Source organism: Mirounga angustirostris, unplaced genomic scaffold (assembly GCF_029215605.1).
Source record: "Mirounga angustirostris isolate CCGP_5_RB_7025 unplaced genomic scaffold, mMirAng1.0.hap1 SCAF_18, whole genome shotgun sequence".
Classification (NCBI taxonomy): Eukaryota; Metazoa; Chordata; class Mammalia; order Carnivora; family Phocidae; genus Mirounga; species Mirounga angustirostris.
In genome coordinates, this window is record NW_026991726.1 from 1591121 (window position 1) to 1663209 (window position 72089).

Below are 72089 nucleotides of genomic sequence, written 5' to 3' on the forward strand. Positions count from 1 at the left end.
AATGACAAGAAATGGTCATTAAAAAGAATAAAATACACCCCTCAATTTTTGACAAACCTAACAGACTTAAAAATTAGAACAGAAGTAATATGAATAATATAATTAGTCACTGGATTATTCCAAGTACATTTAATATTAAAGCTTAAGAAAAGTCAGGGAACAGTTAGAAAAACAGGTATTTTGGGCAAAAGACAATGTTGGTAACTCAAACTTCAAAAAGTTTATGATATTTTGGGCAAAAGATAATCTTAATAACTCAAACTTCAAAAGGTTTATAATGATCATATTTGCATAACAGAGGTCACAAAAGCAGAAATTAACAAAAAACAGAACAATTTAAAAAGCATTCCATGACCAAATATAAAGTATCCAAAACAACATGCTGTTGTTCTAAATTGCTTAAAAAACAAAACAGAACACGAATTTACAAAATGCAGCCAAAGCTACAAAAAGATATTCCATTTCTCAAATGTGTCCATTATCTAAATGTAAGAGCTAAAAACCATAAAGTTCCTAGGTAAAAACCACAAAGTAAATCCTATGACCTTAGGTGAGACAATGGTTTCTTAGCTGTGACATCAAAACACAAGTGACAAAAGAAAAACTAAAATGGACTTCATCAAAATCAAAGCTTTTGTGCATCAGAGGACACCTTCATGAAACTGAAAAACAACCCACAGAATGGAAAAAAGTATTGGCAAATCATTGTCTGACAAGAAACTAGCGTCAAGAATATACAAAGAACTCTTACAAGTCAACAATAAAAAGACAAAGAACCCAAATGTAAAAATAGCCAAATAATTTGAACAGACATTTCTCCAAAGAAGATATATAAATAGCCAATACACACATGAAAAAACGTTTAACATCATTAGTCTTTAGGGAAATGCAAGTCAAAGCCACAATGAGGGACCATTTCATACACACTAGCATGGCTAAAATAAAAAAGACAATAACAAATGTTGCACATGTAGAGGAAATAGAAATCTCATACATTGCTGGGGGGGAATGTAAAATGGTGCAGCCATTATGGAAAACAATTTGGCAGCTCCTCAAAATGCTAAACACAGAGCTACCATATGACCCAGCAATTCCATTCCTAGGTATAAACTCAGAAGAAATGAAAACATATGTCCTCACGAAAACTTACGCTAGTGTGGGGTAGGGGGATGGGGTAATTGGACAGTGGTCATTAAGGAGGGCACTTGATGTGATGAGCACTGGGTGTTATATGCAAGTGATGAATCACTAAATTCTACCCCTGAAACTAATAATACACTATATGTTAACTAACTGAATTTAAATTAAAAAAATATATTTGCTGGGGAAAAAAAAAACAAAAAAACAAACAAACAAACAAAACCTTACACAAGTGTGTATAGCAGCATTATTCACAGTAGCCAAAAAGGGGAACACTCTAAATGTCTAGCAACTGAAAAAAGGAGAAACAACTGTGGTCTTTCCAAACAAAATAGTATTATTCAGCTATAAAAAGGAATGAAGCACTGATACATGCTACAACATGAATGAACTTGAAAACATCGTGCCAAGTAAAAGAAGCCAGTTACAAAGGCCATATTGTATGATTCGGTGTATGTAAAATGTCCAGAAGAGTCAAATCCATCCACACAAAAAGCAGGTGAGAGGGCTCCTGTGTGATTAGTCGGTTAAGCGTCCAACTCTTATTTAGGCTCAGGTCATGATCTTAGGGTCCTGAGATTGAGCCCCATGTCAGGCTCTGTACTCAGAGGGGAGTCTTACTTGGATTCTCTCTCTCCCTTCGCCCTTCCTCTGCCCCCCCCCCACACTCTCTCCTGTCTCTAAAATACATGAATACATCTTAAAAAAAAAAAAAAAGTAGATTTGTGGTGGCATGGGCCTGGGGCAGGGAAGGGTGGAGTCAAGAAAGGAGTGTGACTATTAATGGGTAAGAGATTTCTTTTGGGGATGTTGAAAATGTTCTAATAGAGGGTGGCAACGGTTGCACAACTCTGTGAACAGACTAAAAACTACTGAGTTGTATACTTTAGGTGGATAAATTTTATGATATTGGAGACAACACAATTTTAAGAAGAAAATTTATGCTGAGCAAAAACTGATGGATCCAAAGGAGTCAGTCCATATATATGAAGTTCTGAAACAGGCAAAAATAATCTACAGTGATAGAAATCAGAGAGCAGTTGGCTGCAGGAGAGTTGAGGAGGATGAGGGAACTTTCGGGGGTGATGAAAAAGTGGCTTAACTGGGTATATATATTTGCCAAAACTTGAACTCTATAGTTAAGATTTGCATGTTGCACTGCATAGAACTTATATGTCAATAAAAGCTAAACATAAAGAAAAAAATCCCCAAACTGAAGTTTATAAAAGAAATATTCCTGGTTTAGAACATAATTATTTAAGAAAAGTGGCACTGTGTAGGGGGTCCCTAAGTCTGCCACCCCCATTTAGTGAGCTGTTAAGAAAATGTACAGGACTCGGCATATGGTCATACTCACAGCTATGACTTATTACAGTGAAAGGACACAATGCAAAATCCACAAAGGGAAAAGGCACAGGGGGCACAGTGTCCACGGGAAACCAAGCACAAGCTTCTAACAGTCCTTTCCCTATGGAGTCACAAAGGATGGGTTCAATCCCTCCATGTTGTGATAACTGAAACAACTGTGACAAAAGTGAAATGCTATCAAACAAGAAAGCTCCTGAAGAGACTCAGCGTTCAGGGTATTTGTTGGGGGCTGGTCATGGAGGCATCCTCAGCCTAGCAGTACATATTAAGATTCTGGACTTCCAGAAGGAAAAGAACTCAATACATGATCACAGTAGCATCTGTGATTAGCATAAACTACATTGTTTTTACACAGTTTAAACACAGTGAAACAATTCCACAGTATCTGTGTGGTAAGGATAGATGTTTTTTATTGGACTTACTTCTTGGCATTTCTATTTTTTTCCTATTTAAAATTTTTTTCTGTGTTAGAGATAAAATCCCTGCCATCCCCATTCATTCTTTCTTTATATTTTGGAATAATTCAAACTTAAAAGAAAAGGTTTAAGAAAAATATGAAGAACTCCCATAAACTCCTCCACCAGATTTACCAATTATTAACATATTTGCTTTACTTTTTCTTTTGCCATATCATTGGTGTGATTGTTGTTGTTACTAGAATAAGCTGCAGATATCACGCCTGTACACAAAAAAGAGATAACACAGGAGGTCTGAAAGTGCTATCTTTAGAAAGGTCTTGCTTGGAAGGTTTGCCCTTGGCTGGTGTCTGGGGACCTGGATTTCCTAAATGCTACAAAATTGTACTCAGATATGAAATATTTGAAAAGAATTACATACCACATTGCAGGATGCAAATACTAGGTACTGCAAAGATTTAAATGAGTCCCATGTTCTTACCAGTTGTAGTGAACACCTGGTTTTATCAGGGCAGTGTCCTCTTCCCCATGTCTTGTGGTAACAAGATCCCTCTTTCCCATGGAGGACCTATTCACATGGTTCCAGTAGAGCGGACCATGCCTTCCACAAACCCCTCTCCCGCATGACCATTTCCAATAAACTGACTAGGGCTTGATGATTTCAGCCCCTACACCTCTGGCCACAGAAACTGGCTCAGAGTTATGCACTTAATCCAAAGTGAGACAATTAGGTAAGACATTAAGAAAAACTTCTACTGATTAGACTGGGAAGATGAGAATCCTAGTTGCCTATGGCCCTCTTACTCACCATGTGAAGAGAACCAGGAGAAGACTAAGGCCATGCAAAAATAAGCAGAGCCAAGTGGAGCCTGGGTGGCTCAGTCGACTGAACATCCGATTCTTGATTTCAGCTGAGGTTATGATCTCAGGGTTGTGAGATCAAGCCCCGAGTAGGGCTCCATGCTGGGCATGGGGACTGCTTCAGATTCTCTCTTTCCCTTTCCCTCTGCCCCTCCCCCACCCTCTATCTCTCTCATAAATAAATAAATAAGCAAGCAAGCAAGCAGAGCCAAAAGAGATAGTGTCCAAACAATATAATCCAACTTTACCTGAACCTACCGTACCTCTTGAATTCTCAATGACAAAACTAATACCTTCCTTTTGTTCTTCTTTTTCTTTGGCAAGTAAATTAGGTTTTTGCCTCTTCTAACCAACAGTCTTAACTAATATAAAATTAAAATCCCAATGGGATACTGTTAGAAGAAAATTATTCTAAAAATTAATAAAACAGTACACAAAATAATAGATTACAAAGTAGATGACACTAAAAGTGACCACATTATATTTATGCAACTTAGCTTATGATGGAGGAAACATCATAAATTAATGAAGGATAAAAAAAATACTGGGAAAATCAGTTATTTAAAAAAATAAAATAGAGCCTCATCTCATGTTCCCCAAAATTAATTGCCCAAAGTAGTCCAAATGAAGGAAAAAGACGTCAATACATACCTAGATTTTTTTCCAGCCACTGATGTCCTTCAATTAGTTGGTCAATTAAGGCAAAATAATGTGGAGCAGCTTCATCAGGCATAACCCAGCCACCTGTCACAATTTCAAACTGACCATTCTGTAGCAAACTAGAGAGAAAATAAATATAGGAGTTTACAATAACATATACAAGAAAAGTTCAAATAAAAGATTTAAAATAGCGTAAACATCAGGGACAGCCCTTAAGCAAGTATAACCATTACTTACATGAGTTACTAAAAAAGTTTTTTAAACCAGGGAATAAATTTCAACTTTGGGGCCCTGGTGATAAAACATCCTTAGTGAAGCGTGTGTATGTGACCCTTCCTTCCTAGGCAAAGCCTCTGCAGGTCACTTTGGAAGTTCCTTTTCATAAGGTTATAATCTCCCAGACAACTTCAAAGATCCTGATGTCAGGAGACACATCTGATTTATTTCTGAATCTTACAAAGCACCTAGCAAGGTGCTTTACTTGCAGTATGTCCTGAATGTTTACTGGAGGGCTGTCATTTTAAGCATGATATTTGTTTCAATATACCTATATTGAATATCAATATTCATTTTAGTCCTTCTGACAATGGTAAGTTAATCATGCAAACTACACAAAAGTAATAATAATAAAGGTAAAGCCAGTAAATAACATATGCCTCTGGGAATACAGAAAACATCATAAAGCACTTTGCTCCAGATTCAGTTAAAATGTGTCTATATAGTTTATTTTACATTACTGAGTGAAAAGCTCTAACATTATCATTATCTGTCCATTGGGTACTCCTTTGCCATAATGCCATACAAGGTAACTAGATTCCCCACCCCTGGAACAACTGAATTGTTACAAGAAGATCCCTTCCTCCAAAAAAAAAACAAAATCGCAGACTATTAAAAATTTGAAGAAGTACCTGAGGAAGTATAGAGGTCAAGAATTTAAGCAAACACCTTAAATGCCATAGACTTGTCAGTCTGCAGTAAGATGGCTTGAGAAATTGTGTAGAATTCCAGAAAGAAAAGCAGCTTTAATAAGGATACACATCACCGGATACCTACCCTGAACAGCCGAGTACCAAGCCAAATTTTGTTAAAGCAGCCCAGAGGCATAGAAGATAAACGTTTTCCTACAAAGCCTATAACAGAATCCACTACATTAACACAACATCTGATTTATTCAAACATGTGCATAACCATACAACCAGTGAGAGAGTGGATAATGGACACAAATTTTAAAAATGAATGAATAATTCCTTGTATAAAATTTTTAAATGTTAATTTAATCCTGTATTGCCATGGGAATCACCAACTAACATAATTTCACATGGACACTATGATGGCTCATTATAGTGCCTAAAAAAACCCAAATGTCCAGTCAAACCTTAGATTCTCAGAGGCCCAAATCAAGAACTTAACAATATACAAACTGGGAATCTCCAAAAACAAAACAAAACAAAACAAAACAAAACCTACATTTCTTTAAGAACACAACTAAATCCAAAGCTATTTTATCCTATTCTTACTGTCAAACTGCTTCCAGTCAGTTCTCTTTCTTATCTTTCTGGTGATTGCCAGATTTAGCCACACTCTGGAGGCCTTGGCCCAGACCCAGCTCTTAAGTCTTATGACCAGTACGTGGAAGCCTGAGACGTCAGGACAGATCTGGGATTTAAACTCTGGCCATCAATATAGAAACGTGGCTCCTTATCTCAGCACTCCAGTAAAGAGATCTTTTGGAAAATTTCAGAAATAAATTGGTCAAAACAAAGTCTTTGCTGCTTCTGAACAGTTAATAGAAATTACAGATTAAGAAGTCTAAAAATTAAAATTAAAAAAAAAAAAAACACTCCAATGATGGAATTTCTCATCTCAGTTTTATTTTGCTACATGATCCCTATCCCCAGGCATGAATGGACTCCAAGAAACAGCTAAGTGAGCAAAGAATCATACCTACTATATACATTAACTAATTTCCCCAGGTCCATTTGTAAACAATCTATCCCTTCCTCCTCCCCATGATGCCCCAGATGTCTGTGATCAGTATTGAGTTCTTATTCGAATGCAATGGTTATCTTAAAGACTGACTTGTCAATTTTGGGAAGGCATGAAAAGCCTCCCATGCATTAAAATGTTTTCCACGATCTTTTTTACCTACTTATTTTCTTCTCTCCTATTTTTCCCAAACTGATTGGTCCCAGGTGTCCTCATGTCTCAGCCCAAATAAAACCTGCCCAGAGAAATCTCCCTGAGCACCCAACCTAAATCAGTTCTCCCACCATACTACCACACTCTCACACGATAGCATTTATCACCAACCAGAATTACCTTGTTCCGTTTCCATGTATGTCTCCTCCCTCTCCCTCCTCAACCCCACCCACCATGAGAGCAGAATGTAAGCTCCCAGAGAGCAGGGACTAGCACCTGCTGGGTTTTTTTTGTTTTTTTTGTTTTTAATTTTTTATTTATTTATTTGAGAGAGAGAATGAGATAGAGAGAGCATGAGAGGGGGGAGGGTCAGAGGGAGAAGCAGACTCCCTGCCGAGCAGGGAGCCTGATGCAGGACTCGATCCCAGGACTCCAGGATCATGACCGGAGCCGAAGGCAGTCGCTTAACCGACTGAGCCACCCAGGCGCCCTAGCACCTGCTGTTTTGCTCACTTATCCACACCCAGCACTGAGAAGTGTGTGTGGCATGTAAGGGGCACTCTGACAGTTGTGAGATAAATGATGAATGACTGAACGAGACTCTCGGCTCAAAGTCAGTATTGACAGAAAGTTTTAGATTAGATGAAGCTCACAGACATATGCAAAATAAACTGGACAGAAAGGGGCCAGGTGGAAAGGGGTCTGAACAATCTGGGTGTGAGGTGGTACGACCCAGAATATGAAAGTGGTGGGGCCCCCGGGTGGCTCAGTCAGATGAGTGTCCGTCTTCGGCTCAGGTCATGACCTCAGGGTCCTGGGATCAAGCACCGTGTCGGGCTCCCTGCTCATAGGGGAGTCTGCTTCTCCCTCTGCCCCTCTCCCATTACTCCTGCTTGCTTGCTTGCTCTCTCTCTCTCAGAGAAATAAATAAAATCTTTTTTAAAAATATGAAAGTGGTAGGAAATATGGAAGAGGAAGGAGAGAAAGGAGGTGTCTCATGAAAACTCATCCATGGGAATTGGGCAATGACTGGCAATAGAACAAAGGACGAAAGCACGTATGTCTTGGGTGTTAATTCCTGGTGTCTAACGGCACCGTAGTGTGACACACACAGTGGAGGTGAGAAGGGAGGTCACTTTGGGATCATAAATATAAATTTGGATAAGGCTGTCCGATAGGATGGTGAGACACCCCAAAGGAGCTAACCGAAGATGAACAGTTCAAGAAAAAAGGCTGATAGAAAAATTAAGCTTGGAGGGACTAAAACAAAGAGGAAACAGAGAAGCTAGGAGGTGAGGAGAAAACAATCAAAAGGAGAGTCAAGGACCAAGCAGAAGGAAAATATAAAAGGAAATAGAGGCAATAAGAAATGTGAAAGATAAAAAGAATAAATCTGTGCAAACAGCCTGAAACATTCTGGAAAGCAGTAATGAGGTGCAACCTACGCTCCCACTTGGTAAAAGGCATTTTTACAGTTAAAAAGTTACCATGTAATTGCGACTTACTCAGAAAAGGACACATTGGTGGGCCAGAATATAAAGCTGAGAAATAAATTTTTTAAATATTTATATGATTAAAATAGCAAATTACATTACTGGAAAAAAATGGGATATAGTTTTATTTATAAAAGCTTCACTCAGAGGGATTTAAAACAAACTTGTAAGAAAGCCAAGTTATTATGTCATATAAGCCAAAAGACTGATACTTTGAAAGAGCATGCTCATATAGGTTTTTAAGAAAAACTATATGAATAGGTCACAACAGGCATGAATGTCACAGTCGCAGGCCAGAAAGGACACAGGTTTTAGCTTTTCGTAGGATAGTGTCTCTAACCAAGCAGAAGAAAAACCAAACGGAAAAAAAAAAAAACAACAAAAAAACATGATATGAAGTACGAAGCAATATAACAATGACTAGACACCTGGCCAAACAATCAGGTTGGTGAGTACTCCTATTCCACTGAACTGCCTGGTTTTCCTAGTCTATACATAAGAATGGTGAAAACCAGATGATAAACTGGAAGACTCCTAGAGGCAGGAAGGTGTGGTCTTATATTAAATATTCACTGTGTTAGGCAAAAACACTCCCCAAAACCAAAACCAAACCAAACCAGAAACCCACACACAGCAGTTGCAGAAGAGAGAAGGGCACAAAATTCCCATGTATATGCCTGTATTCTAGAATATATGCAGTTAAGTATCTCATGAATGACAGAAAAACAAAAAAGGTCCAAAGAAACACGAGGAAAACATTAACCTGATGATTGAGAAACACAGCAATGATCTTCATCATTTAGTAACAAGTACAAAAAGTAGAACTGCCAGTCTACAGAAACACCACCTCAGGAAAGACTTAGAAAAATATTTATAAGCAATAATAGAAAGGCTATGGTAGCCTACAAAAAGGTGGCTTTTTTATTTGTATATATATTATTTATATATAATATATAAAATAAATATATATTAAATATATATTATATATTAAGTATATATTATTTATATATTTATAAATTGCCACTGTTAGCAACATGATGAAAATAAAATTAAGACAGACCGCAACTGTATATTTGAGACTTTGATTTTTTTTTATTTTTAAATCAAGCAATGGGAAGTACCTACAGCTACAGAAAAAGTCACTTAGAATACAGGTGCTTCCAATGTCCATGCACTTAGTGCTCAACAAGCAAAACTGAGCTATTTCTCTGGCCCAGAGGAATACAAAATCGAAAAAGACATGCCCACTCCATTGGATCTATTCATCGTTTCTGCCAAGAGACTGGCTTCTGGCAAAATTTTTGCATGTACACTTTTCCTCGTATTTCCTAATAAACATGAGATCTAGAAACAAAAGTGAAAAGACAGGGAAAGGGAGGGAAAGAGAAGAATATAGACATACAGAAAATAGGAAACCAGGCATTAACTTCAACATTAACAACACTCCTGTTTCACTTTTTCAAATGGCTGACTTGTAACCACTGGTAACAGCATTACACATTTCTGTTTCTACTATTTCATTGCCTAGGAATTTGGTATAATAAGCTTAACAAAATAACCGATCAAAATTAGGCTTAGCATATCTGTCACAGCTCAATTTGCCTAAGATGCAGAATTTACACTTAAGAATGTCCTTGCTGACCACACGAAGCTGCAAATCATTTTCTCTGAGTGTCACTTTTTCCCCTCTGTAGACTCATCACACATTTGGAACTTGGCCACACATAGAAAGATAGACTCAAAGAGCTTTTTTCCCTAATGCGGAAATGGTTACAGATAACTTAGTAGTAAAAAATGCATCATTTAGCCAGCTTCAAAGAACCACAAATTAATTTCACATGAGAAAACGAATTGAATTTGTAATCACACATCTGGGGAAATATGAAATAATATAAGATGATGTACAGGGATTCATTCTTAAATAAAAATTTAGTTACGTGGAAAATTCAAAAGATGGAGGCTCCCAACAAATCAATTAATAGCCTAAAAACATTTGCTTATCATGTGCCTGATTCATACGCCTTTCATGGGAAGTACCTAATATATGAGAACAAAAATAAAACCTGTTTTAAGACCCCTCACAGAATACTAATTGGGGATATTCATCGTATACTTCTGAATATTGTTGACGCCTGTCTTTAAAACTATAGTACACGAGGGGGCGCCTGGGTGGCACAGCTGGCTGAGCATCTGACTTGGGTTTCAGCTCAGGTCATGATCTCAGGATGGCGAGATCGAGACCCAGGTCAGGCTCTGATCTCAGTGCAGAGTCTACTACAGATTCTCTCTCTCTCCCCCTTCTTCTGCCCCTCCCCCTGCTCACACATTCTCTCTTTCTAAAATAAATTATATAAAGATTTAGAACGTGAGGGACAGATGGCAAATGTGTTCTCTCATCATTCCTTCCTCACTTCATTCCAGCCACACTCCTTTCATTTCACTGTCCACGCGCTCTCTGCCTGGCATCTTTTCCCTCCCAACACCTGCCTCACCGGCTCTTGTGGATCCACCTGGAGCCTTTCCTAGCCACCACATCTCGTCTAAAGCTCAGCCACCTATACAGTTATCTGTCATAAAGCCCAAAACTTTCCTTTTATAACATTTATCACAAAACTTAATTACACACTATATGTTTACTGTCTTTCTCCCTCCATAGACTGTAAGCTCCGTGAGGGCAGGAGTCACACCTAGTTTCCTCACCATTTAACACTCAGGGTTCCTATTAAAAAGGATACCAATAACTCAAAAGACAAGTGAACAAAGAATATGCAGCATATATTTCAGAAATGATGGCCTCCCCAAAATGAAAAGAAATTTAGCCTCACTCATAAGGAAATGCAAATTAAAACTTCAAGATGTCACTTTTATTTATCATATTGGAAAGATCAAAAAGTTGTGTAACATACTATGAGGTCAAAGATGTATGGAAATCGGTATTGTTACACATTTCTGGCAGTAACTATCAAATTGTAAAATGCATATACACTTTTATACATGTTCATTCAAATTAAGTCAAAAAATAAAGTATAAAAATAAACAGAAGCATTATACACACTAAATATAAAGATACATTCCATGCATTCACAAAAGACCAGAAATAAAACTACATGGTCACCCACTGGGAAGAGTCAAAAAAATAGATTTTTATACTGTCTTTAAAAAGAAGGGCTCTTCTTTCCTGAAAGGTTCTCCAAGATATATTAAGATTGAAAAGCATGGTACAATATCCATTAGGATGGAAATTAGATTTAAAAAAAACAGCAAATAGGTGTCAAGGATGCAGAGCTATTGAACATTGTGGGTGGCAATGTAAAGGGGTACAGTTGCTGTGGAAAATATGAGGGGTCCTGCAAAAATTCAAACATAGAATTACTACATATCCAGCAATTCCACTTCTGGATATACACACAAAAGAATTAAAAGCTGGGACTTGAACAGATATTTGAACACCTAGGTTCACAGCAGTATTATTCACAATAGCCAAAAGATAGAAACAACCCAAATGTCCAATGATGGATGAATGGATAAGTAAAATGTGGTATATTCATGCAATAAAATATCATTATTCAGCCTTAAAAAAGGAAGGGAATTCTGATACATGCTTCAGCATGGATGAACCCTGAAGACTTTGTGCTAAGTGAAATCAAAGCGAGACACGTATTATTCCATTCATATGAGGTACCTAAAGTAGTCAAACTTACAGAAACAGAAAGTAGAATGGTGATGCCAGAGGCAGGACGGGGAAGGTGAATGGCAAGTTATTGTGTAACAGGTACGGTTACAGTTTGAGATCATGAAAAAGTTCTAGAGACAGATGATAGTTATGACTGCACAGCAATGTGAATGTACTTAATGCAATCAAATGGTACAAATAAAATCAGTAAGATGCTAAGTTTTACGTTATGAATATTTTACAATAAAAAAAGACTCATTCAGAAAAAGATCAGCACAATGTGCGTGCCATGCTATCATTTGCATAATAAACATGTATTTGCACACAGGTATATGTACATATGTTTTCCTGTATATCTATAATAGAGTTCACAGCAGCTGCATTCTGTGGGAAGAACTAGATGGCAAAGAGACAAGAGTGGTTCATCTCTTACCTTTCACTGTGTACCCTTTATACACTTGGGACTTACATTAACACATTAATTAAATGAAAATTTTTTTCTAAACTATAAATATTATACCGATTTCTCCTAAACATTGAAAACTAACATAGCTATAGCATAAAATAATCATGAAATGTTATTTAAGAATATTTCCAATATTAGATGGCTCGATTAATCTTTTTTTTTTTTTAAGATTTTATTGATGTGAGCGAGAGAGAGAGAGAAGGGGGGTAGAGAGCATGAGCGGGGGAAGAGGGAGAGGGAGAGGGAGAAGCAGACTCCCCACTGAGCAGGAAGCCTGACACGGGCCCAGGACCCTGGGATCATGACCCGAGGCAAAGGCAGATGCTTAACTGACTGAGCCACCCAAGGACCCCCATTTCTGTTAAGTTTTAATAAGAGGATATTCTTTATGCAAACTGGTGCAGTTTGCATAACAGTATGGAGTATCCTCAAAAAGTTAAAAATAGGACTACCCTACAACCCAGCACTGCACTAGGCATTTACCCAAAGGATACAAAAATACTAATTCAAAGGGATACATGTACCCCAAAGTTTACAGCACTATTATCAACAACAGCCAAATTATGGAAAGACCCTAAATGTCCATTGACTAATGGATAAAGCCGTCATATATATATGTATATATATACATAATGGAATATTAGCCATAAAAAAGAATGAAATCTGTCTCAAATAAATAAATAAAATCTTTAAAAAAAAAAAAAGAAAAAAGAAAACAAAAAAAAGAGGATCGTCTTTAAATATTTCACTGTATAGTGAATATTACTTCATTCTATCATTTTCCAAAACAAATTAATAAAATGCTCATTCATAATGAATCAAAATATATATGAGATTAAAGAATAAAATTCAAAAATTTATTCACTATCTTGCTATAAATGCATAAGGGGTTATGGTAGGCACAGTTTTTGACCAACTTCTTTTACTTAATACTATACCAGTGCACACCTTTCCATGTTAATAAACAGACCTATCATCATGTTTATGGCTGTACTGTATTTAAAGGACTTTTGAGATATCAACACACAATACACGTGTGTTTGGTTTGATCAGTCTTGACAAGTGTTTATACCCCTGTAATCACCACCAAAAACAAGATATGGACTATTTCCATTAACTCAGAGAGTTCCTTCATGCCCCTTTCCAATTATCTCCCGCCTCAATTGCTCCAAAAGAGAAAGACATTCTTACTTCATTTCTATCATAATAGATAGGTTTAGCTACTCTTAGACTTCATCAAGTAAAATTACACAATATTTATTATTCTGTCAGGCTTTTTTTGCTTAACACGTTTATTAGATTCATCCATCTTACCATGTATTTCAGTAATTCATTCTTTTTCACTGCTGAGCAGTAATTCCACTGCACGAATATGCCTTTTTTCATCTATTATCTTGCTGATGGACATTTGAACTGTTTCCAGTGTGAAATCACCATGAAAATGTCTAAACAAGTCTTTTTGTGAGCATGTTTTTATTTCTCTTAGGTAAATTCCTAGCAGGGGGCTCCTAGGTCTCATTATGTATGTGTTACTTTGGAAAACTTTGGTGGCTTTTCAGAAAGCAATTGTCCCATTTTATATCCCCACTAGCAATATGAGAGTTCCAGTTGCTGCACATTCTTGTCAACTCTTGGTGTTGTCAGGCTTTTTGATTGTAGCTATTCTAAAGGGTTTGGGATAGAATCTTGCAGTAGTTATAATCTGCATCTCCTTGATGACCAGACATTAACCAGCCCGAGCACACACACCTTCCTCCTCACTGCTGAAGCCTCATAAACTTCTTCTGGGTGTTTGAACATGCCAAGCTCTTGCTAATAATCCCTGGCCCATAATCACAATTCTGCTCTCATAACCTGGAATTCCTTCCCCACCCCCTACGTAACTGGCTAATTATAACCCCTTTCAGGTTTCAGCCTGAATACCACCTGCTTCAGGAAGCCTCCCAAGACACCCTTCTTGCTTCCATAGAAGCAAACACTTTATTGTGATACTAAGTTTTTTCCCCTTATTTTATTATTTTATTTATTTTTATTTTTTATTTTATTATGTTATGTTAATCACCAAAATTACATCATTAGTTTTTGATGTAGAGTTCCATGATTCATTGTTTGCCTGTAACACCCGGTGCTCCATTTAGTACGTGCCCTCTTTAATACCCATCACCAGGCTAACACATCCCCCCACCCCCCTCCCCTCTAGAACCCTCAGTTTGTTTCTCAGAGTCCATAGTCTCTCATGGTTCATCTCCCCCTACGGTTTCCCCCCTTCATTTTTCCCTTCCTGCTTTTTTTTTTTTAAACATACAATGTATTATTTGTTGGAGGTACAGCTCTGTGATTCAACAGTCTTACACAATTCACAGCACTCACCATAGCACATACATCCCCAATGTCTATCACCCAGCCACTCCATCCCTCCCACCCCCCACTACTCCAGCAACCCTCAGTTTGTTTCCTGAGATTGAGAATTCCTCATATCAGTGAGATCATATAATTATCTTTCTCTGATTGACTTATTTCGCTTAGCATAATACCCTCCAGTTCCATCCACGTCATTGCAAATGGCAAGATCTCATTCCTTTTGATGGCTGCATAATATTCCATTGTATATATATACACCACTTCTTTATCCATTCATCTGTCGATGGGCATCTTGGCTCTTGCCACAGTTTGGCTATTGTGGACACTGCTGCTATAATCACTGGGGTGCACGTACCCCTTTGGATCCCTACATTTGTATCTTTGGGGTAAATACCCAACAGTGCAATTGCTGGGTCATAAGGCAGCTCTATTTTCAACTTTTTGAGGAACCTCCATACTGTTTTCCAGAGTGGCTGCACCAGCTTGCCTTCCCACCAACAGTGTAGGAGGGTTCCCCTTTCTCCGCATCCCCGCCAACATCTGTCATTTCCTGACTTGTTAATTTTAGCCATTCTGACTGGTGTGAGGTGGTATCTCATTGAGATTTTGATTTGGATTTCCCTGCTGCCAAGCAATGTTGAGCATTTTTTCATGTGTCTGTTGGCCATCTGGATATCTTCTTTGGAAAAATGTCTGTTCATGTCTTCTGCCCATTTCTTGACTGGATCATTTGTTCTTTGGGTGTTGAGTTTGATAAGTTCTTTATACATTTTGGATACTAGCCCTTTATCTGATATGTCATTTGCAAATATCTTTTCCCATTCTGTTGGTTGTCTTTTGGTTTTGTTGACTGTTTCTTTTGCTACTATCAGGTCTGTCTTCCTCATCTCCTGTATCCCCGGAGTCTAGCACAGTATTTGTTGAATGAATGATGGAGTAAATAAGGGAAGGCTTCAGAAATAAGGTAATATTTCAGCTGAGTCTTGAAAAATGAGTAAGACTGAGATTATCCATTGCACAAAAGGAAAAAAAAAATTCTAAGCTCAACTCGTGGGCAAATTCCTAAACAAGAAATAACATGTGTCTGAGGACACCCACACAGCTCAGCAGGGCTAAGAATAGACTGTGAGGCAGGAAGTGATCAGAGGGAAGGATGGACAAGTAGGGAGGAATCAGAGCAAGAGCCACTGTGTGCCAGACAAGAGATGGGTCTGTACCTTTTGACACTGAAGCATCACTGAAGTGTTTTAAAGTCAAGAAGTGACATGGACAGAATGATACATTAGAAACCTAACTCTGTGGGAGAAATGGAGGACACCTGGAAGAGACAGAGCTAGACACAGGAAGACCAGCTGGAGGTTTTCATAATAGCAGGAAACACAGAGTAATGGGCCTGGAACTGGGGTCCAGAGCACAGAAATACTAAAGAGGAGTAAGTGACAAGGCTTAGGGGACTGACTGGATTTGGCCTGAATGGCAGATGGAAAAGGCAGAGCACACAATACTTAACAGCACTGATTCTGGGGCCAGGCTGCCTGGCTCTGGTCTTCATGACCTATTCACTAGCTGGAGAATCTTAGGTGCGTTCCTTTACACCCCTGCCTCAGTTTCCTCATAAGGAAACTCAACTCATCTTAACTCCTAAGAAAGCTATAGGACTGACTGGATAAATACATGTAAGTGCTTACAACATGCCTGGTATACGTTAAGCACTCAGGAAGTGTTAGCTGTTACTATTGTCATTAAATAGGGAAAAAAGAAGTTGAGGTTGGCACTCTAGATCTGGAAGCAGCCCAAACACCTAGTAATTAAAATAACAGTGTGGATGAGCCTGCAGGATGAAGAGGAGAAGCAAGGGGTACGACCCCACAGGCGAGAAAGGGACATGGAGGAAGTGAGCAGAGGAGGAAACTGAGGGGATGAAAAAGGCATGCTCAGCAAGGCAGGAAGAGAAACAGGAGACAAACAGCTCTGGGTCAGAGAAGACAAGAAAGAAAGAATTTCAAGGACAGTGAAGTGGTCAGTGTTGACGCTGCAAAGAAAGCCTTCAGGGGGACGGCGCCAACATCCAGTGGATGGAGCAGCTGAGAAGCCCCTCGTGGCTTGTGCCAGTATCCGTGAGGTAGACAGAAGCCAGCAGCCGGAGTGGCTGAGGGGTGGAAGCTGCACAAAGCTGCCTCATTGGAAATAAACTGGGAGTGGAGGAAGTGGGGTGAAATACGTACTTCTTCAAATACACATATGCTGCTGCTTCAACTATGAGAACTAAGATTATTTTAGACACCGGCGAATTGCTTTGACTCCTTTGATTAAATGCTATGTATCTTTAGCCTCTAAACTCAGTCCAAATCTGCAATTTGCTCTGAACATCACAAGACACACTGTAACTTCTTATTGCTCTGCAAATTTCACAGCAGCCTTCAGTCAAGTACCGTAAAATTTGACCTGTATAAAATGTATGATAAATTAACCTGTATGAGAACTTTAAAAGTACATTTTTATAGTGAAACCTGAAATGCACATCAATAAGTTTGGATTTGTATTATTTAAGAAAGTGATCTCAACCATTTCTCTGATTTCTTTTTTTTTTTTAAGATTTTATTTATTTATTTGACAGAGAGATAGTGAGAGAGCACAAGCAGGGGGAGCGGCTGGCAGGCAGAGGGAGAGGGAGAAGCAGGCTCTCCACTGAGCAGGGAGCCGGATGTGGGGCTCGATCCCAGGACCCCAGGATCATGACCTGAGCCGAAGGCAGCCGCTTAACCAACTGAGCCACCCAGGTGCCCCCATTTCTCTGATTTCAATAAGCAAACAGATAGTTAAGAAAATAGGGTACAAGGTTCACTTAAATATAAACCTAGGAAAAAAGATGTAAGAGAATGACAGATTAGAAATTTTCCATTCTTGGGGCACCTGAGTGGCTCAGTCTGTTAAACATCTGCCTTCAGCTCAGTCATGATCCTGGGGTCCTGGGATCAAGTCCCACATTGGGCTCCCTGCTCAACGGGGAGCCTGCTTCTCCCTCTCCTTCTGCCCCTTCCCCCTTCCAGCTAGTGCTCTCTCTCTCATGCATGCACTCTCTCTCAAACAAATAATCTTAAAAAAAAAAAAAAAAAAAGATTGTGCATTCTTGGCAAAGCAATGAAACCCAGCAATGTGTTGAAGATAAAATATTTTCATTAACCATCACTTCAATAACCATTCACTGATGATACCTTTCCTCCCCACACACATATGAAGCCTTATTTCATACCAAAATGTCCACACAGAAGCTGGTCAAGACTTCGGTGAACACAAACTGTTCTAGGTTCCAACAACTCATTAAGCTTCTTCACTGAACACCAGTCTCAACAGCAAGAGCACATGCACCGTAAAAACTGTTTCAGTGTCTCAGTGCCCAGAGAGAAAAAAATAAGTATGTAATATGCTGGGTGCTAGTCAAAAGAAATGCTAAGGTTAATGTTTCAGCTGCTTGATTCTGAATAAGGATTCACATTTTGATGTATTATAAACATCATGCAGTATTTAACTGCATTTAGCTGAAGAATATTCAAATATGAAGCCTAAAAAGTAAAAAGAATGTTAACATCCTAGTCATTTTCAAAAATAAAACAAGCCTAGACAGAAAATGTGTTGATTATTTAATGGGAGGAAGTTTCTTTTAAATCCACTGGATATGTGTTACAAGTAGGCACCATGACTATAATTGATTAAATTACTTTGAATCACACACACACACACACACACACACACACAAAAGGCTAGATGTTGTTTGCATGGATCTCCCTTTAGTTAACTAGATTCTCATTTTTAAAAGCTTATAGAGCTGAAGACTGCTGCCACAGGGGGTGAGAATCAAACAAGTCACTGCTAGAATAGATTATGGGGATCATTTGAGTTATGTTTCTGTTAAGTTCCCACAATCAATTGGTATTCTTCAGGGACAATAAAAGCTTACATGGAACTCTGCTGGAATTAACAGGTTCTGTTCTGCAATAGATAGCTTGCAAATTTAGGTACAGACATAGAATCCATAGACTCATCTTCAAAAAGGAAAAAATAAGCCACTGCATAAGCATTATACTAGCAGTCAAAAAAATTCTATCAGTTAACACCACTTAGTACAAGCTCAGAATTTTAAATACTGAAAGCACACCTGTACATCTATTAATTTTTCCCCAAAACATACATTTAGGCAAGAAATACTAAGAATGTTATATTTAAGTAAGTAGGGGAAAAAATGCTATGACCCTAATTCCACAGATAAATGTAATAAGTGAATAAAAGTGTATGATGATGCCAAGAAGGGAGAAAACTCTGACAAAGCTTGACCAGAAACAAAACTCATTTGCCTTAACTTTGCTATAAAAAACAATGTTTTCTTTGGGACTCCTAGGTGGCTCAATCAGTTAAGCGTCTGACTTTGGTTCAGGTCATGATCTCAGGGTTCTGGGATTGAGCTTGTCAGGCTCCCCACTCAGCAGAGGGGTCTGCTTGTCCCTCTCCCTCTGCCCCTCCATTTGTGCTCTATCTCTCCCTCAAATAAATATAAAATCTTAAAACAAAACAAAACAAAAAGAACAAACAAACAAAAACAATATTTTCTTCAAGCAAAATGGTATCATCAAGATCAGGCCTATATTCCAGAATATTTCCCACTGCCAAAATAGCATCTGTCAAAAGAAGTTTAAGACAATGAATTGAGCATTAGATTCTCATTTGTATTCCCACTCCTTACCACATCTTACCATTTTCTATCCTTAATCTTAGGTTGAATCCCATGAAATTGCTATTTTTGTACATCAAAAATGGTGAAATACCGGCAATTTCATACAGCTCAACGTAAGTAAAATGGCCAACAGAGCAGAAAAAGAGAGAGAGATATGCACCCAGCTAGAATAAGGAGAAGGGGACTATCCTCATGCTATAAAATTGGCGGTGGTTCTGACAGATACTACATAGATGAAACTAAAATAATTCAAGTATTAACTTGCCATCATCCTACAAGAAAAATCAACATGGAGTCTCAAATCATAAAGAGAAAGGACTCTGAGAGATTTGGGCAACAGCCCCTAATTTGGAGGGCCAAGGACTGAAGCAAAGCTGTATCTTGGGACAGACACTAATCACTATCTCCATACTTCAACCTGAGGGCTCTTTGAGAGCTCATCCTACAGAGAAGCCTCTCAACCCCAAGGTCCTTACTGCTGCAGAGGGTAGCTCCCTAATGCAGCCATCCTGGGAGGAAACAAGCATGGCCTCACCTTACGAAAAGCAGCAGGCAGCAAGCCCACTTTCCTTCGGAGGTAGCTGGACTCTAGTCTCCTATACTCTTGTGAAGCAGGACCTTCAGACAGGCCAAAGCTCTTACTTGGCTTACACGTCACAAAAGAGAAAGCTGAATGGAGAAAGCTAATCCTGGCCTCCACAGCTTCACCCAGCAGAGAACAAACACTTCATAAATCTCCCCATCTTCCCACAGCCCCAGCTACTCTCTTCCCCTCGGCCATTCCTTTTCATGACAGGGACATATTCTCCAGCTGCTGGGTCCCTGATGCTCATGCAATCTTTCAGAATCCAGCTCTCCAACAAAGGATCTGAGGGGGAATAGATCAGCTAGCTTTCTTGTTTGCCAACAACACCCGCCGACTCCAGAGAGGAAATGCACTGGGAGACTCTCCTGGACACACAAAACTGAGGACTACAAGTCCAAGCTTAACGAAGGGCTGGAAGAAAACGAGAGGACATGCTACAGGGATCACAGGGACCATGTCCCAGGACAGGAAGAGTATTATGAACGCACCAGGGCTGTGAGGGATGACCTGCAACCTTCCCTCTACGTCTGCCTCCCTTGCTTCCTTTTGTCCACCCTCGTTTCACTTTCTAACGACTCAGAATGCTGGGCAGTAATACACTGATTAGCCGAGCTCAGGTCATAGCTGGCTTGTCTGACCTGAGGCAGGAAGATGGAGGATCTGACATGTGTGAGAGGCCATTTCCCAAAAGGAAACCAGGGGGAATGGACGCTGGCCAGTCAATATGAACTAACACCCACAGCAAGGAAACAAAGTATTTAGTTAGAACAGGAAGGAATTGAGGCCAGTTACACTCTCTGTTTTGGGACAAATTCTAGGTGTATATACATCTGTTATTGTTCAAGGATGAATAAAAAAGACAAAAATACTTGGACTTACAGGGTACCATATAAAGAATGCAGAACTGAGGGGTAAAAAACAAACAAGCAAACAAAAACAGTTAAAACCAAAGCCAGAAAAGAACATGTTTCATACCCTCAAAGAACTGAATCTGAAGTGGGGGAAAAAAAGAACCCTTAAGAAAAATCTTTAAGAAAATCTTTAAAACCCTTAAGAAAAATCTCCCAAACACAGTAAATATAACAAAGAAATCAAAAATGCATGTGGAAAAGTGAGACTCAATAACTAGAAAATTTAATCCCCAGAGAAAATAAAAACAGTATATAGTAAGGGCAGAACACATAAGCCGAAGATATGTTTGAATTGACAGATGGAAAGTTTAATAATAAGTTATACCTAGATACACGGTCAAAATTTAGAATTTCATGGATAAAATTTTAAAAATCCTAAAAATGTCTGAGCGGGGAAGTGGAGGGGAAGGTTATCTTCACTGAAGCAATACATTAAAAAGCTTTTTTAAGAAAGAAAGCATATATTTTACAGTTAAATTCTTTTATTAAAAGAAAAAAAAAAAAGGATGACTTCGGAACTAAAGTTCTACACTGAGTGTCCAAGAGAAAGATTCAAAGTGACAAAAACTAAAATAACAAGAGCTTTTAATATTTATTAAGGACTTAAAATATGCCAGGCATTGGGCTAAGCATTTATTTGTATTCATTCAATCTTCATAAAAACCAAATAAAATAGGTCCCAATATTATCCTCACTAGACAAAGAAAATGAGACACAGAGAGGTTAGATAATTTGCCCAAAGTTCACACAATAGATGGGAGTTGCCAGAATTTGAACCCAGGTAGCCTCATTCCAGGGCCTAACCATTTGAACTACTATTCTAAATGAATTCCCTCTAATGTAAAAAGGGCACAGAGATCAGGCAAATCCAAACAAACTACAAGTGAGTGGTAGTTATAGTAATTTTAGTTATTAAAAGGAGAAAAGATAATTATTTGTCAGTGGTGAGAGTTAGAATTTATGATCAAGAAAAAGAAATACTCAGCTCACGAGTGTCCAAACCTCGTCGCTCTTGCCCCATTGGAGATATCCATTGGGGCAGTTGCAGAATGCATGACCGAATGAGCTAGTAAGCAAAGATCGGGCACAAACCCTTATGTACTAAATTTAAAAAGTAATAAAATCCCTAAAAATAAAAGGGAGCTGACAGGGGAACAGTGGCAAAAAAAATAGGTATAGTCATTTCTGCTATAAATGCTTGTTTCAAAAAAATTTATTCCAAAGTGAATGATTATATCAGGGAGCAAATTTTGTATTGCTTAAGTGAAATTTTGTCCCTGAGAAACAGAAGTGAAGAAGGCAGAAAACTGCACCCAGTTGAACCCAGCCACATAGGGATACACAAGACACACACACACACACCCTCCAAGGTCTACCAGTTACTTCAATTCACTGTCTGTGTTCACAATCATCCACATATGCCAAAAAACTTCCTGTCAGATTTCAGATAACCCACTTTCTACCATTTTGCACTAACTCAAAGTCTGTACACTTTCTGACATCCACGTCTACAAGTATAAACTTCAGGTCTTTTATTGTAGCATTTATGTTATTTCTAACCACCTAACATACATAAATCTCTACCAGCATCTTTATTAGGTTCCCATCTCTTCTGTGTGTGTGCGTGCGTGTGTGTGTGTATCACTAACAAAGTTTTTGAATGCTGTGCCCTATCAAGAAAAAGAAAAAAAAAGGTCTGATGGATAATGATGGAAAACCAAATCCCTCCAAATTATCTTTAAATTAGTTTGTGTCAATTTCCATCAAAATCCTTTTCTTTTTTGATACGGTAGAAAGAATTTAACAAATTAATTCTAAAGCTCCTTGGGAAAATTAAGTGGTCACTCATTAAAAGAATTTTTCAGCAAAGAAAGACAAAGGGAGATTTAAATTGCCCATTAATGAAACAGATCTTAAAGCCACGACAATCAGAGTCAAGCAGAAAAGTCCATGAAAGAGGTCAGAAAACCCAGAAATCAATGCATATTTAAATACAACAAAGATGGCACTTCAAATAAGTAGGAAAAAAACCAGACAATTTACATCTCAGGGCAGCAGCAGAGCACAGCATGGGAGGGAAGAGCCTGTGGGGCTGGACAGGCGGCCCCGGATGGCACGCCAGCGAGGCGCGTCCCAGCTGGGTGACCCCGGACAACCGGTGTCTTTATCTGTAAAACGAGGACAGTCATTGTACCTACTTCACAGGACTGCTGCGAGGATTATCAGTTATCATTTGTGAAGTGCTCAGAACAGGCATTAAAACAGGAAGTGCTATATGTGTGATATTAAATAAATAAAAGAAAGCAATTCATGCTATGATAATCCTTAAACTCTTGGGAGCAGAAGGGAGGGACACATAGGGAACAGATTCTCTCATCATACCACACTGAGAAAATATGCAACATTATCAGTAATCAAAAATCCAAATTAAAATATTTCAACCATCGAATCGGTCAAAGTTTTAGAAAAAAATTATACTGGTGGCCAACTAGGCAGAGACATTGGTACAATTCTATATGAAAGATAGAAGAATACTCTGAAACAATCTTTCCAAGGGTCACTTTGATTATATGCTTCAAAAACCATTTAAAATATTAAGCCCCTTTGACCTAATAATTCAATCTCCGGGACAAAGTTGGAACATAAGGACTTCAACAGAAAAGTTTCAAGTCACTTTTTCAGAGATGAACTAGAATCAGGGAAAAAAGGATGTGAAGAAATATTTTAGTTTCAGATATAAGGCTAAGAATTTTTACCTTCTAAAAATTCAAGTCTTGTTTCACTGTATAATTAATGTTTAATATTACCAAATTGCAAAAACAAAAAAACAAACAAAAAAACACTTTTAAAACAAACCTTTTAACAGCATCCTTCTTCAGCTTATCTATAGTATCCCACCACTTTGAAAGGTAAGAAATCTCAGACCACATAAATTTTCTCCGTGAGTCTTCTTTCAGCTTGATGACCATGTTATTAAAAATATACTGAGTCATCTCTCTAAAGTAGTCATCAAAAGTCTTCAACCAACCTAAATCAAGACACAAATATACAACAAAGGTCTGATTCATATGTCTGATTTCAACTCAGTCACATTCCATTGCATCACCTTTGGATACCCTTAGATGTTTCATTCATATTAAGACACATTTAAAAATTTCAGAAATGTTTCAAGTGGTGAAATTCCATTTCAATGGATACGAAACTCAAAAAGTCACTAATGACAAAACACTCTGAAAACTGCACAAATTCAGATAGAAATGAGGGAAAAAATGAGAAAAAATGACCTGAGGCCCAAAAGCATTTATTTATGCTTAGTAATTATAGTATTGAATTCAATTATTTATAATTTATCTCTAATTTAAGGAATTTGCTTTAATTCTAAAAATCTGAACAGCGTTAACAAGCTGGCAGTACTACTCATAATGTAATGAAAACTGTATCCCTTCATACCACATCTGAAACTCCCTACCCATTTTAGTAAGTTAAATTAAGAAAAAGAAAAGTATAAACTATATCTAAAAGTCAGCAGCAAAGCAGTAAGGTAATTAATAGCACTATTATGAATACAGAGAAGTAGAATTCTGCCAAGAACGGGCATTAGTTTCCAAAGGCTGTAAATTATTCCATTTTTTGGAAGCACAAATTGACACTAATCAAACAACACAAGTGTATACATGTATGTCAAGTCTTTTTCAAAAGAAAATTGTAGATACTGAGGACTTAGTTCTCAGACTTTTCTCAAATATCCTGGAAGTTTTATCTAAAGATATTTGCAATTTCACTCTAAAGAAACATCTTTTTATAAGATTCTATTTATTTGACAGAGAGAGAGAAAGAGAGCACAAGCAGGGGGAGTGGCAGGCAGAGGGAGAAGCAGACGCCCCGCTGAACAGGGAGCCTGACACGGGACTCGAATCCAGGACCCTGGGATCATGACCTGAGCTGAAGGCAGACGCTTAACTGACTGAGCCACCCAGGTGCCCCATCCCTATAAAGAAACATTTTTAACAAGACCCATAGGTCCAAGCATAGCCCTATCTGGCAGAGCATTAAAGCAACATGATGAGCTGCTGAGGCAAAATCATACCCAGCTATCTATTGGCCACATGGACCTTCCAAAGAACAACCTCTTATCCATGAAATCTTATAGAGAGATAGGAGTTTCTATACATCCAGGCTAAACTACTGCTCTATTTTTTCCAAACCTCAAACATGTGGGGAGACTAAACTATTAAGGGGTCAACTGGTTAGTTCTTTTGTTTATAATTAATATCTGAAATATACTGTATAAGCTGGAAGATAATAAAATGTGCTAGGGCAGAGAAGACAATGCAACTGTTTTGACAATGTAAATATGAGCTTCTGAAAAGGGCACTGACACTCTGTATTTCTCCCTTTTGCTTTAACTAAAATCTATTCATTCATTCCATAGTTATTTAGTGAGCATGTACAAAGCGACAGGTATGAAGCCAGAAGCCAAAGAGGAATTCAGTGTAAAATATTCTTTACGAGGACTTTCTTGATCTGGGACACCTTTAAGTTATTTTTAAAGTCACCAAAGAATACTACATGGATAGTTTAACTTTTCCATGTTTAAATAAAAAGCCTATCTATATAGAAAATTCAAAGATAGCTCATGAAATAGTGGTTTGCAAAGAATCCCATCTTGCTTGGCAAAGGTACAAACTTGGGACTCCTGCCCCAGACCGCAAAGCCAAGATCCACATCTGGATTCCCAAGGACAAGCAAAGAAAAGCCAACCTACGCCTAGCATGCTCCAACTCGCTGCTAATGCTGACCATGCCAACATCCAAGACAAAAAAACATCAGGTGCTCAGACCAGAGTCCAGGATATAACACAGGATTTGATAAATGTTAGTTGCTATTATTATTATCACCTTCATCAGTCTTTAATGGACCCTTCCCCATCTCTACAATCAAAACAGGTGAAAGAGGAAATAAAAGATATTTCTAACAACTAAATTTTGAAAAGGGCACATTTATTTAAAACATTTAAATAAACTGTTCCACATCTTAAACATATTGGTAATCCAAAACTTTGGTTTGCAAAGAATTCATTCTATGCCCCTATTAAGGGCTGAATTGTGTCCCCTCAAAATTCCTATGTTGAAATCCTAAACCTCAATACCTCAGAATGCAACTGTATCTGGAGACAGGGTCTTTCAAGAGGTGATTAAGGTATAATAAGGTCATGAAGGTGGGCCCTAATCCAATATGTCCTTACAAGAAAAAGCAATTAGGACACAGACATACACAGAGGGAAGACCATGCGAAGACAGGGGGCTATCTGCAAGCCAAGATGAGAGGCCTTCAGAAGAAACCAACACTGCTGACACCTTGATTTTGGACTTGCAGCTTCCATAACTGTAAGGAAATAAATTTCTGTTGCTTAAGCCACCCAGTCTGTAGTACTTTGGGATGGCAACCCTAGCAAACTAATTTAGCCCTAGAAAAAATCAGTGTTATTACCATCCGAAAAACAAAGATTGCACTGTGGGGAGAATTTATTTTACCAAGGACCATTATAATATTTAATTTAACATGTATCTACCTCCATATTGCAAGACTGAGCTAAAATCAAATGTTTGGAAGTGACCTCTCCTTCTGCATCATGCTCTTATTATACATGTGCAGTGAGGACCATGTAAATTCCTGAAATGGCTCTGTGCAAATTATTGTCTTTAAGACATCACACATAGGTGTTTTACCTAAATTTTAACAAAGGTCAAAACTAAGCCCTAATTATTTGGCTATTAACTCAATAAAAGAAAAGAGCTATTAACAATGGAATGACTCCAAAATTAATTTAATAATAAAACTCTAGTAATCTAGCATAGAAAGCAAATTTAGAAGAAACTGTCTTTATGAAGCTGAATAAGTAACAGGGTTTTTTTTTTCTTTTTTAAGTACAATTACTTGTTTTCATCAGTTATAATTTGTTATTAGCTAAGACCCTTTCAAAGAATAGTTTATCATAGGAGTTTTCATAAAGAAATCACAGTGACTGATTAATCCATGTTGCCTTCAACACTTCATTTGCCCTTCAACAATCATGCAGAAAATATGTCAAAGATATTTACGTGAGCCAAAATACATGCTGAGATGTCAACTTAAAAGCCTTCCATAAAACTCATCTATAATAGATACTAATATCACTAAAATATAACACAATTAATGAAGAATGAACTAAAAGATAGCCTCTTGCAGCTTTCAATATTGAGTAATATAACAGTAAATTAGCTTTTATTGCTCTTATACAATAATCAAGTATTCCCTTTTACACTGAATTGGCTCTTTCTTTTCCTCAATTACTGTAAAACTACAATTGTATATTAACATAAGACCAATCAGAAAGACAGTATTTTATGAAAAGTTGTATGGGATGATTTTTTGTGACATAAAATTATATTCCTACCTCTGGATTTAATAATCCTAGGACATTGAGTTGCAAACTGATTTACTTAAGTGGTCAATTCACAGCCTTTTTCTTTCCCTTGAATACACTTGGAAATTGAACCAGGGCTAGAATAGCACGAAGAATACCTTTCCATTTACTCTTTTTCCCCTCTAACAACACTTCAACCCATAAAACAGCTAGTCACCATTTTTAAGTAAGTGGGGAAAGATCTAAAACAAAGAATACATAATTAGAAGTTCTTTAAAGCAGGCATAACTCCAAGTTTGCTATCACTATTTTATCATAAAAAATTTTAAGTTTTAAAATATAAAGCCTAATAAAGTTGACAACCCAATGCTTATTTTAAATGCTTGTGAACAATTAAGCACCTCGTAATTGTTCACTGACAAAACACTATTTTTTAAAATTTGACTCTTGATCTTGTTTCAAAATCTAAAGACTTTGTGGCACTCTGATCCTCTCAAGGAACACTCAGTTTTATTTGGTTCAAGAGCATACACAGCACCAATTTCGCACTTGGGCAAGGGGATCCCTTCCTGAGCCCTGGTCACTTGAGGGATCTTCCTATTCGTCCTCTGACCACATTCTTTTCACACAATAAATTCCCAAAGCAAAGAACCTGCCCACCCAGAGCCTGCCCTGACTTGCCCTGACCTGCCCTTCTGAGTACCAGGGCCCAGAAATCTGTGTTCAAACAGCCTCAAGCCAGTTTCTAGAGCCCACCAAGGGCCTTCTATAGGTTTTTCTATAGGGAAGTCGACCTGCAGGTGGTAACCTCCCTAGCCTGAGCAATGGGCAGGGGGAATGCAGTTTGCAGGGGTGTGGGAAGAGTGCTGGGGTGTCTGCAAAGGAGGGCCTGGTTTAGGACAGGGCCATTTCTGGGAGACAGGGCTGGGCTACTATAGGCTGGCTCTTCCCACATGCACCAACACATTCCAGTAGAGAACTGGAGCCTGATCGATCTCAACCCACACATGGCCTTCCTGATAATGGTGCTATTTCTCAAGGCAGGATGAAAAGACCTATCCTTATTTAGCAATGTATCAGTTTGATCTATAACTTTTAAATGTTTATACAAAGGGCCTGAGGACCTCCAGGTATTTCTGCCCCAATTCCTACAAATTTGAGAACCTATAACCCGAACTTCAAAGCATTGAATTCTCATGAAGCCAGCACCTAGTATGAAGCCTACACCATCAAGAATTCAGTAAGTATGTGATAGATGAATGAAATGCACGGCCAAAAGGATAGGGGAAAAAAGGTATATGAAATATAAATACGAATTTATTACTCCAACTGGAAATGAAACCAAAAGGAAAAGACATTGCACACATACACAATTAGCTCTAATGCATTCATTGTCTGTTCTGATGCTAACCTAATAATCTTTGGTCATTATCTCTTAAGGTTCTATTTTATATTTAAAAAAGCTCTGTCAGCCCTAAGATAATTTAAAACACACATCCTCTCGGGGGCGCCTGGGTGGCTCAGTTGGTTAAGCGACTGCCTTCGGCTCAGGTCATGATCCTAGAGTCCCGGGATCGAGTCCCGCATCGGACTCCCTGCTCAGCGGGAGTCTGCTTCTCCCTCTCCCGCTCCCCCCTCTTGTGCTCTTTCTCTCTCTCACTCTCTCTCTCAAATAAATAAATAAAATCTTTAAAAAATAAATAAATAAAAATAAATAAAAAATAAATAAATAAAACACACATCCCCTCAAATCATTGCTACACTGTTGTGATTTTAACTGCTACAATAATGATTTTTTTAATGATTACATTTATTCTACTCAAAGTTAAATAGGTACTGAATGTTAAGAGAGCATAGTAAATTTTGAATCAAAAATAATTATATCCAGATAATAAACATGTAAAAACTATAACTTAAGCTTCAGGTTACTTCTGTTTTAACATAATAGTCTCAAATTAAGAAACAAATATAAAGGTTTATAAAATAAGAAAGCTTCTTTATTTTAGTAATGAAGTTATTGTCTATCAACATATGATCAACAGGTTTCTTCCATCACTTGTCAAATCCTTCCATAGTTGACTGCAATAGCCACTCTTACACTTAAGGTATCACGCACCATCTTAACTGGTATTATCATAACTCAAATCCACTGCTGATTAATTTTAATTCCAACATTTCCATTATAAGTCAAGCTTGTTTCCCCCTGCCCTGATAAACTGTGAAAGAGTTTTCACCAACGTCTTGTTCCAGTTTATTCATTCAAACACAAACCAAGCCTCTAATAAGGCAAAGCAATAAAGCTAATCAATGAAAACAGATTCCACAGTGGAAATATGAGCGAAATGCCGTGGGAATATAGAAGTGGTGGATTCCTACCAGGAGGACAGAAGAGAGATTCTTAGAATAGTCATCATCTGGATAGAGGAAAAAGGTGGTAGTTCCCAAACAGAAGGAAGAGCATGTGGAAAACACACAAAACCACAAAGGTCTGTGTCAGTTTCAGGGAGAAGGCAGGTGGGTATGGCTGCGTGGCAGCTTACACGCTGGGAGTACAGAGAGCAATAAAAACAGAAGTGGGGGTCAGATCACCGAAAATCTTCTAAACTGTTTTTGGTTCTTGCTGAAAATCTAGGAGGAAGGAAGTTAAGGTCTTTTGATCTGTGCTTTCAAAAATGAGTGTGCTGTGAGTGTAAAGGATAGACGAAGATGGTAAAGTAGAAAACAGGAAATGAGGCCACTGCAAAAATTCTGCTGGAAAACGTTTATGACACCAAGGAGGCAAAATGAAGAGAAGATGCTAACTGACTGAAGCTCCCGAGAGACGAGAGAGAGACTCAAAGATGAAGCTGAGGTTTTCCAAAGACCTGTGAGTCTTTGGAAACCTAGAAGCCTGCTGAATCCTATAAATGCTTCTGAACTCAGGTTTCCAGAATCACCTCACCTTTTTCCCAGGTGATTCAGTGTCATCTAATAGTTTTCAAAGCATATCAGCTTCACGTCCACGAAGCTGTTTGAGATACAGCACTTTTTGAACCCGTGTAAGATGCCCTCACTGGAAATTCTATCCCACACCATGGGAGCCATCTGCATTACCGTTAGGACAGCTGGGGTTTTGTTCACCCTGCAGCTGTATGTATAATGTCCAATTGTGACCCCTTACTACATTGCTTTTCTAAATGCCCTTTAAAAGACCTGCATACCTCGATATTTAACACCTGCCATTGTGAGATCAACCTCCACAATAATTTCTAAATCTGGGCTAAAGTTACTTCCCTCCCTTGTTAAGGACTCCATCCATGAGCATCAATTCACACCGAGTAGGACACTTTAGGCCTACTACGTCTTCCCCAAACAGGGCTTAGTGGTCTGAAAAAATGAAAAGTGTCTATAATATGAAAGAAACCATTAGAAGTAAAAGTAAAAGTGACTTCCTTCGAGGAGTTACTCTTAGGATATGAGGCTATTTAGCCTTACGGTCAGGGCAAATGTGGGGCAAATTATCAGTTTCTAAAAGAAACCATTTAAAAGCTGGAAAATACTGCTTCTAAATGACTTGCTAATTGTAAAATATGCAGCAATGAGGAAAACCACTCACCATCTCATGTACTCAAGTAGTATTTAAGGACAGGAACATCCATTTCAATAAGGATAGACCAGAAGGAAAAAAGGATGGGAAACAGTGTGGTGAGGTGTCTACTTTTGCAAGATAGTTCATAAAATGTTTTATATGATTAATCATACTAAAGTGGATGACATCTAACACGGAAACACTTAGAAGACCTTCTTCCTAGAAGCTCTGCCTGTGGTTTCAGAAGTATTACCTTCCAGAAACAATACTAAATAGTGGTTACAAGTCCGAGTCCAGAGCTTGGGTTCAAGCCCAGCCCTGCCACCAACACATTACGTGGACTCTCTTCTGCCTCAGTTTTCTCATCTGTGACATAAGGGTAATAATAGGACTTTTGTCATAAAGTGGCTGAGAGCAGTAATGGATTTAATACGTGAAGAGAACAGTGCCTGAAACAGTAAAGTCTCATAAGCAGTAGCAATTATTTGTATAACTGGCACATCGGTGAGCTCTGAAGCACCCAGACTGGACAGACAGACAAAAGTAACCAAAACAGGAGGGTGGGGACATGTCTGATGATCACCTACATCTCTAGGTGCTACTTGATGTATATGCTCCTAAGGAATGCAGTCCAGTGAGAGCCGCAACGATCAGCACTCTCCCCCTGAAAAAGAACCTCAATACACCAATTTGAGAGATCGCTTAAAAAGATAATTCTAAAGTGCTGTGTAAACATTTAACTCTTAATGCCAGTGTTTTCTTAATTAAGATTGCCAGATAAAATACAGGATGCCAAGTTAAATTTGAATTCCAGATAAATAATGAATAAATGTTTACTGTGTGATCCATATGATATTTGGAACACACACTAAAAAAATTATCGTTTACTGGAAATGTAAACTTAACTTACATTTTTTTTTTTATAAAGTAAAATCTGACAACTCAAGGGGCTCCTGGATGGAAAAGTCGGTGAAGCATCGGACTCTTGGTTTTGGCTCAGGTCATGATCTCAGGGTCCTGAAAGATCAAGCCCTGAGTCAGGATCTGCGCTCAGCGGGGATTCGGCTTGGGATTTTCTCTCTCTCCCTCTGCCCCTCCCCCTGCTCGAGCACTCTCTAAAATAAATAAATAAAATCTTTTTTTATAAAGATTTTATTTATTTATTTGAGAGAGAGAGAATGAGAGAGAGAAAGCACATGAGAGGGGGGAGGGTCAGAGGGAGAAGCAGACTCCCTGCCGAGCAGGGAGTCCGATGTGGGACTCGATCCCGGGACTCCAGGATCATGACCTGAGCCGAAGGCAGTGGCTTAACCAACTGAGCCACCCAGGCGCCCAACACATTTCTTTTCTTTTTTTAAAGATTTTATTTATTTATTTGAGAGAGAGAATGAGATAGAGAGAGAGAGCATGAGAGGGGGGAGGGTCAGAGAGACAGGGAGACTCCCTGATGAGCAGGGAGCCCGACGTGGGACTTGATCCCGGGACTCCAGGATCATAACCCGAGCGGAAGGCAGTCGCTTAACCAACTGAGCCACCCAGGCGCCCACAAATAAAATCTTTAAAAAAAAAATCTGGCAACTCTATTAACAACCCAAGGTTCAGATAAATGTGTCAAATTAGTTAACGCCCATAAAGCAAGAAAATCATTTGAACTAAATAAAATATCTTGAGAAGCAGCATGGTAAGTAGAAAGAACAGAGATCTCAGAATTAGGCAAATCTGAGCTTTAATTCGCCATCCTGTGCCAATTTATAACTGATGGATCTCGAAGACATTAGTATACCGACCCTAGCCTCACTGTCTTCACCTGGTAAATGGGGTTTAATTTACCAGTTTTAAGGGTTGCAGAATGGATTACATGAAGCAACACACACTTAACACTCCCCTGATACAAGACAGGCAATGAATACCAGTTCTCACTCAGTTCTTCTTCATGCATTTTAGCTCCAGAAACTCAAATTTCCCATCACAGTGGCCAAAACCGAAGAACTCATTTTATCCCTCAATTATTAAACAGAACAAAGTGCTCCGCAAACTGTGCCCACAAACACATGGCCCTCTCCTGACCATCTCCTTCCACTCAGCAGGTTCCTTTGGCAGATGGAGTTGCAAGTCTCCCCTGCTTTCACCCACTGGGTGTTACCCAACTATGGCTGACCAGAACTCTTTTCTTCTGATTGTGCTGAACAATACATGAGCAGAAAACCTTTAAAATAATGCCACACTGCGATTTCCTCACGTTTTTGTTCTCTCTCGCTTTTTCTTTTTTTTTTTTTAAGAAAAAGGGCACACAGGGGCACCTACATGGTTCAGACGATTAAGGGTGACTCTTAATTTTGGCTCAGGTTGTGATCTCGGGGTCGTGAGACTGAGCCCCAAGTCTGGCTCTGCGTTCAGCAGGGAGTCTGCTGGGATTCTCTGTCCCTCTCCCCTCATCCCACTTATATCACTCTCTCTAAAATAAATAAATAAATCTTCAAAAAAAAAAAAGAATAAGGGTACATACACTCATTTCAAATTATCATATAATGCTAAATGCAAAATTCTGTTTCCTTAATTTAAAAAAAAGTGAAAAATCCTACTCACTCATTTGAATCAATAAAAACTCTGTAAAACAACTGCAAATGCACAAAATAAAATGATTTTCCACTGTGGCTCTTGTGCCTAGGTCTCTCTGATTCAGAGTCATACCACATGGGGGATTATTTTCTAATGTTCATCTTACAAATTGCTTAACTAACAATATGCGGTCCAACTTTCCATTTAGTATACCTTATCTACTCTCTACACACTGTGACTTTTTTGAAGGAAAATTAACTAAATATTTTGGCAGTTTAAGTAGTGGGAAGGAAAGAATTAAGATTGTAGATACAAAGGTGCTGTTTTAATCAGCTTATTAAATATAACATGAACATGTATCAATCAACTAACATTTAATTTCATGGTCTATGATTCAAAACTTTTCAAAAGTGTAACAGTACAAAGTTATCAGCATTTACTTAACAATTCCTTTCCAATTTTGTTTTAACTCATGTAAACCATACAAAATACTGTATGACAATTGTTACATGTCCTCATAGACTGGAAGAAGGCATGATTAGGAATTAAAATACGAAACATAATTTGAAATTTATCTGTCTTGTGAGATATCAGAACTCGATCCAAAAAGAAAAACACCTACATATATAAAAACACAGCCACAGAATTCCTAAAGTTAGGGAACTCAGTATAGGAATCTTTCATAAGTCTATTTCAAACATTCCTATCCCTAACAGACAAAACTCCGATGAAACAAACCACTAAGCTAAAGTTTGTTTTAAACTGTTGCTGCAGAAAATGCAAACAAATCTCTATAAATCTCATTTAGAAAGTAAACCGCCTAACTGCACATTCATTTAGGAGTATTATACAAAGATTTCCCATTACAGAGTCACATTTTGACTCGGAATGTTTGCGCACACACTTATCTCTTTTCTTCCACTGAAAAAGAGGTTTCTTCATGATCTGAATGATTTACTTCTTCACAGAATGATTTAGCTTACCTAAACTCTACTTTTGTGAAGGAGCGGTGAAAATTATCAAGAAAAGCCAGCGGTTCTGTTCTCTATTTTGCTGGTAGCAAAAATCGCTATCGCTTTCGCTTTCAAAAAGTCCATGGGGGAGCCTGGGTGGCTCAGTCATTAAGCATCTGCCTTCGGCTCAGGTCATGATCCCGGGGTCCTGGAATCGAGCCCCACATTGGGCTCCCTGCTCGGCGGGAAGCCCGCTTCTCCCTCTCCCACTCCCCCTGCTTGTGTTCCCTCTCTCACTGTCTCTCTCTGTCAAATAAATAAATAAAATCTTTAAAAAATAAAAAAAAATAAAAGGTCAGTGTCAGACTATTATTTCTTCCTCAAGTGGAGGAGGGCCTGAGGGTAAGGGTCATTAACATCTTTTACTAAGACAAAAAGACTCAACTCTGGCTGCTAAGATACCAACAGACAGATTCACTTAGAGCAGTCAGGACCAATGATTAGAGAAATCTCCCCACGGAACAACACGTTAACTACAGCGGGAACCCCTAAGGCAAACAAACAAAATCTCAAAGGCATAGGTAATCCCTGCCCTTGAAGAGCTTCATATCATCTGCTGTTTGTATTTAAAATTACAAAGCACATTTTAATTTTTTTTTTTTTTTAAGGAACAGAAATAAGACAACAGGAAGAAGAGATGGAGGGAAGCTAAAGAAATGTGAATGTCAAGGTCCAATGTTTCATCTGAGTCTGCAGAATCACATTCCCTGGTTCACTATTTTATTGAACCGAATGAGTCAGTACCAGGTGCTGCTGACTCTTCTGGGCATTAGTGACCTGCTGGTTATAAGACAAAGTGTGAGCCCTCACTGAGCTTGCATTCTAGTGAGGAGACAAAGCAGAAGTGCTGTAAACGTTGACATCTCTGCCTGTGTGCAAGTATGGAAGGTTCAAGAAGCTTCAGGGGGGCATGGAGACAGGTCGGGAAGGCCTCGTCTCTATTTAGCGATTACTATATGCCACGTGTTGGGCTAGGCAATGAGACAGACTGAACAGGAGGCACATGTTCTCTGTCCCTTGAGTGTACTCAGGTGGGAGGTCCAGGTAAAGTAACACGGAATTCTTGTGGTGCCACTTACTGCCCCTGGAAGTCTGACAAGTTGGTAACGCCTTCATCAGGAATAGTGGCACTCACCTTCTAGGGTTGTTTTGAGCACTCAACGTTTATAAAACATTTGGCACACTGCCTGGTAAACCACAAATTTTATTATTACAGTTAAGCGTGCGTGTTCTAGAATTACAAGAAATGAGTGGTGGAAACTGAGGATGGCAGAAAAGGGGAAGAGACAATAAAAGTCTTTAAAAAATCTAAAAGGTTGGAGAAATGGGTTCACATGAGGACTTGCAAGACATACTGCAAAGTGTATTGACGACCCTATAAGAAACTGGATACAATGGAATCACATCACACACCCAATTAAGAGACAAGAAATGAACTGGCAGAGAAGAAAGGAGAGAACAATTTAAATACTACAGGGGCTCTGCCACCATTTCACTCAATAAGGGGATATTTCAGAGTGAATGAGATTTACAGAGAAAATCAATCATCTGTAGTCCTACAGGCAAACTCAGATCCCACGTATCAAGTGTGAGCACCTCACCTCACTGTTAAGTGTAGATATAAACAAAGACCTGTTTTTCAGTACACATACCCTACATGCAAATGTACTATTTAATCTGGCATACAAGTAAGTAAATAGCTAAAGGAATTTTATTTACGTGTGATTTTCATCACCTTTTGTATTTACTTGATAACTAACTCCTGCTTTAAGATGATCTACCATATGATCTGCATTTGACAGACACACAAATGTGCCCAAAGGACTTGGGGCCAGTATACAGCCAAGCCAGGATGCCTGCCTCATTCTGCCTGGCTCCAGATCCCTGCAGTCTTTCCATGATGCCTGGCCATCGGAGTTTGGATTTGAAGGGACAGGCTAAGATTAAGGAGGAAGAAGATGCAAAACATTTAAGAGGAAAGGTTAATAAGATGGATGGGTATTTGTAAGAAAAGATAAAGACATTAAGACCAAAGACAGAGAAACCAAGTCAGAAGCTGGTGTGACATATGCTCATCACAAATTTCCAAAATAATATTGATTTCACATATTTCAGACCTCTGTGCATACTGAATTTTGAAGTTTTATGGAAATTCAAACATTTCAGCATCCAAACTGTCCGAGTACCTTTCACATCCAAAGCAGCACACGTGTGTACGCACACACAGACACACACAACTTCACCAAATCATGTGTCCATCCAGACCTAAAGCAACAAGTTCTACTGTCTTAGAAACAGAAGGGAACATATGCCAATAAATCAATGGGAAAGGATATAAGTCAGAGATAAATGAATGCTGGGAGTAAAGAAAAAAACCTTCAAAGTACTAGGTGAATAATGGTGCCTCTGATTAGTAATGATGAAATGGAAAAATTGAGAAAAGTAACAAATAGAAGTGTAAGTCAGTCCTCAAAGGAAGTCTTTTGAAGTACATTCCCCAAAAAATTCTGCAACAGAATTCATGAAGTATTTACTCTGTGCCAGTGTACTCACACTAACAAATCTATACATTGAATCATATTTCCCACTGTAATTTTAGCAATTCTCCCTTACCTTGGAGGAAAAGGTCTCCAGCCCCAATAAATAACAAAAGCTGTCATATGAAATAATAACAATAATGATAATGACAGGAGTTACTGGGGCCATGCATCACGCTTTTACAACTCATCTTATAAAGTAGATACTTTATTCTGATTCTACCCGCGAAAATACTTACTTTCACATTCTGTAACTTGCGTAAAGTTGTCTCACACCATGGGGTTGGGACTCCACACTCATGTCCACCTGACCAAGGCTCTTAACCACTTTACATTGCTTTTCCATTTTAAAGATTCAAACGTTCCCATGAGAATTCTGCATTTTTTAGTGCACAGTTTATGAACACAAAATAATTCTCCCACGCAGTATTTTACAAGAAGTAACTACGATGAACAGTCAGCACCTTAAGTGAATTCAACTTTTCATCCCCAAAACAAAGACCTTCTTGTGTTTATTACTATTTCACATCGCACAAGTACTATCCATGAATGGCACATAAATTGATAAAAACTCAAAATAAAAGGAATACGTTGCTGGAACAAGTCAGCAAATAGTGTCTCAAAAACTTGAGAAATCAGCTCTACCAGATTCTCGTTAAAATACTCTGTGTGTACAGGGGCTTAATAACCTGTAGTTTTTTTGAAGTGTAAATTTTACCTGGGTCATTATGGGAATGAGGCACCACAAAGACTTGAAGGGGCTTAGAGTCCCATTCATTAAATAAATAGCTAATGTCAAATCCTTGTTTCCAAACTCCACCATCTGGATTGTCAAAAGGAATTAGACTGTAAACATCCAACATCTAAAAATACAAAAGACAAAATATAGGGGAAAAAAGAGCAAATTTAACCATGTATTACCATTTTTAATTTGAACTTAATGTTGGAAAATATTTGCTCAAAGCTAGTCACTGTGTATGTATTTTACTAGATAAAACTATTTCTGTAGACATTAACTGAACAGTTTAAGGCAGAAAACATTTAATTACCATTCAAATTCTTAAAATGCTACTGTGTTACTTAACTATCCTGATAAATAAGCCCCTCCTCCATCTGCTTCTAATGAAAAATAATTTCATTCAATTCCTTCTTGCCCTGCTTTTCTTCTAATACATTTTAGTGGAAACTGATAGGAACTAAACAGCAAAGAAAAAATTTCTTGATGAAATGTGATTATGACCAAATATTTCAGCATTTTCACAAGCAATACTGATGATTTTTTTTACTTTGAGTTGTCTTTATTTTACAATTAATCACATATATTTTAAAATCTGTATCTGAATGGAAATGCATCTACAGCTGTTCCTTCATTTAGCAAATGTTATGTTCACCTTTTTCATTCTAAAACTAAAACTACAACTGAGTGAATGAGGCATAATCATGTAAAAATGGAAATTTTTAAATGTTCAAATGCTCTCTATGTTTCCAATGTAGTAGTATGAGGTAATAATCTTTTTGGACACAAAGGAAAAAATATTGCAGAAAAAAAAAAACCTAAAAGCTGGTATTTTTCATATCCTCTATAATACTAAATGTGACAAAGAACACAAAACTGATTTTACCAAAATTTGACTTTGGTAAAATTTAAATTATGTAAAAATTATATATAAAATTTTAATTACACAAAAATCACTATATATTATAAAATATATAAGCGGGTTACAAAAAAACTTAAAGATACCGAGCAAATTATGTAAAAAGTGAATGCAAAGTATTTTAAGGCAACAACATATCTCTCACTTCAGAATGTATGACTTTAATAAATAAAATAAAATGCTCCCAAGGATGAGTCAATAAAGGGAACCAGCTGGAAAGGAGGATGTGTTAACAGTCTCTGTTATTCCTTCTGGTTCTTTCTCCGGCCCTGCAGCTCGCCCTGTACCCCACTGCCTCGTTCTGCCTGCCTTCTGGGGTTCTACAGCAATACGGCTGTTTCTGTCCAGCCCAGATTTAACAACCCCCTCCAAAAAGAGTTTTGTTGTTCTCCTTTAAAAGGTACTTATTTAAAACCTATACAAAGCCAAGACTCACAAAAATAGATATGCCTTCACAGCACAGAATCCTGATAGTGTGGGAACCTGACCACACACTAGTTGATAAGATTATGGGCACAAGGCTTGGCCAACTCTGTCTCCAGCTGCTGGCTTGGTCTGTGAGCCACGGGCTTCAAGATCCTATCACATTCTCTGTCCCCAGAAGTTAGTAGAAACATCTACTCCAAAGCAAGGCCAGAGCCAACCCATTTTGTCCAACAAAATTAAATTAAATTAAATTAAATTAATTGACAAGTACAGACTCGTCACCAAGTTTGAGTTCAGGTCTAAGGTACAGGTTAAACACAGCTCTCTGCTAACTGGCAGAACAGAGCACATTTGACACACCTTAAATTTAAGAAAAGCAGAAGTCCTTTCTTATCCTAGTTTACAACTCCACCACCCTCTAGAAAAGCGCTATCCAAGAGAAACAGAATGCAAGGCAAATCCGTAATTTTTTTAATTAATTACTTAAATTAATCCAATATACTCATAATATTATCTCCACATATATATAAAATGAAACAAAGTATTTTGTATTCGTTTTCATAGTAAGTCTTCAACACTTAGAACACATCTCAATTCAAACTAGCCACATTTCAAGCGCTCAGGAGCCACACGTGGACAGTGACTTTCATACTGAACAGCACAGCTCTAGAATATTTCCCTTCCCTCTCTCACAAAGAGATATTCAGCAGAAGGTATCGAACCCTACACTGTGTGAAACCTATAATGTATAAAAGATATATCGTGAGAATAAGGCTTTTCTTATACTCTTAATAGGAAGATAAGAAAATCTCTTTGGTCAAATTTAAACAAACCTCTAAAAGTCTTCATCTACTAGACAAAATAAGACCTAAAAAGCATACAAAAAGGCCATAATCACAAAGTATAAAATAATAAAAAAAATAATTAGGGAAATAAAGAATTACAGAATTTTATCACTAAAAACAACTTTAATGGTCATGTGACTAATCCACTTTACAAAAACAGAAACTAGAATCCAGAGTTTAAGCAACTTACTAAGTTAAAACAGACACCAGATCAAAAAAGAAAGAAAAGCAAGAAAATCCCAATGATCATTAACGAATGCATACATTACCTGCACATCTGAATTCCGACTTCCACTTTGCAAAGCGAACGAACAGTCTTCAGGGTCCACTACAAGGGACAACTGTTTTGATGGCAGAAGAGGTGCGCCAGCACCTTGGCTGAAATTGCCTTGTGAACTTTTTGGACCATCCTCCACAGACTCACTCAAATTGATGACCCAGTCTCTAATGTTTGAGATGATCTCATTATTCTCAGCTAGCAAACACTCCAAATGGTCTATTTTTTCTTGCAACATTGAGAGCTGGCCCTACAATAAAAAAGAAAAAGGCAGCTATATGAAACTCTAATATAGCTCTGCTGGGGCACACACATTTTTTTTTTTAAATTATGTGCTTGCCCAAGAGGGCAGCCATTCACCCTTCACTTTCCACTTTTATAAGTGGGACCACAAAAAGCGTGGACTGCTGGCAGTGTTGAAACACCAATTTACAACAAAAAATCTCCGTGGCTGCAATCTTTGTTTAATCATATTTTAAAATGTGCAAGAGAAAAACCAAAAATATTTTGGGATATATTTCCTATTGCCCCCAAACCCAATCCTAAAAGATCTGTTGAGTTCTCTATAATAGCTAAGTATAACATATTATGTTCAGGTATGAAATTTTAAATTTTAGTTAACTGATTCTAGTTACTTGAAAGGGTCAAAAAGTATGAACCTGAAAAAAATCATTCCATTGTAGTAACCCTAGTGGACAATCCTAAATAAGAAATATCATCTACAGGAAAATCAATTAGTCAACCCTCAATTAGCCACATGCATGAAAAGTAACCACGCTATAGGTCACGTAGACTGCTTCTCCTACATTGTGTGACTTTAAGGGTTTTTTTTTCTTTTAAGATTTTATTTATTTGACAGAGAGAAAGCTAGAGACAGAGCAGGAGTGGAGGGGGAGGGGCAGGGAGCCTGATGTGGGGCTTGATCCCAGGACCCTGGGATCAAAACCTAAGCTGAAGGCAGACCCTTAACCGACTGAGCCACCCAGGTGCCCCAACTTTAAGGTTTTTTAATTGATCCTCACATTAAGAGGCTTGTCATCTTTATAACATAAACCTTGTTGTAGAGAGTAGTATTTCAGCTTATGAGAGCAAGGACAATCTTTGTCTTGTTCATTCCTATATATAGGGCCTTAAATACGTGGTAAATACTTAAATATCTGTCCCATGGCCCTTATATTTCTGGAACTGAACAATAATTCTTTAGTGAGCACCCACTGTACCAGGCAAATGCTACATGCTGGGAAGACAGATACACATAAGATATGAGTCCATACCTGAACACAAAAAGTGGCACTCTCACAAGCAACAGCCTACCCAAAGTCCACACTAGGGTTTAATAAAATAACTCTATGCCCAGCGAACAAATAACTCTGGACACCCAAAAACAAAAGTTCTATCACCAGTAAATAACAGGAAGACAGAAAGAAGAAGGAATGAAGTAACAGGAAGACAGTAAGAAAGAGGAAGTGAAAAAAAACACCTGAATGTCCAAAGGTAAAGAACTGGTCAAATGGTACATCTATATCATGGAAATGTTTTCAGTCACTGAAAATTTAGAAATATTAATTCCTTAAAAACAGAAATACATGAATCACAGACCTGTACCCCTGAAACAAATAATGTATTATGTTAATTAAAAAAAAACAGAAATATATGGGAAGGTACTTTCAGAAGATACAGTAGAGAAAAAGTTTAAAAAGCATGCATAAAAAAATAGTAATTTGGTATCATCCTTTTGGAAAAAAAAATTATGGAAGACCATAATCAAGATGGTAAAAACTGGTCACGGCATTCACAGGGAGTCCCCAAACCTCACACGGGCCAGTGCCCGCAAACCTCCTAAGGCAGTCCACCTTGGCACCACTCGGATCCAGGAGCGTCACAGGGGTCACCACTGGAAGAACATCTCTAGGATTCTGCCTGCTTCCTTTTGTGGAAATTTACAAGAGGAAGGTTGACCCGATCTTGAGGCCACAGCGGTCAGGGCCCCGCCGACTAGAGCCCCTCCAGCTCCGACCCGCGGTCCCCCTCCGGAGGCAAAAGCAGCTCCGGGGTGAATTCCAGAGCAGAGCCACCTCCACACCAGTTCTCCCACCCGATCCGGCACCACTGGCAGAGTGAGAGGCAGCCCGAGAACGAGAGCCAGGTCTCGAGGCAGCTCAGCGCTGCTGGGGGAGGCCGGTTTCCTCTGACAAGGCACAGGGACGGGCTGTGCTGGGGCGGCCTCCTTCTCCCCAGGGTTGATCCGGAGCCCTGTCGATACATGTCACTGCACCCCGGGCGCAGGGCTGGGCCCGCACGGGGCTGTGTCTGATCTGGGGGCAGCAGTGGGGCTGGGCAGGAGGACGGTGAGGCCGGCCGGGCAGGGCTGTGATGCCTCCGGGCCGGGCGCCGCTCACTGTCTTCGCAGAGCCCCATGGAAGAAATTGGGGACAAGCTGGTCAACAGGAGCCTCACTCGATGGCTCCCCGGCGTGGGGCACGTGCACCAGGCAGTCGGTAAGGGCTGGTGCGGGTTCAGGGGGAGTGTGGGCACAAGGGCGCTCCAGGACCGGGCTCGGGGAGGGCCGGGAGGGTCTCCTGCCCCGACGCCATTCGGGACACTGACGACCCGGGGTGCCACAACGGCTGTGCCCCATACGTGGCCATGATCTCAACCCAAGGGGTCTGGGCTGCTCCCTTCACAGACACACACACACAGACACACACGCCAAACACACACACACACCCAGTCCTTCAAACACACACACACACACACACACACACCTGGTCCTTCACACACAGACACACACACCCGGTCCAGCCCCAGCCTTGGCCATGTACAAAATCACCCTTCACATACGTGGAAGATGATCCGAACCAATTTGGATATTCTGTTGCACTTCAGGACACGGACAGGAATAGTTTTGCAATTTCTGTGTTGTGAATTCTCCCTCCTTTATCCACAGATCAGCCCCACCGTGAACCTGAATGGGCCCTGCCTCTGGGGGCGAGCCAGAGGCTGTGGGCGAGCCAGAGGCTGTGGGCGGTCCGTGCTGACAGCCTGAGGAAGCTGGTGGAGCCGGGCCAGGCCCTCTCCTGTGGCCCCTCTCCCAGAGCACCTCCCAAAGGAACGCCTCCCCAGCCCTTCCCACACCTGCTGCTCACCAAGGTGAGCAGGGCCCCCCGTCCCGCCCGGAGGCTCCCCCTCACCTGCGGGCTGTGTGTCTCGGGCCTGGCACGTCCCCTCTCCGAACCTCAGGAGTCTCCTGGGGACCCTGCGTGCCACGAGGCCAGGCCCCACACACGGGGTTGCCGTCGGGCCTGTTGGGACCGCTTCCCGACCCTGTGGCTGGCCCACGGGGAGGGTCGCCTGGGGCTGAGGCGATTCCTCTTCACCGTGAAGGAGCTCTCTGCCCCAAGCCTCGGTGTCCTGTGTCCCGGGCAAAGCCGCATTCCTGGCGGTGAGGAGGTTTCAGATTCCATCTGGGGCTCCCATCCTGGGTGGAGCCAGAGCAGGGATCCCTGGGGGTTGGCAGAGGGGCCCCAGAGCCACTCAGACATGTGAAAGGTGCTGGCTGGGCTTCATCGACTCCACAAATGGACAGGAAGCCCCTTCTAGACATTTTCCATAATTCAGGGAACAGGGCAGACAAATGTCCCTGCCTCGGGGGCCTCTTTCTAGGTGGGGGTCCGTCGCTAAGCCTAGACGACAAAGCAGAGATGGGCACACGACGTTCCGTGGGACGCCCTGCCGGCCTCCTCTACATACGGATCCCTCCGCTCTCATTGTCCAAAGGATGACGGGCCCTAGGACGAAGAAGAGCCCTTGTCTCCGAGGTGGTGAGGGAACGCGGGGGACCGGTCAGGTGCGGAGCCGTGGGTCTCGTGCACACCCGCCGCAGAGCTGGGTCATGGTCCAGGAGCTGTGGGCAGGTCGTCTGTGCACACCTGGCCATGACACACCTGGCTGGCCCTCTCGGTGGGGAGGCCTGCGTGCCTGGTGCACCTGTCCCCCACCTACCCCTGGAGGAGCAGCCACGTTCAAGCCTTTCCATGTCCGACCCTCAGGAACAGTTGGGAACCTGGGTCAAGAGAGGCAGGGACTGGCCCAGGACAAATGAGGGGTGCAGAGTCCAAGGAGCTGCTCTCTAGTCCCAACCCTCCCATGAGGTTTGCTTTGGGGGTGAGAGCCCCTCGGATCCTCAGGAATAGCTACCCACCCCGTCCCATGTGGGGACATGACCTTGGCATCCCCAGGCACGTAGAGGCACATGCACCTGCACACCCACCCCCACACCCACCTCGACACCCACACACACACCACTCTGACTGCCCAGCTGGGGGTCAGAAGGGGAGGAAACCCTGGGAGCGAGGTGGGTGACAGGGGGGAAAGAAGAAACAGGTTGCAGACAGCTGGGCCATGGGGCAGGGCATCAGAACTCCTGGCAAGGACCCAGATCCATAGCATGGGGAGGGGAGACAGGCCAGGCTGAGGGTCAGGGGTCCCCAAGGGGACCAGGGCGGTTGCCAGGGCACTGGGAGAGGACAGGGTCTGGGTTCCGGTGTCCATCACCAGCCTGGGCACTTGGAAGCAGGAAGAGATACCCACCCCCTAGTCCAGAGGGGCTCCAGCACAAGGGCCTCAGCTTACTCTTCTGTCACTTGGGCTGTAGAGATGCAGTGTCCCTAGGGTCCCACAGGCTTGTGCGAGAGCCTGTTGGCCTTCGATCTCCATCCCCGACCCCCTGTGCTCCCAGTCCTGGGAAAATGCTTTGTAGTCCCTCGAGGTCCTTCGGAGCAGGGTACAGACTGGGGGCTTGGGGGGCTGAGGACCTGGGTACGCAGAACGTGGCAGAGCACTGACCACTAGTCTGGGGACCAAGGCCAAGACTCTCCTTGTTGCAGCCTCCGGGTCTCCATTTGGAAGAGGTTCCAGATTCACTGCTCTGGTCCGGGTGACAAGGCCTTAGGAAGGAATGGAGCACCGGGACAGAAGAGGGAAACACGGAGAAGGGAGGCTTCTGCGGTTTCTCACATCACCCCTGGAGTCCACAGATCCTGCTCCTGTGAGAGACACAGAGACAGAGACAGAAACAGATAAGGAGACGGAGAATGAACACACGACAGAGGGCACCAGAAGAAGTCACAGACTTTCCTCCATCAGCTTGGAAATGACATCCCAGCATTTGGCCCCATTCTCTTCCTGAGAGCGCGGTCACACAGGCCATCCACCCCGGAGGGGAGGGGATTCCACAGGGATGTGTGAGCAGGATGCGGGAATGCCCGGGAACCACTGTGGGGACTGCCCAGCACATGGGCGCAGACCAGGCCCCGGGGCCTGAGCCTAAACCTAATGGGAGCCCCTGGAAGTGTGCGTCACCAGGGGACAAGGTCGGAATCCGTTCATTGCAACCTTCTCACAGGGGCTGGGAACAGGCAAGAAGGGGGTGGCTTTGCCCAGACCCCAGAGCAGACCCAGGCCCCTCTGAGCTGTGCTCCATGTCCCGCCCAGCCCCTGGCTCATCCTTGCATTGCCAAGTGTGCCGCAGCCTCCTGTGATAGCAGGTCCGGAATGTATATAGAGGTCCTACCCCTGATGGCGTCCCTAGGAGTAGAAACCAGAACACCCCACTGGTGCAGATGGGGAGCCTGGGGAGGCCCTGAGAGGCACAGGGTCTGTCCAGGGTCACAGCCCTGGGCATGCACGGGACCCCAGTCTGAAGCCAGCTCTGTGTCCTCACAGCGGGGACACCAGCTGCACCCAGGCCTTGGGAAGGCTGTGGGGGGGCTGTGAGGGAGTCAATGTATGGATGGGGCATGGGGGGAGGGGGAGCATTGAGCAGCCGGGGGAGGGGGCCCTCGGGGTGGGGGTCTTGTGTGAGGAGGAAGTTGGGTAAGGGGACCCCAGGCAGTGGTGACCTCACTTCCCTGACAACAGGGTCCAACAGAATTTGGAACCCCGGTAAACAGGCACCCACATTCCAGAGACAGCCCCCTGTCCACCTCATTTCTTTGGAGACCCTCCAACAAAAAGCATGTTCGGGTGCTGCTTCCCCACATCTGGACGCTGCAGGCTGAAGAAAGAGCGCCCTGCAAACGCTGTCCCCCGCTGGGAATGTCGAATCAGGGCTCCCCAGCGCCTCTGGCCATTTGGCCGGAAGGACAGAAAGGTGACACCAGGAGGCCCAGAGCCGGCCACCCAGCCCCACACGCTCTGATCTGACCTGTGCAGCCCCAGGCCCCCCTCCGTATGTGTGTGTCTGTGCGTGTCTGTGTGTGAGTGTGCGTGTGTGTGTGTCTGTGGGTGTGCGTGCGTGTGTGTGTGTAAAGAGGGGTCATGCGGGGTGGGGCCACCCTGAGCAAGAGCAGGCTGATGAGGGGTCAGATTCCCAGTGGGCAGGTCATGTTCAAGGGCAAGGCTGGCTTGGTGGGATGGGGTGTGCGGGCACTGCCCCTTCTACCCAGGGTTTATCCCGATAGCCCTGCAGGGATGGGTCACTGCATCCCGGGTGCAGGGCTGTGCACTCACAGGTCTGTGTCTGATCTGGGAGCAGCAGGGGACTGGGCAGGAGGACAGTGAGGATGGCCGGGCAGGGCTGTGATGCCTCCAGCCGGCTACCCGTCCCTGTCTTTGCAGAAGGCCACGGATGACCTCCCGAGGCAGCTGGCAGACATGCCCTCCTCCATGACGGAGGGGTTGACTCCACAGGCATCCCCAAAAACAAGTGCTGGGGATTGCCGGGCAAGACCTCCAACACCCCCCAGACCACTGTCCCAGGTGGTTGGTCACCGGACAGTGGTCCAGGAGCCGGAGCCCACGGAGACCGAGCCCGAGGGTGAGAAGGCTGGGGCTGGGTGTTTGTGGTGTGTGGGGATGGGTCGGTGCTGGCCCCACAGGGACGAGCCCCCAGAGCCTGGTGTGGGGCCTGGAGCAATGACTGGGCTCAGAGTGCCCAGCGGGTGGACTGCAGTCGGGGAGACACCCCAGGGAGGGCTCCTTCCTGGCTGTGGCTTCTCTGGGAGGCCCTGGGCTGGGTTCTGTCTCCGCAAAGGCCCACGGAGAGCGGGCTCGGGGTGAGCTTTTCTCCTCTCACAGCTGCCCCACCACCTGAGGAGCTAGAGCCGGTTCCAACTCCATCGGCAGCTCTGGACGGAGTGGTGGTGCCTGCAGCGACCTCAGGAGGAGACCAGGAGCCGGCAGGTGACCCGGCACCCACCCACGGACAGCCTGACGTGGACCAGGAAGAACTTGCACCTGCCCCGGACCCAGCTCCTGCTACTGTTCCTGCCCCTGACCCAGCTCCTGCCCTGGATCCTGCACCTGCCACTGCTCCAACCCAGCTCCTGATCCTCCTCCTACCCCTTCCCCTGCCCCTGCCAGAGCCACTGCCCCTTCCCCTGCCTGAGCTCCGGTTCCTGCTCCTTCTCCTGCTCCTCTCCCTGCCCCTGCCAGACTCCGCTGCCCCTTCCCCTGACCCTTCCTGAGCTCCTGTTCTTGTCCCTGACCCTGCTCCTGCTCATAACCCTACCCCTGCCAGACCTGCTGCCCCTTCCCCTGCCCCTGCCTGAGCTCCTGTTCCTGCTCCTTTCCCTGCTCCTGCTCCTGCCCCTTCCCCTGCCAGACCTGCTGCCCCTGCCCCTGCCTGAGCTCCTGTCCCTGCTCCTTCTGCCGCTGCCCCTGCCCCTGCGCCTGCCGGAGCTCCTGTTCCTGCTCCTTACCCAGGTCCTGCCCTAGATCCTGCACCTGCCACGACTGCTGATCCTATCCCTCCCCTTGCCCCTGCCCCTGGCCCTGCTCTTACACCTGGCCCTGCCCCTGGCCCTGCCCCTATCCCAACCCCTGCCCCTCCTCCTGCTCCCACAGGGCTCCCAGAGCCACATCCAGAGCCCACAGCCCTGCGGGGAGAGCTCCTTGTACAATTACCCTTAGGTCCATCGCCGGACCCCGACGCCCCGCCAGATTGTTTCATCCCCTCCCCCTATGTTCTTTCTCTCTGGTTCATATTGTTCTGGTTCATATTGTTCATTTTCATGTTCTGTATACTGTTTATTATTTGTTTTAAATAAAATTACTTGTTTTCAACTAAACATGTGATGAGCATAAGTACATGCCCAACGCTGTGCCACCACACCACAGAAGATTGCTGCGGAATATCTCATGTCTCAAAGGAGTCCCCGAACCAGAAGCCCCCCTGCCCATTTCGCCCCCAGCCCAGACCCTGGAAACCCCTAAGCTGCTTTCTCTCCCTATTCTTTTACTTGTTCTGGATGTTTCTGTACATGGAATCATGCAATAGGAGCCTTTGTGTCTGCCCACTTATTTTCAAAGGGGACTCGTTTTCTTCTGTTTGTCATAAAATTTCCCTTATTCGATATTGAAATCCCCGATTGATTACAGATCAGATGTAATCAGAGAGGCCACTTTAGGAATTATGGGCACAGGGGCGCCTGGGTGGCTCAGTCGTTAAGCATCTGCCTTCGGCTCAGGTCATGATCTCAGGGTCCTGGGATCGAGCCCCGCATTGGGCTCCCTGCTCCATGGGAACCCTGCTTCTCCCTCTCCCACTCCCCCTGCTCGTGATCTCTCTCCCTCTCACTCTCTCTCTCTCCCTCTCACTCTCTCTCCTTTTTTTCAAAAAGGAATTATGGGCACAATCTCGGGGCAGAGACCCCTGTACCTGCTGGGACACCACAGCCTGACCCCAGACAGGAAACGGCTGGTTACTCCTGTGGCCCACACAGAAACCAGGGAAACACAGAAAGCTGGAAGACACACCACAAAGCAAGGCCAGAGAAAGGTTTCACCTCACTCTGGTACAAACCACACTCCAAGTCACTGGGTTCCACAGGGATGGAGACCAAACACATGCCAGTCCAAGGGGGAGGATAGGCATGCAGGGAATATGTGTCAGATATGTGGAGCTCCTGGGGAAGGATTCCGGCAAAGGAAACCCTATGGAGGCAGCGCTCATCACCCTCAGACTGGCAGGTGTCTGGTCTGGGGAGAACGTGAGGAAGTGGAGGTCCAATGCAGGTCCCCTGGAGGAAAGGGTGACGGGCACCCCTGTCTGGGAGAACAGTGAGCATCACCCATCCCAGGCTGCAGGTGCACTCATCACCTGGCATGCTCGGCCTCGGACTCACCCCCGGAAACTCTGGCTCAGTTTTTCACAGATCTGCTTTCAGGAGTGTTCATCACAGCGGTGGTGGAGAGAGCAGGGAATGGAACAACGCTAATGCACAAGGAGATGGGTGGGATCCATGGTCCCAGTCCTCATGATAGAATGCCCTGTAGCTACTGTCACGTTGTCCTTCGGGGCACAGGATCCGGGAAGCCCCTCCTGAGACCCCTCCTGCCACCCTGTTCCTGGGAACATTGAGAATTGTTTGAGGAGGAGGTGGAGAGGATCCAGGATGACACCGGGTCCAAGGAGAAGGAAGGTCAGCACTGGGAGGACAGATGGACGTGCCCTGAGCCACCATCCAGGACCCAGGCTGTGATGCCCTCGGACCTCACCCCAAATAATGGCTCCTGAGGTACAGATCCAGCTTCTGTGGTTTCACTCCCTCCCTCCCTACGTCATTTATTCACTCATTCATTCCCCCCTCTCTCTCCTTCCCCTCCACTCCTCCCTTCCCTCCCCCACTCCCTCCCTCCCTGCCTCTCTGCCTCCCTCCCATCCTCCCTGCCTCCCTCCCTCCCCTCTACCCCTCCCATCCTCCCTTTCCTCCTGCCTTTCTCCCCTCCCCCTCCCCATCCTGCCTCCCTCCCATCCTCCCTTCCCTTCTCCCTCTCTCCCCTCCTTCTCTCCCATCGTCCCTCCCTCTCTCTTTCCCTCACTCCCATCCTCCCTCATTCAGCACAGGATCTGGGGTCCCTGCTGGGTACTGAGCACTGGGGCTTCATCAGTGAGCACCCCCCAACCCACATGGTCACGTCCACTGTGGGAGGTGATGGGGGGCAGTCCTCACGGCTAGCTCTGGCGATGAGCACTAGGAATCTGCTCCTGGAAACAGGCCAGTCGCACAAAGAAAAGAATGGAGAGACCCGTGTTTAGCACCTCCTCTAGAAAAATCTCGTCCTGAAAAGTGATGAAAAGTATGTCCTAGACTTCATGCCATGTGAGTTCTAATGGCAGGTACGCACTGATTCCTAGAACCAACAAAGAGTAAATCATCCAGTGTCAACTGGGGAGTTGTGACACAATTTTTCTGACCAAATGACAGCATTTCAGCCAACATCTCCAGGGCCTCCGCGTTTCCCCAAGGGTCTCTGTGATCCTTTGATCCTTCCATCGACCTCCTTGGGAAGCTCTGTCCTGTCCTCTTCCTTGTCTCCTGCCTCTTCTGAGACCCTTCTGTGGCTTCCCCCTCCCCCACTTGCCAGGGCCGCCCTCACCAGGATTCCCCATGCCCCTTGGCTGGGCGCCCGCATCCCACACTGAGCCCCATGAGCCCAGCGCCTTCTGCAAGGCCTGTGCGCTCACTCTGGGGTCACTTGGCATCTCCCCTTACAGCGACCTGCATCGTCCTGTGCTGAGTCTCCTCTGAGCAGTCTGTGAGGCCGGCCTGTGCCCGTGTCACGGGAACAGAAGCGAGAGTCCAGAACGTCCAGACGACCCGCTCCCAGTCCCAGCGTGTGGAGCCTGGGCCAAGGATGGTCCACGAGCAGAGGAGGACTCAGACCCAGGGAGCCTGAGGGAGGATGTGGCACATTGAGCCCATAGGACGAGAGTGAGCAATGTGGGGGCCTGGTGCTCAGACGTGCTGGGAGACCACATTGCACTGACTCTGTCCACAGGGCTGGAGGTTTTCAGGGTATCCACCCTCCCATGCTGCAGGCTGGCAGTGACTGGCAGGGGAGGAGGCACCTGGTGCAGGATACACCCTCAGGCAGAGAGGAGGGGGCAGGCGCTCCCCCAGCAGCTGGAGGAACTCGGGATAGCCACTTTCCCAGGCTGCAGCCTGGCAGTGGCTGGCAGGAGAGGAGGCACCTGGTGTGAGAGAGAGCCCTCAGGCAGAGAGGAGGGGGCAGGCGCTCCCCCAGCAGCTGCAGGAACTCGGGGTAGCCACCCTCCCACCCTCCCAGGCTGCAGGCTGGCAGTGACTGGCAGGGGAGGAGGCACACCTCGTGCAGGAGAGAGCCCTCAGGCAGAGAGGAGGGGGCAGGCTCTCCCCCAGCAGCAGGTGCACTGGGTCGGGCTGAGGGGGCATCATTGGACAGCAGTGCCTGCAGCTGGGGTCTCCACACAGACCCCCTCCTCAGCCTCAGCACAAGCTTGTCCGGATGACCTTTGTCCCCCAAACACAAAGTCTGACCCAGGACCCCCCTCAAGCCCTGACTCCCAATCCTTTCTACTCAACTCAAGTGACAAGAAATGGCCAATAGTTTAGGTGGTGTTGGGTGCACAGGGACATTTGCTTTTCTGGCCCATGCTGTAACGTTGCTGGCATTTTAAAGATCTCAGGGCTTTGATTCAAAAACGGCAGGATGCCGGGGACCCCAGACAGCTTCCTGGAATCCTGCCTCTGGGCCTTGCAGCCCTCCCATCCCACCAGCGCTCAGAATCCCACCAGCTGCTCAGAATCCCTCCAAGCCACAGACCCACAGTCTTGAGTCCTCAGATGGCCCAGGCGACGTGCCTTCAAAAAGTGATCCCGGTGGGGCTGCAGGACACACTGCGGATTCCAGCAAATCCCCCTCCCAGAAAGTGAGGGTACCACTGGACAAACTGTCCAAAACCAGCCAGGTCAGGGTTCCAGGAAGACACCAGAGGCACAGGAGTAACTGAGGAGCATCTGAAGGCCAGGTAGGGACAGTGAGAATCTCTGGTGTTTTTGCCTAGGGGCAGCTCCGGTCCCCCTAAACCCTCAGTGGAATGGCTTTACTGGGGCATTGGGGGAGAACCATGCCTGGAGGACCCGTGGCTCCACTGTCCGAGGTCGCCGACTTGATCAGTGCACAGGTGGGGAAAACCGGCCACACCCCGAAGAATTTCTAGAAACAGTAGCCATCTCAGTGGTAGCTGACCTGGGAGGTCAACCTTTCAGCTGCCTGAGGTGAGATCGAGGCACAGACCAGCACACTAGCCAGAAATGGAAGAAGGAGAACCAGTTCTTCATTTCATAGTTTCTAAGTCACCGGTTTGTTCCTACGGTTAGTATATTTTGCATCCTGGGAAATCTCTGCCTGTCTAAGGTCTTGAAACTGTTCTCCTCATGTTCTCTGCTGGAGAGGTTCTTGCAAAATCTCTGGTTTATAGGTAAAAATCATCTGGAATTGACTTTGGTTGGCACACCCATGCTGGGAAAAGGATGAAGCTTCCCCAAAATACTAAAAAAAGAACTCCCGTATGATCCCACTATCAGGTAGACCTTTTCAGGAAATAAAGTCAGTTTCTCGAAGTAAGATCTGCATTCTCCCACCCAATCTCCCTGAGGAGGGGCGGCCACCCTTAGCGACCCTCCCCTTGAGGCAGGTGCCTCCCTGGACAAGGGGCTACCCCAGGGCTGGAAGGTCTCCACAGCAGCACATCCAATGTCCTGGATACTAGGAGGCAGAGTACAGCACCAGGCCAGTGAGGGTCAGGACACACGACCCCAAATATGGCACCTTGGCAAAATAAATACAGAAGCTAAAAGAACTTTTGCATAGAGCAAAGGAAGAAGGTCTCTCTGACCCCCAGCCATCAGCCCTTTTTCCCTTAAGCAGGTCAGAAGACTGCCATGTGGAACTTTCTCGCCCCGGACCACAGAGATGACGTGCTTATCACCAGAGTCAAGGAATTTAGGACCACGGGGTCTATACACACACACCTGGTTAAACTAACCCTTATCTTCCTAGTTACTTCTTTACCGTTTACGAGCCCTAGTCCAAACCCCTGCGTCTGTCGATTCTTCACACACTTACTGCTTCTTTGTCTAAAAGGTAGAAGAGCTGTCTGCTCCAGTCACCTCTGCTGGTCTTCATGGTCTTGTGAGGCTCCCACCAAAGCAATCAATACATTTTGCTGGCTTTTCTCCTGTTCATCTGTCTTTGTCAATTTCCAGACTCAGCCGGGGACCTTAACAGGGTTGAGGAAAACTTTGTCCTCTCTTGCAGCCCTGTGGGGCAGGGGGTGGGGGGTCAGGAAAACCCATCCCATCTTCCTGGCTTTGGTTAAACCCGACCTCTGCTGGGAAGCATCACAGGACTGTGCACGGCTGGGGGAGCCAGAGAGAGGCACGTGGAACATGTAGGAGCTACCTGACCCCCAGCCGGGGGACTTGGCCCCAGTGACAAGTCCAGGGTGTGATTATGAATATTATAATGGAAGCATCCTGAACATCAGACCTTCCCCACTCCAGGCTTCATGATTGCTGCTCGTTGTAGTTGCTACTGTTGGCTTAGTGCTTTTCTGAACTAACTTTGTCAAGTCTGTATTCTTTGCTGTGTGTGGCCACTGAATCCCTGTGCTGTTAACTCAGTGGTCAGCCAGTGTCTGGGCAGAGAGGTCACCCCTGTTTCCGAGCTATGGGCTACAGACTGGAAGTCCCCACAACCTCCTCTTCAGGTTTGAATAATCTGCTCCAGTGGCTCATGGAACTCAGAGAAACATGTTACTTACTAGATGACCAGTTCATTAAAAGGACAGAACTCAGAGCCAGGCAGCTGGAATCGATGAGCAGGGCAAGGTGTGTAGAAGAAGCTCGGGGCTCCCCCGCTCTCTGAGTTAAAGAGGCCTTTGCCCACCTCCACTCTGACCTTCGTCTGTACTTCCTAACTGATGACGTCCTTCCTTCGGGCTCATCTGTTAACTCAAGTGAAAGACCTGGTGGGCACCAAAATGACTCCTCAAGTAATAACCACTGCTGATGTCCTGGTGATTCTTGGGCACAGCCATGAATCTCAGCTTCTTCATGATGGGGTGCAGCCCAGCAGCTGTGGATCCCACAGGTCCTCCAGGGGCAGCCCAGCAGCTGTGGGTCCAACAGGTACTCTCGGGGACAGCCCAGCAGCTGAGGGTCCCACGGGTCCTCTGGGGACAGCACCTTAATGGGCTTATGGTCCAGCAAGTACCTGTTCAGGTGGCTCTCATTGTGCCACACAGCCTCAATCCCAGTGGCCAGGTTGACCCCCATTGCCTGGTGACAGGCCAAGGTCAGTTGGTCCTCTACCACCGACCCCACAAAAAAGGTCCTCATGTAGTAAAAGTCGCCCTTGTCCCTGGGGATGTGTGCCTGGGACTGTGGCCAATGCTCGTAGCTGAAGTCCTTGTGGGCTGCCTGGTAGAAACCGGGGTGCAGGGTGCCGAAGAGGGGGGACAGGATCTCCATACTCACGTGGTCGCAGAACTTCATGTCCACCTCTGTGCATACCAGGTAGTCCACCTCACGGAGGAAGTGTGGTATTATTCTTAGAAAATATATTGTAAGCCCTCAGGAGTGATTGTGGAAGCAGCTGAAAGGTCAACAGCGTTCCTGTTCTCAGACTATTGAACGCAAGGGCCCAGTAGGAGCAGTATCCCATGATCCCCAGGGGTAGGGCACAGGTTAGGAGCTAGGAAAGAATGTAACCCTCAGGTCCCCTTTCTGCACCTGGTGCTTGCTAGCACAAACATCCCGCTTTTCCCTTATCCCATGACTGCCTCCCTGAGTGCCTGCCCCTAGGGGAGGGTGCAGGACTGCTTTACCGCTTCAGGATACTTGCCATCCCTTTGTCCTCCTCTCCCACGCTTTGAGGCAACTGCCCTTGCTTTTCTGATAAAAAAATGAAATAAAAGCAGAGGCAGCCCTGCATGGTCACTCAGCTGCTGGGCTGCCCCCCATCATGAAGAAGCTGAGATTCATGGCTGCCCAAGAATCACACATGTTTCTCTGAGTTCCATGAGCCACTGGAGCAGATTAGCCAAACCTGAAGAGGAGGTTGTGGGGACTTCCAACTCATGGCAGGTGGGGACAGAACCTTCAGGGGGTCAGCCAGGGGAGGGGACCTGCAGGGTTTGCCCGGGAGCTCAGCACAGGGGGAGTGTTCCTGGCTCCAACATGCTGACTGTGGGGCTGCATGGGTCACAGGGTCACCTACCCTAACCCTAACCCGTTCTTGCAACTTTCTTCTACATATGAAATTACACCAAAATAAAAGGTTTAAGACGTCACGTGCATCGTCATGTGCGTGATCTGACCCCAGCGCCCTCAGCAGCTCAGCGTTAAGAGAACGAGAGGCCTCCCTTCCTGTCCCTGGAAGAAGACACCTGGAATCATGCGAAGGAGGGAAAGCAGGCCTGGGGAAGAGGAGAGCGACACATTTTTACCGCACATCCTCTGCTGCCGCGTGACTGTCTTACGTGTGCGTGAGCAAATCAATCAGGAAAATGAAAACGCACAAACTCGCGGGAAGGAACCCTTCTGCACCCACAAGGGGAGCAGCATCCTCAGGGACGCGGCCTATCCTTCAGCTCCATGCTCGCTCCGCCTCCGCCCGCCTCCCTGCTGGGCAGCCCAGCCGCGTGCCTCACGCGCCACCTGCTGGCGGAGGGGGCACTGCTGCCGAGGCGCGCCAGCCCTCCGTGCCACCCTGGCACCCACCCTCCACCATGCGTGATCTCGTGACCGCGGCCACATCCCACCTTCCGGAGAGCCCCCGCAGCCAGCGAGATGCCCGATGCAGCGTGGCACTCCGCAAAGATGAGACGTACCGAGGAAAGGACGCAGCTTCGAGGGGAAGCCCAGCAAATGGACTTGGAGGCGAGCACCCGCCTCAGAGCCTGGTGGCAGAGCGGCCCCGCGGCCATGGTGACCCCTGAGAACCACACTGCCGACTGTACGGCCCCCTGCTGGCCCGCCCACCCCAGCCCCGCCTGGGCTCCCGGGGTGTTCACGGCCTATCCCACACTTTACACCAAGGAAGGTGTAAAGTCAGCAGCACTCAGGACCCCGGTCACCAGCTCTGTGTCCCCACGAAGACTCTGAAAAGCAGGGACACCAAGCTGGCCAGTCCTGTGGAGCAAACCAGTTCAGCCCCAAGAAGCCAAAGGAGTTCAATCGGAGCATTAAAAAATAGAACAGAACAGAAAATACCAGATCAATGGCCCCGGAAGCCCATGACCAACACACAGCTGAAGTAAACCTCAAGGACAAACGGCTCATCTCTGTGACTCGCGCAGGACGGCACAAACACATCGCCCTCTGACAAAGTAAACCACACGTGGGGGCGCAGGTGCACGTGCCCTCCGCCAGCGGGGGACTCACCGAGGTCTGTGTTCGGGCCGGCAAGGAGCTGCTTGAACTTGTCGAGCCGGGAGGCCTCTCGTTCACTTAACGCTGAGCTGCTGAGGGCGCTGGGGTCAGACGTGCCACCCACGGCGGCCGCCACCGAGTGCGGGAGAGACTGGGACCGCTGCAGAGGAGCAGTGTCGCCGGCGCTGTCTGGGGAGAGAGCGCGCAGGGGGTGAGGATGGCCTCCTGGCCCCCCCCCCATGGCCCTGTTCCCCAGTAAGAAGGCTCCCACCTGCGCCACCTGCCCTTCGGGAACGCCACCGTGCCACAGCCATCCCCTCCTCCCGTAACCGGCCAGTGCAGACCCGCGTGACCGGGGCAATAAAGTGAAACTAGTGAACACCCAAGAAGCCCACTGGCCTTATTGGTAGAGCGTTACTCCCTGGGAAAACAGACGTGCCTCACACAAAAGCAAAACGACAACCAGAAAACTCTAGACCCCCCCGGTTCCCCCACTGCTAGCAGGCCTGCCCAGGTGACACAACCCAAGGATCTGCTGGTGCCTGTGGGGCTCACCTGGGCCTGAGCACAGAAGGAAGCCACCGAGCCACACGTGGAGGAGCATGAAGCCCACAAAGGCACTGCACCCCTTGGATCTCCCCAAGCCCCATGAGGGAGGCGGGCAGGGACCATCACCAAGAGAAAGCACAGGAAGCTAGAGCGCATGCAAGCAGGGGAGGGGCAGCAGGCTGCAGGCCTGCCCAGCACCCCCCGCCCCAGGGCACCACCTACCACCACGCACAAAGGCCCACCGACAGGGACACACAGGGCCGAAGTGAAACTGTGCGTTAAATCCAGGAACCCGGACCAGGAAGAGCCACAGAAAAAAGCCCAAGGCCCAACACCCACTCAGAAAGAGCCCCCAGGGACCAACGAGGGGCCCACAGGAACAGGCAGCACCAGGCTGTACACCCCCAGGTCTAAATACCCTTGAATGGTCACATCTCCCAGAACTGAAATTTAAAGTAGAGGAAAAAACCAACTCCAGGAGATGGGGCGGGAACCAAACAAAGTGAAGAAAACATGCCGGCTCCTGGCCGCCGCTGTCAGACTCCCACCGACCCCCTCCTTCCCGCAGAGCTGACTCATTACCCTAAAATCGAGGCCCGGAAATGCTTCACACAGAAACCCTCAGGCTACAGAGGAGCAGTGTCTGGCCCAGTTAAGCTTCCAGAAAAGCCTGGAGAGGTGGGCATCGAGGTGAGGGCAAGTCCCAGCCCCTCCGCAGGGCTGACCCCTCGCTTGCAGGAGGTGTCCCCACCGGCCTGCCCTCCGGGAAGCCCGGGGCAGCGATGCTCAGACCCCCTCCTCCCCGCCCTCAGAATCTGCCACTCCGCTGTGCGTCATGATTCCTCAGGAAAGACGATGGGCGGGAGGAGGGATTCCTCGTTCTAACGCGGAACCAAACGTGCTGAGTTTTACTTCTCCGCCATCTTAGAGAGCATCCCTGTGATTTACTCCGACATGTAAGGACCACGTCGTCCTGAGCAGAGCACACATCCGGTCCCCCTCTAAGATGGGACGGGCAGGGTTTGCAAGGCACAGTGATGCCCCCTGCCCCCCGAGGAAGCAGGAAGGTCAACAGCAGGTCTCCCTGCTACTGTAAGTGGAAAACACATCAGTGTCCCCCTCCGGGGCAGCCAGTGTCCACCCAGGACCCACTTGCATCTCAGTCCCCATCAGCGATGGACAGTCCTCCCCAGCCACGCCCACTGAGCCCTTCGCAGCCAAAGGCGCAGGCTCCCCATTACGCCAGCGGCACCCTAGACCAAGCAGAGGGCATCTGACTTCAGATACAAAGGTACAGATACCTCAGACGCTGATTAAGAATGTCAGGACAGTCGAAAGGTAAGCAGGAGGCGCGGGGAAGGCCAGCCGGAGACCCCTGCTGCAGCATCCCGGAACTTTCAGGCTGTCATCTACCCAGGGCTGAAGGCCAAAGGCGAGGGCAGCCAGCAGGCCCTGTGGACGCTGCGTGGGGTGACGTGAGCTCCCACGGTGGCGCACCATAAAGGGACAGGAACCGACACAATGCCGGCAGTGGGAAGGGCAGGCAGCACTCTGATCAAACTGGGCCCCGTGAAACACAGCGTCCAGGCCCCAGAAACACAACTCCGCTCCGAGGAGCACAGTCACATGAAATGGCACTCACAGGTCCCTCACCTCAACAGAGGCCTGGCCTGGCCCTGGGCCGTGGGGCCGGTGCAGGGACAAGAGTGGGGCAGAACATGGAGGAGGGGAGAGCCCGCGGTCACCAGGCCCTGCAGACACCTCAGTTTAGCTCAGCAACATTCACGTAATGACACAGGACCCCAAAGGGAAACAAAGGTAATGGGACATGGTCCCTGCCTTGGGGGAACTTGCAAACCACGTAGATGAGGTGTGCAGTCAGCCAGCCCAGCCCACCCGGCACCTCCCCTCGGCTGGGATGGCCCCACCTCCTAAGCCTGGAGCCTCACCCTACCGGTAACCTTAGAGACATCACCTCCTACCTGAAGCCTTCCCTGACACGTCCTGGCCCTCCTCAACAAGACTGAACTGGGACTTCTACCCGTGGGTGCTTCTGGGTCCTGTCCATCACTCCAAGGCTCCATTCCACCCAGGGAGGTGAAAGACTCAGATCCTTGTGTTTCCCCACTAGACTGCCTGCCAGTCAACACATCTGCGCCGGGCCCAGCCCAGTAAGAATGAGGGCTGACGTGGTCGTCTTAGCGCCAACACCGAGTAAGCCATCCCCACGACTAACAGCCCACCAAGGGAACTGAACACAGGCCCACGAGTTCTGCGCACCACTGCCAGCCACCCGTGGGGTCGGCTCCCTGAGAGGCCACCTCGGGCTCCAGAGCGGCCCTCTCCCCCTTGGCACTGTGCACGGTCGGGCCAGAGAGTCCCCTGGGGGCCAGGCACCCTGGTCTCTGCCCACTTCATGCCAGGAGCACACACTCCCTGCCCCAGATGTTAACAGGAAAGGTCCTAACACAGGACCTCATGTCCCCTGGGGGCGGCATCACCAGCGAAGAGGCCCTGCTCTCTGTGGGGAGGTCAGCAGCTAGCAGCAGGCCCTGGCCTCAGACGCCCTGGACTTGAACCCTACCCCACCGCTCAGCATGCTGGGCGAGCCACGTGACCTCCCTATACCTCCCCCGTAAGCTCTCTCCTAGACTGGCTGCAGAGTCAGAGGGATCTGTTCATGACGAGGGCCCGAGACAGTCTCTGCCCCACAGTAAGCGATGGACAAACACTAGCTGCTATCATGAAATGAACTGCTCACAAAAAGCCTGCTCAGAAAGCAAAGGAAAGATGGTTGATGCGCAAGCGGGTGGAGGCAGAAGGCAAGCACAGTAATCGGCCCCTTCCCCAGCATGAGCCGCTTGGGGCATCCTTCACCTGGCTTTTACAGGAGGAGGTCACCCCAAGGCTCCCCACCCTGGCAGGATGCAGCCCAACTGTATACCTGGCCATGGGCTGAATGCTGTGAGGCCCCAAAGTCCATATGCGCAAGTCCTTCCCCAGACGGGAAGGTGTTAGGAAGAAGGGCCTCAGGTTTAGAGGAAGTCAGGAGGGTGGGGTCCCCTGATGGGATCGGTGCTCCTGAGGAGTCACGAGACAGCCTGTTTCCCCTCTCTAGTCTCCCCCATGTTGGGATACTGTGAGAAGGCAGCTGTCTGCGCCCCGAAGAGAGCCAGGACCCAACCGTGTTGGCCGCCTGACCTGACTTCCAGCCTCCACAACTAGGAGACCTAACTTTCTGCTGCTCGTGCACCATCGGCCTGTGGTGCTCTTCGCAGCAGCCCCACGGCCTGAGAGAACAGGAGCCTGCCCGCTCAGACGAGATGGGCCCCCACCTCTACGGGTGCTGAGGCCCGCCCCCCACCAACTGCTCAGATGGCAGGTGTCACAGAGGCTCTACCCAGGCCCCAGAGGCGTGGGGCACAGCAGAGGGCAGAGGAATCCGGGGCACCTGCCAACTTGAACAGGCACCCAGGCTGAGGGCACTGCCCGGCCGGGGCGCGCAGGCGGTAATCGGCATAGGATGCGTCAGTCTCGGGGAACCCCGACCCACTCGCAGAAGCCCTAACCAGATTTTCATTTTTAAACTCAAATACTTTGAAGTTCAGCCTATTTTGGAGAAAAATAGTTCAGATTCCAATATGAAAACTGGTCAAAGGAACTAATTCACAGCGTTCTCACCTACGAAGACGTGGGATGTTCCAAACATTAGTCAGCTCCCGGGAAGGGTTTCTGAAAACTAGACAGGGGGATGGACGCCAGCTCCGTGGTCCCAGCAGGGCAAGCTGAGGCTGCCCGATGCCCTCTTCTCTCCTCTGTAAACAAGGGGCAGTCCCCCTGACCCCCAGAGACCCTGGGAGAGGGAGGCCGTGAGTCCGCCGCGGTGCAGGCCGGCCCCTCTGACACCAGCTCCCCACGCCTCACTGCCTCACCTCACTGATGCTCACGTGTCACCTTCTCAGGAGGGCATCTGGACGCTCTGACTGAAGATTACGCCCCAGGTCCAGGCTGCTGTCGCCACCTCCCACCTCTGTCTCGACCCAGGGCGCTTGTCTCCTCCCCGCACGCTCCAGGCCTCCTTACTGACCCAACGTGTAGGTCGGTGCTTGTCCCCCTCACCAGAACACACACTCCAGGCCAGGGACTTCCTGGGGGCACCCCAAGCCCTAAGAGTCTGACCCATCACAGAGGCTCATCAAATACTGTGTTGTTTTGCATCATAGACACCCCCAAAAACAAAAAGCAAAGCTACTGAGAGCCGTCTCCAGAAAGGCTACTGAGCACCAGGCACGGGGTACAAGACATGCGCTGATCGCATCCTTGAGTTTATGACCTGGAGGCAGTCATTCCACACCCCAGACTCTGCCCCCTACAGACTCTGAGCCACGTGCAGGTGTCCCGGCGGGGGAGGGGGTGTCATTGGAAGCTGCCGGAGGAGGTGCAGCCTCTGAACGTGCAGTTGGCCTGGCCCCTGAGCTGGAAATGTCCCCCTGGGACAACCGGGGCACACTTAGAAGGGAGACACAGTCCCCTGGGGCCTGCTGCTCACTGTGGGCCTCTCACAGCCAGGCCACGAAAGCCACACACCACACCCTCCACCCGGAGGAGAGAAGCACTCAGCTGGGGACACAAAGAAAAGTCTGCGGCTTCTCCTGCCTGGGAAGGCCTGTGGGCACGTGGATCACAACCTAAAGGTCTTTCAAGGGCACGAGCTCCTGTGGCAAAGAGGACGGAACGCCCGCTAACCTCCCGCACCGAGAGGCCTCCAGCCCCTCTCCCTCGCAGCACTGCAGTCATCTCCTCGCGCCCCCGCCCGCCTGCAGGACAGGATGTGTGGCTCTCGCTGAGGGACTTCACCAGCCGGAGGTCACCGCTCGGGACCGAAGGAGGCTCTGCCGAAGGCTGTGGCTCCTGCTCGGGGCCCGGCGCCTCCTGCGGCTTGCGGCACTCCTGCCGCTGGCTGTGGTTGCGCAGGATGCGGTGGGCCGTCTCCATGACCACGTCGGTGTTCAGGCTCTCGGCTGCCACGGCCAGGAGCCCGTCATCGTCCTCGCCGGCATCCCAGGCGTCGCTGGTGTTGCTCTCAAACTCCGGGAAGGTGCTGATGCTCTTGGCCTTCACGGGTGTGGCGGGCGCCTTGGGCGCGGCCTTGAGCAAGCTGCAAAGCAAAGGCAGACTTCAGCTGTCCCCTCGGAGGCTGGAGCGGACTCACCCCACGACCGGTCAGAAAGGAGCCCATGGATGAAAGGTGCACATTCAAGCTTCCAGTGTCAACTGAGCTGAGGGTGAAGAGCAAGCACAACCCAAAGAGGCATCCGAGAGAGGACTCCTGGGGCACCCAGGGGGCTCAGTCGGTTAAATGTCTGCCTCGGCTCAGGTTGTGATCCCGGGGTCCTGGGATCGAGCCCCACATCGGACTCCCTGCTCGGTGGGGAGTCTGCTTCTCCCTCGCCCCCCTCCCTACCCCCCCACTCTTGTGCTCTCGCTCTCTTTCTCAAATAAATAATCCTAAAAAAAAAACAGAAGAGGACTCCTAGGATTCGGGGGCAGGAAGGAGAGGCTCTCGAGGGGCAGTACCGCTGAGCAGTCTCTGCTCAGTGACAGAAGCCACTCAGGAAGAACCCCAGCACCGCAGTCACGGCATTCACAGGGAGTCCCCAAACCTCACACGGGCCAGTGCCCGCAACCCTCCTAAGGCAGCAGTGGGGGCGGCGGGGGCAGGAGCGGCTGTCCTTCGGCGTGCAGACGCGACACAGCACCACTAGGGCAAGAGCTCCCGCGGGGGGCCCAGTGACACCCGCCAGCATGGGCGGGGGGTCACACCAGCCCCCTGAGTGGCTCTGGTGGAGGAGCCAGACGCAGGGGCACAGTGTGCAGTGGAGGGCAAGGGAAGTGAGCTCACCACCGAGAACAGGCCCGGGGCCAGGCCCTCCCGTCAGCTAAGGGGGTGCCAGCTTCGTGCTCTCCTCCACTTTGGGCTGGGCTTCCTCCTCTGCCCTTGTCCGGAGGACCAGTCGTGCGAGGCCCTGGCGCGTGTCTGCTCGAGGGAAGACCACGCTGCTCCCCTCAGGACCCCGAGGAGGCCGGCGGGTCACCAGGACGCCCAGGCGCGTGCGTGATGCAGCATGACCACAGGCCTCACTTACGTGCCGTGTAACAGTGGGTCGAAGGGGGGGTGCTGGGCGCCGTACACATGCTGGATGCTGTTTAAAAAGAAAGGAAAACCGATTAGCTTCTCTCCAGCTTCCTCAAGAGCCCACACTAACTCGGGAAAAGGACCAGTTCCCAGTAACCTACACGCCTGAGCAGCAACTCTCCCTCAGCTGCCACGGGTCCCGAGGGCCCGTCTGGAAGGGATGAATGGCGCCACACAGGTCCACGCCACACACACAACAGGGCATTCAGGCTGCCGGGCAAATGGGCCTCAGCCCGGGGAGCCGCAGCCCTGACCGCATCGGCAGGGCCTCAGGCGCCGCTGCCGACGAGGCTGCTGGGAGCTGGGAGCCACTCAGCATCGCCCAGTTCCAGCAGCCTCTGCTCCCGGACCGTGTGCCAGCGGCAGGACTACGAACTAATGCTGAAATGCCCGTCTGGAAATTCCCATCTGCTGCCATTTCGTCAAAGACAGAATGCAGAATCACAAAAAGAAGATAAATGTGTTTTTTAAAGACTTAATGATTTTATTATAAAAGTTTTCTGGGGGCGCCCGGGGGGCTCAGTCGGTTAAGCGTCTGCCTTCAGGTCAGGTCATGATCCCAGGGTCCTGGGATCGAGCCCCACATCGAGCTCCCTGCTCCGCGGGAAGCCTGCTTCTCCCTCTCCCACTGCTGCTCCCCCACTCGTGCCCTCTCTCTCTCTCTCTCTCCCTCTCTAATAAGTAAAATATTTTTTAAAAAGATAAAAATTAAATTTAAAAATAAAGTCTTCTGTTCATCAGAGTAAACTTGGAAAACAGATGGAAACAAAACAGCCCCCGTGGCAGACAGCAGGGCGGTCCACTGAGTGGCCGCACCCGCACCCCTTCCTCGGCGGGGGCGTCCAGCCAGGGGAGGCCCTGTGACCCAGCGCAGCTCAGTCACCAGCAGTGTGGGCCCTTCCTCATCCGCCTGGAACACACATGTGAGGCCTAGAGGTTCCCCAGCCTCATGCCACCATGAGAAATGAGCAGGAGATATCAACCACCCGAGAACGCGGGCACGGCAGGAAGATGAGAAAGAGCACGGGTCTCGGGGGCACTGCAGCCCTGCCAACACCTTCATCTTAGCCCAGCACCAGAACTATAAGACAGCAAGTGTGTATTATAAGCCCATAGGGTTATGCTGATTTGTTACAGCAGCAGCAGAAAACCAAAAGAGAACAGAATGGTGACAGACAGGTGACAAAGCCATCCTCTTGGCTTATGGAAGCTTAAAGGTCTCTGTGGTTAAGTCAACCTCACTTTTATGCGTTACACGGGGCTCTCCTTTGAGGACTCTACTTAAAAAGCCCACCCCCAACTGTCTTAGTCCATCCCGGCTGCTATAACAAAAATACCACGCATGTGGCAGCTTATAAACAAAGACATTTATTCCCCACAGTTCTGGAGGCTGCAAGTCCAAGATCAAGGTGCTGGCAGATTTGGTATCTGGTGAGGGCCTCAGCTGGTGCCTTCTGCTGCGTCCCCACCCGGTGGAAGAGGCAGGGAAGCTCTCTGGGGTCTTTTTTATAAAGGCTCTAATCCCACCATGGGGGACTCCAGCCTCAGGACCTCCTCACCCCCTCAAAACCCCCACCTCCTAACACCCTCAGTCTGGTGGTTAGGGCTTCCTGTGAGTTTTGAGAGCGCACGAACATTCAGCCCAGCCGACTTACTGAGATGGCATAAATCTCCAACTGTGTCCTAGTTCCACACTTGTGTGGTTTTATTTTTTACCCTTGAGTATTGAGTCACCTAGAATTTATTTTATTTTGCTACAGACTGTAGAAAACTTTTTTTTTCTTTTGACAGAGAGAGAGAGAGCGATAGCAGGAACACAAGCAGTGGGAGTGGGAGTGGGAGAAGGAGGCTCCCCGCCGAGCAGGGAGCCTGATGTGGGGCTCGATCCCAGGACCCTGATATCATGACCTGAGCCGAAGGCAGACGCTTAAGGATTGAGCCACCCAGGCGCCTGCAGAAAACTTTTTTAAAAAATAATCCACTGCTCCAATGACATTGGTTAAAAACCTATCCTATTCCCTACTGGTTTGCGGACACTGTCTTCAATACGCAGGAGATTACTCTATGCTGGGGCATTTTTTCAGTTTTCCATTCATTCCTCCATGTCTGTGCCTGTGACACAACATTTTAATTACAGAAAATGTTCCCTTTTATATCCTAAAATGTTTCAGCAAAATTTAACGGACATTCGATAGCCCCCACGTTGCGACGGGGTTATGAGGAGTACGAGGCAGGCAAAGACAAGCAAACTGGACTCCAAACTCGCACGAACCTTTAAGTTTACCTACAAAAATAAAAAAAAAAAATGAATTGGCGTTTATAATGTTCTTGGACAACAAAAACATGGTAAACTGGAATATTATTCAGTGAAATAGTCATCAGCTAAAAAATTAAGTGCTAGCTCACGCTGTAACACGGAAGAACCTTGAAACCATCACGCTACGCGTGGGAAGCCAGTCATGAAAAAACACCTATTCTGGGGCGCCGGGGTGGCTCAGCCGTTGGGCGTCTGCCTTCGGCTCAGGTCATGATCCCGCGGTCCTGGGATCGAGCCCCACGTCGGTCTCTCTGCTCGGCGGGAGGCCTGCTTCTCCCTCTCCCACTCCCCCTGCTTGTTCCTGCTCTCACTAACACTCCCTCTCTGTCAAATAAATAAAAATCCTTAAAAAAAAAACACCTATTCTATGATCTCACTGACATGAAATGTCTAGAAGGGAGACAGAAGGGAGACTAGTGGTTGCCTGGGGTGGAGGATGGGAGACTGGGGTGACAGCAGAAGACTACAGGGCTTCTTCCTGAGGGGACAAACATATTCTAACGTTGACTGTGGCGACGGATACACCGCAGTACCACTGACTTTCACCCCTTAAATGAGGGAATGGTGTTGTACGTGAATTTTAATGGGTGAACTATTATTATATGTGAGTCTCAATGAAGATGTAAGTTTTTAAAGGCAGCACAGTTTCCACCTGGTTCTCTTGGGGTCTCTCTTGGAACCCAGCCACCAGGCTTTGAAGAAGCCCCCATGTAAGCACTAGAACCAACAGCTTCAAGGGGGTGTCCCAGCTGATGACGGCCGGCATCAACCTCGACAGGCGTGAGTCACCAGCCTTCTTCTGATTTCCCTCCCAGCCTCTGAACCTTCCCAGTGACACCATGGAAAAGAGACCAGTATGACCCACAGAATCCAGGAGGGTTTGGGGGTTTGTTGTCATTGTTGGAAAGAAAGAGTATCAGCCCACGGAGGTCATGCACAACCCCTCTGTCGTGGTCCCTTTCCAGAAATCTCTTGGAGGCTTCCCCGACCTTGGTAGAAGGTTTCCTGTTTTAAGAACCAAAGGGCCTGGGTAATTGCTCTAGGCTTTAGCTTCCTCGTCTCGGAAATGGGAATAAGAACGTGTAAGAAATGAGACAGCCATAAATGGCAGCAGCTTGACTACCGCCAAGTGACCTACAGACAGCATTCACCGGCACTATGCACCTACCTTGCTGGCTTGCACCCTTCCCTTATGTCTCAGTACACGAATATGGCTCAAAACCAGCAGGCAGTGGGCCTCTGCCCTCTATGTGCAAGGCATTTCCATGGGTCTTGCAGTGTTACCACACGCTGCAGGCCCCTTGCCTCCCAGGAAAGCGCCAGTGCATTAATTCTTCATGGGCACACCACTTGTGTTTATTGAGCAGAAAATGTTCCAGCAAAGTTCAAGCTCAGACTAAAAGGCATTTCATTTTATCTTATTAAAATTGCATTTTTATCTGGTCTTGCATAGCCAAAAAGAAAAACAGGCTTCAGCTAAAGCCATTTTAAAAGAATAAGTAGCACATCATGAAATCTTTCTTTAAAAAATATGTTCACCAATAAACTTTTTAATGAATTGTACTGCTTAAAAACACCACAGTAACTCATTGCTTTAAAGAGGACCCCAGTGATTCCTCACAAAAAGCAGATACACACGACATAATGCCACTTCTAGGCACACGCCATGAAAACCCCTTGTGTAAGGACGCAGAAGGCAGGTTCAGCGATGTCGCTAACGCTAAAAAGAAAAAAAAATTTTAAGAAAAACTTTTATCCATCATCAACTGAAGAATGAATTCACATTATCCCTTTGTCCATTATCAACTGAGTAACAAATAAAGGAACAAATGAGGAACATACACCTATAATGGAATACTAACCACAATGAAAATGAAGGAACTACAAGAACCAAGATCAGTGAACTTACAAACCTACCACTGAAGAGTAACTTGAATATGCACAGTATGATGTCATCTATAAGAAGTTTTTAAAACGAGAAAATGAAACTATCTACCATGTCAGATACATACATGGTGGTCAAAACTCCCAGCTCATGATGGTGATGAAAACAAACGGAGAATAGGATGGGAGCGGAGGGCTGGGGGTGGAGGGGACTCTGGGGCCGGGAAGAGGATGCAACGGCTTCAACTCCGAAGAGCCAAAGTGCGCAAACAGTCCCGAGGCCCATCGGTGGGTGACCAGGCACACGCCGGAATATACCGTCAGCTTCCAACAAGGAATGAAGGGCTGACAGCCGCTCCCACGTGGATGAAGCCTGGAAACATCACGCGCAGCGAAAGGAACCAGTCACGAAGACCACATTCATATGATCCCACACGCATGAATAAGCACATGTCCAGAATAAGCAAGTCTACAGAAACAGAAAGCAGATGAGTGGCAGCCAGGGGCTGGGGAGGAGGGACTGGGGAGTCACGGCTGGTGAGGCAAATGCTCTAAAATTGACTATGGTGATGATCGTCCAACTCCACAGACTAAAAATACTGAACTGTACACTTTAAGTGATTGAAATAGAGATCAGGTAAATGACGTCTCCACAAAGATGCTGAAAGGAAGGGAGGAAAGGGGGAGGGAGGGAGGGAGGGAGGGAGGGAGGGAGGGAGGGGGAGAGGGGGAAGAAGCAGGAGGGTCTCCTCCCTGACCGGGTGTCCGGGAAGGTGGCTGTGCCGCGGGGGGCGAAGGCTGGAGCAAGGCAGCCCTTCTGCACCAGCCACCCGGCTGACCTTTAAACAGGTCCGAGTCTACCTCTGCAGCCCTGAATGACAGAAGTCCCTAATGCCACCAGCCCAGAACAAAACATATTAGTAGCTTCAAGTGAAGATGACAGACATGATATCACCCCTGAACTAAGACCACGAAACTTCAGAAGGATTCATTGGTTATCAGCAGGCCAACAGTGGGGACCACAGCTACATTTTCTGGGCGGGCGGGTCTCCATCCTGTATATAGTATACGTAGTGTATAGCGTTAGCGACCACACAACTGGGTGGCCGGGAAGGACTCTCAGATGGAAGAACAAATGCATGAGAACTCACGATGAGTCATGGACCCAACCCTGTGGCCCCACAGAGGTTCCCATCCAGCTGAGAGGGAGGCGCCCAGACCAAGGACCGCACCCCACAGGGCAGCCCAGGGACAGGCAGGTGGAGAGATGCCCCCCAGGATGGCGCCCGGAAGAGGACCCCCCGACAATAGCCCCTGAGTTCTCAACAGAGCACACCCCTCCTGCATGAGGCACAGGGAGTCACACCTGCAACGCCCCCACCAGGAAGGGGAAGGCAGGCGACAGAGACAGTAAAGCTGAGATTCACCACAAGCAGGAGGTGGGAGCGAGGGGCGCCCCAGGCAGAGGGGGTCACAGATGAGGACAGGCTGGAGACACGGGTCAGCTGGGGGAGGCCCACAGAAGAGAGACGGGGGCCCCTGAACAATCACCGCTGGCTCCTCAGGACTCTGCTCCACCACCTTTACAACTCAGGCAGGGAAAGTATAATAAAAACCAGAATCTAAGGCTGTCTGAGTGCCCACTTGTGGATGGCCAAGTGCTCAAGCCTGGTCCCCCTTGGAGAGCCCCCTTCATTCGGCAGACACTGGCTGCGCACCTGCTGCAGGCAGCGGCACCGGAGCTGGAGAGACGCCAGGGAGCCAGGGACACAGGGACAACCCCTGCCCGCCCCCAGCTCCCACGATGGCAGGCGATCATCTGAACACAGGTGAGCAGAGCAGCGGGAGAAGCAAGAGGGCGATTCTCTCCCGCGTGTCCTGGCAAACATGACTCTGGTCTAACTAGGACGCCCCACCACCAAGGCCCTGGCTCGGCAACAAAACTGACGAGCCAGGGGCCAGGATGGCTCTCTGTTCCTCAGTGAAAGGCTGGAGTAGCAGGGCTGCTTTCAGCCCTGAGACAGTGAAGCGTGAGAGGAAGGGAAAGTACGGAAAAGAAGTGTCCTAAGCACCTAAAAGGAAACCAAGAACCTATGCCGGTTTAGGATGAAGTGCTCACGCGCAGCTCGGGCGCGGGGCATCAGTGGGCAGGTCGGGAGCCCCCGCCGCGGCCACCACCTCCCCAGCCACCAGCCTCCCCGGCCGGGCTCACAAACCATGCTGCGCCCCCTCTGCGCTCAACATGCTTTTCTGAAATATGAACTCAATTAGCGACTGATTTACCATTAGGCTCGCTCTAACACACAGCGATGTTCCCCAGGTTTATAAAATATTCAGAAGAAGTAAGTTTTCCAAGGAAATTAACTTTAGAGGGCTTCAGAGGAAAATGCGTGAAACACCATTATCACCACAGCAAACAATTCCATCGTCCCTCCACCCACAGCAGAGTCTGGAGCTCTCGGCCCCCGCGGAGCCAGCTGCAGGCACACGTGGCCCCACGGACCCAGACCGGAGCACCTCTCGAGCTGTCCCAGCAATGACACCCGCGCCACCCCACCCGGCATTGCCGCTCAGCCTGTCCCACACACTCTTGGCCGTCCAGTGCCCCCACGGGGCCAGAGCTCCCCGTGAAAGGGACAGGATTTGTCTCCTGTCATGCTCCTTGGGGCCCCCAGAACCCAGCAGAGACTCGGGCAGTTGTTGAGTCGATCAGCAGGTTGCTCCATGGACAGTCTCTTGGAATAGATCTTGGAAATGAGCATGTTTACAAAAAAGTGCTCCTCCACATGAGAAGAGGAACGTGTGAACTCACAGATACAGGGGACAGGCTGGTGGCTGCCTGATGTGGGGGGAGTCAGGCAAAAGGGTGAAGGTGGGCAGGAGGCACAAACTTAAATAAGTCCTGGGGAAGTGATGTGGGCAGCACGGTGACTACAGTTGGTAACACGGTGTCGCAGACTTGACCGCAGCTGACAGAGAAGATCTCACAAGTTCTCACCAGAAGAAAAGCAATCTGAACCTTGTGTGGTGGTGGAGGTTAAGGACAGGCTGTGGTGATCATCTCACAAGATATACACGTATCAAATCATTACACTGTCGCCCAAAACTCATACAATGTTCTACGTCCACGAGACCTCAACCCAGACAAAAGTGATGGGTGTGTATTATGGAAAACAGAAGATACGATGAGTAGGAAGAAAGGAGGCTTTGGAATCAGCAGGGAAAGTGTACAGCGTGGTGGCCAGCCACCCCCAAGTCCCACCTTCCCTCAATCCTCCTGCCCTCGTCTGGCCTCCAGACGCACCTCGTCCAGCCCTCCCGACCTTGCTCTCCATCCCCCCATGCCACCGCACCCCCTTTCCTGCCGGCCTGTCCAGGGGCTCCTCAGACTGTTCTGCACATTCCTGACCTCCACACCCCACAGCCGAGGCCCCAGCCCTGCCTTCTTCCCACTTTACGGGAAACCACGCTCTTTCCTGATGCTCCTGACCACAATAGCCAAACTATGGAAAGAGTCTAAATGTCCATCAACAGATGAATGGATAAAGAAAATGTGGTGTGTGTGTATATATATACAGAGAATATTATGCACCTATCAAAAAAATGAAATCTTGCCATTTGCAACGATGTGGATGGAACTACAGTGTATTATGTTAAACAAAATAAGTCACTCAGAGAAAGACAATTATCCTATGATCTCAGTGATATGAGGAATTTGAGGAACAAGACAGAGGATCATAGGTGAAGGGAGGCAAAAATGAAACAAGACGAAACCAGAGAGAGAGACAAACCATAAGAGACTCTTAATCTCAGGAAACAAACTGAGGGTTGCTGGAGTAGAGGGGGTTGGGAGGCGTGGGGTGACTGGGTGATGGACACTGGGGAGGGTATGTGCTATGGTGAGCACTGTGAATTGTATAAGACCGATGAATCAAAGACCTGTACCCCTGAAACAAATAATACATTATACGTTAATTTAAAATTCACTAAAATAATAAAAATAAAACAAAAGCAGGTGACCTCAAGCTGTATTACAAAGCTGTCATCATCAAGACAGTATGGTACTGGCACAAAACAGACACATAGATCAATGGAACAGAATAGAGAGCCCAGAAATGGACCCTAAACTCTATGGTCAACTAATCTTCGACAAAGCAGGAAAGACTATCCAGTGGAACAAAGACAGTCTCTTCAACAAATGGTGTTGGGAAAATTGGATAGCCACATGCAGAAGAATGAAACTGGACCATTTCCTTACACCACACACAAAAATAGACTCCAAATGGTTGAAAGACCTCAATGTGAGACAGGAGTCCATCAAAATCCTAAAGGAGAACACAGGCAGCAACCTCTTTGACCTCAGCCGAAGCAACTTCTTCCTAGAAACATCGCCAAAGGCAAGGGAAGCAAGGGCAAAAATGAACTATTGGGACTTCATCAAGATAAAAGCTTTTGCAAAGCAAAGGAAACAGTCAACAAAACCAAAAGACAACCGACAGAATGGGAGAAGATATTTGCAAATGACATATCAGATAAAGGGCTAGTATCCAAAATCTATAAAGAACTCATCAAACTCAACACCCAAAGAACAAAGAATCCAATCAAGAAATGGGCAGAAGACATGAACAGACATTTTTCCAAAGAAGACATCCAAATGGCCAACAGACACATGAAAAAGTGCTCAATATCGCTCGGCATCAGGGAAATCCAAATCAAAACCTCAATGATATACCACCTCACACCAGTCAGAATGGCTAAAAAACCAGGGAGTATAAAAAACCAGGAAAGGACAGATGTTGGCGGGGATGCGGAGAAAGGGGAACCCTCCTATACTGTTGGTGGGAATGCAAGCTGG

The 72089-nt window shown here is 46.0% G+C and overlaps 1 long non-coding RNA gene across 1 annotated transcript; it reads right to left on the reverse strand.

Annotated features, from left to right (window-relative positions):
* Positions 1–4454: 4454 nt before the first annotated feature.
* Positions 4455–40264, reverse strand: LOC135363081 (uncharacterized). Its single transcript, XR_010408802.1, has 4 exons — positions 40082–40264; positions 37605–37749; positions 23660–23831; positions 4455–4564 (listed from the first exon to the last, which is right to left on the reverse strand). It is a non-coding gene; the product is annotated as an uncharacterized LOC135363081 (long non-coding RNA).
* Positions 40265–72089: the final 31825 nt, after the last annotated feature.